We start from the raw sequence: 72,089 nt of genomic DNA, 5'->3' as shown, positions 1-72,089 counted from the left end.
GTTGTTCCAAACTCTACATGCCCCGTCTTAATAACTAGTTCTTCTCTCAGCTTGTAGGTTCCCATAATCATGTGGCTGCTCAAATGAGAACAGCAAAAACCACTGACAATTTGGAGGCGAGACAGAGTCCAGAAAAGGAAGAAAAGTCATGAAAATATAAATTTAGCTTGAGATATTCCATGAACACAAAGTAGACCCCTAGAATTAGGGCTTGCTCTATATTTCAAAATTGACAATATAGTGGTGTCTCTGAAATGGAGTCATTTGGTTAAGAAAAACTCTCGAGTAGGGGCCAGAATCCATCTGCATGAGGACAGGGAATTGATCAAATCATTCAAAACTTTCAGAATGTAAAAGAAAAAATTCTCTGGTCTATTTGATGATAAGTGGTCAGAACAGTTTTCCATAACTTAAAGCTGAGAAAACCCAACTGTGAGGAGTAAGGAGTAAAAACTACCTCTTCCTCTCCCCAAAAATAATGGTTAAAAGTACTAGCTTTTAAGTTAGAAGCACGCCAAAAGTCTAGAAGGAAAATGTTAAGTATTGAGACATGGGCAGGAGTCAGATAATGTAAAACCTTGAAGTCTTAATTTTCATCTAAACCAAATTCAAAAAGATTGCAGAGTTTTAAGCAGGAAATTTGACCTCAAGTGATTTATGTCAATAAAAGATCATTCTTTCTAATTGCAGTCTGACATGATGGACGATTGTAGCCATCTGAAAGTAGAAGCAATAGCTGCCAGGATAAAAGCTAGATAATGGTGGCCTGGGCTGGAGATCTACAGAAGTGGATGGATTCAAAAATGTCCTTAGGATCAGAGTCCACAGAGCATGCTGATGGAATAGAATGTGCGGAGGGGAGCTAAAAGGGTCAAGAATGACTTCGGGGTCAAGAATGACTTCGAGGTCAAGGGGAAGGCCTTAGCATCTGACTTTGCATTGCAAAGAAGAAAATCTAGTGTGCATTTGCTATTTCATCCTGACAAGGTGGTGCTATTCAACCTGCTGAATCAATGCTATGCCTATCTTTCTAAACTGTTGCTTATATGAAAAAATGAAAATGATACATCACGTTGGATTTCTCTAATTGATAATGAGGTAAAATACTTGTTCGTGTATCTCTTGGCCATTTGTGTTTCTAATATTTATTGTCTGTTTTCTCTAACCTTTCCTTACTGCTTTGTGAGACCTGACCTCATCCCTCCTCCCCCTCCCCACTTGAATTTAATTGTTTTTCTCTCATTGTGGGGGTGTGGCTGTGTCTCTATTGGTTTCATACTAGTATTGCATACATTGTTACTTGCTTTTCTATTCTTTTGATACTTTACTAAGAAGAATGTTCTTCAATTCCATCCAGGTAAATACAAAAGCAATGAAAAGTCTCCATCATTTTTGTGGCTGAATGGTATTCCCTGGTATACAGATACCAGGTTTATTAATCTATTCATGTGTTGATGGGCACTTGGGTTGATTCCACATCTTGGTGGTTGTGAATTGAACTTTGATAAACATTCTAGTGCAAGTATCTTTATGGTAAAATGACTTTTTTCTTCTGGATAGATACCTTGTAATGAGGTTGTGGGATCAAATGCAAGGTTTACTTTTCCACAGAGGCTGTATTAATTCACAATCCGACCAGTAGTATAAAAGTATTCCCTTCTCTACATATCCACACCAGCATCTGCAGCTTTGAGACTTAGTGATGTGTGCTATTCTCACTAGGGTTAGGTGATATCTCAGGGTACTTTTGATTTACATTTCTCTAATGATTAGGCATGATGAGCATTTTTTCATGTATTTGTTACCATTCATCTGTCTTCAGAGAAGGTTCTATTCATGTTTCCCACTCACTTATAAATGGGATTGTTTGTTCTTTTCTTATTGATTAGTTTGATTTCTCTATAGATTCTAGTTATTAGCCCTTGGTAGCATCCAAACATCTTCTTCCATTCTGAAGGTTGTCTAGATGCTTTAGTTGTTGCACCCTTAGCTGTGCAAAAACTTTTTAGTTTAGAATGGGATATAATCAAAATTTTAGGCATTCTAATCAGTATGAAGTAGTAACTCACTGTGTTTTAATGTGCATAACTGATGACTACTGATGTCAACCACATTTCCTATGCTTATTGTCCACTTACATATCTTATTTTGTGAAATAACTCAAGTCTTTTTCCTTCTTTTATTGGGTTTTATCTTTTTATTATTAATTTGCAGTGTCTCTTCATGTACTCTAGATATAACTCCTTTACAGCAGTCTCCAACCTTCTTGGCACCAGGGACCAATTTCTTGGAAGATAATTTTTGCACAGACTAGGGGTTGGGGATGGTTTTGGAATGATTCAGGCGCATTACGTCTCCACCTCAGATCATCAGGCCTTACATTCTCATAAGGAGCACACAGCCTAGATTTTTCAACTGTGCAATTTATAGGAGGGTTCACACTCCTATGAAAACCTAATGATGTGGCCACTTACCTGACAGCAGGCAGAGCTCAAGTGGTGATGCAAGTGATGAGGGGTGGCTATAAATAAAGATGGAGTTTTAATAGCTCTTTGCTTCCTCACCCACCCACCACACACCTCCTGCTATGCAACCCAGTTCCTAAAAGGCTGTGGACTGGTACCACCCAGTCCATAGCCTGGGGGGTGGCAGCTGCAGTTCTGTGATATATATACATGATATATATATGTAGTGTGATATATATATACACACATATAGTGCATATATATACATGATCTCTATATATATATCACACTACATATATATCATGCATATATATGCACTATATGTGAGTTATATATATAGATCACAGTATATATATAGATCATATATATATGCACTATATGTGTGTATATATAGCACACTACACATATGTATATATATACATGATACGCACTATATGTGTGTTATATATATAGATCATGTATATATATGCACTATATGTGTATATATATCACACTACACATATATTATGTATATATATACATGATATGCACTATATGTGTATATAGATCACACTACATATATGTGTATATATATATACACTATATAGATCACAGAACATATATGTATGTACGTATACATATATACACACTATATATACACATTTTCTCTCAGTCTGCAGTTTACCTTTTCATTTTTTAATATGAATTTTTAAGTTATTCAAAATTGCAAAAGATTTAGAATACAAAAAAATGAGCTTAAAATTGTAAAGCAAATTTGGAGACAAAGTTACCTAATTTTAAGACTTACTACCAAACAACAGTAATCAAGAGAGAATGTGTGTAAGAATAGAACAGTAAATCAGTGGTACAGAAGAGAGTGTAGAAAGAGACCCCCATCTATAACACCAACTGATTTTTGACAAGTGTTCCAAGATAATTCTACAGATAAAGGAAAGAATATTTAACAAATTTTTTTGAATGAGTGGATAATTACATGGAAAAGAATGAATATTAACCTTACCTTGTGCCACGCATAAACTTTATCTGTGGTGAATCATAAAGCTAAAGATAAAAACTAAAACTATGTAGCCTTTTTATAATATCCAATCATTTTTTTTTTTTTTTTTTTTTTTTGTAGAGACAGAGTCTCACTGTACCGCCCTCAGGTAGAGTGCCGTGGCGTCACACGGCTCACAGCAACTCTTGGGCTTACGTCTCTTGCCTCAGCCTCCCAAGCAGCTGGGACTACAGGCGCCCGCCACAACGCCCGGCTATTTTTTGGTTGCAGTTTGGCCGGGGCTGGGTTTGAACCCGCCACCCTCGGCATATGGGGCTGGCGCCCTACTCACTGAGCCACAGGCGCCGCCCAATATCCAATCATTTTTACCTAAATTTTTCTCCTCCCTATCATTTTCTTTGACAAGTTACCTATAATTCAAAGGCGAGTTCAATTTTAGCCTTCTTTGTGAAGCTTTTTATTCTCGCCCCTATCAGAAATAAATGTTACCTAATTCTTACAAGATTTTCCTTATGCCATTGTATTCAGGGTGTACATGGCTGTACGTGTGTACACCTGATAACCATAACCTTCTAACTGTTATGTTCCTTGGCCAGGTGCTGCTCTGCACTGAATTCCCTGAACCATGCAACAGGGTATATATCCCACATACTCTGCAACAGAGTATGAAAAGTCACCAAGTCAGAGTACAGAAAAACACCCAATAAATAGTTTTTTCAAAAATGTAATTCCATACAGAAATATTGAGGGGAAAAAAGAAAAAGGAAAGAAAGGAAGAAAAGGGAAGATCTGTGGCTTGCTTGTAGGACAGAGGGGAATGGGAAAACAGAGATAGAGAAAGCTCACATGCAAATAAACTTTGTAACTACGGCTAGCAAGTGTACATGTACAAGAATATACTGGACAGGACTTTTCTGTGAGCAACTATAAATAAAGCCTTTATCAAAAAGTAGCACAAGATTTACAAATTTCTCTTTTGATATAAACTAAGAGCATGTATAAGTAACACTCTCTGAAGAAATCAATTGGCATTCCCCTAATGTGAGAGTCCCCTACATGATTTCCTAAATACTTCTATTTACAGAAAACATCTCTGAGTCCAGTATGGTTAATCATTTTATTACCATTGTCACTGTTGAATATTTTGCTCTGAAAGATGATGTGGGTATATTCATTTCTAAGTGTGTGTATTGCTTGGCTATTTGGACTTGCTTTATCCCAAGCACGGTACAGTTAAGATCACATTCAGCGTCATGCCTCACCCTGACTCAGAAAAGAAGAAGGCATGACAAAGAAACAGCAAGATGAAGTGGGAAAACAAGTAATAGAAGATTTTAAGAACCACTCAATTTTAAATCTTAGTTGAACAATATAATGAAACCCATGACAATCTCAGCTTATTAGTTAGGCTCCGTCTGTGTCTGTCTCGATAGAGCACTCTTTATTCTCTGAAATTATCCTTTGTTTCAAAGACTGAATCACCCTAGTTATTTCTGTATCTTGAGATTGTCCATTTTTCATATGAAAATACATATATGTTTGTAGGTAAGATATTTTTAAATGGACAAAAAAAAATCTAAGATCAGTTGATGCTTCTTTTTTAAGGTACATTTATTTCACATGCAATGTCTACAGTACTTAAGAGCATAAAGCTATTACTATCTTGTTATTGTTATCAATTATTGCTATTAATATGATTCTGTAGAAATGCTAGAATAAAGGGCAAAGGATTTCACACACTCAGTCATCTTCTGGTAACTCCCTCTTCCTCCTCCGGAGTTGGCATCTCCCTAACTTGCAGCACACCCCGATGTTAACAGGAAGAGTAGGCTGAGAATTAGGGCATTCAGAAGCCAATCTAGGTAATCCACAACAGGACTATTTCTCTTTCTCCAAGGAAGATTTTAAATATTAGAAACCTGACTGTGCTTTTCTTCAGCTCTTTCTTCCTTGGGACAAAATCCCAGTTCCTTTCACTAGCTCTTATCTGACATGATTTCAAAAAATGAAAGCTTTGGCCTTACTTCTGCATGTAATGTGATCAACCTTCAAGCAAAATTCATTTTGCCTTTTATTTACTTTATACTTCATCAAGAACTATGTGCTCTTTTTTATAAAAGTAGTTTAATTACAGTTATTATTTCAGAAGCAAAATAAATTAAAGAAACATTTTATTTATTCTTAATACATTTGATACAAGATTTTATCTATACTCTGCTCTATTCTGAGTAAATGACAAAGAAAAAATTTATTGATTCACGTACACAAGGAACAATTTAGAAAACTAGGATAGAAAAATCTCCAAGAGCGGGCGGCGCCTGTGGCTCAGTGAGCAGGGTGCCGGCTCCATATACTGAGGGTGGCGGGTTCAAACCCAGCCCCGGCCAAATTGCAACAAAAAAATAGCCAGGCATTGTGGCGGGCGCCTGTAGTCCCAGCTACTCGGGAGGCTGAAGCAGGAGAATCACCTAAGCCCAGGAGTTGGAGGTTGCTGTGAGCTGTGTGACGCCACGGCACTCTACCCAGGGCAATAAAGTGAAACTCTGTCTCTACAAACAAAAAAAAAAGAAAAATGTCCAAGAGCATCACATTATAAATAACCCTGTTCTGGACCACAGTGTAATTCTTTTTTATATATACACATAGCCTGGTTTTGTAATCTGAAACATTTCCACAAATTGTACTTACATTATAAAAAGCAAGCCCAGATCTATAATACTGTTAATGAAAAAATTAAGATTTTTTTCTGAAACCAAAGTAACTCTGACTTTTGAGTAAAATGTCTTTTTTTTTTTAGAGACAGAGTTTCACTCTGTTGGACCACCTAGAGTACCATTGCATCAGCCCAACTCACAGCAACCTCAAACTCCTGGATTCAGGCGATCCTCCTGCCTTAGCCTCCGAAGTAGCTGGGACTACAGGTGCCCACTACAAGGCCAGGCTAATTTTTCTATTTTTAGTACAGATAAAGTCTCATTATTGCTCAGGCTGGTCTCAAACTCCTGAGCTCAAGAGATCATCCCACCTTGGCCTCCCAGAGTGCTAGGATTACAGGCGTGAGCTGCCAGAGTAGACTATCTTTACAGACATCCTTCTGTGCCTTTCAAGGTAACTTTAAATGATTGAAGATAATGTATTCAGAATGTCTATACATATTCCTTCAATGGAAACAAATATCTCCTACATTGTTTAACGTCTGCTGTGGTAATTGAGTGATACAGTTAGAGGGCTAGGTGGGGGATGAGGATGGAAGTGTGCATGAAAATTGTATAAGTATTTCTTAACAACATGAATATGGGAAAAAATTAGAATTTTCATCTGCTAAAATTCATTACAATTGTAAAGAACAAACCTAAATCTTATGCCCACTTCAATGCTTATTTAAATACAGGATGTCCATAAAGCTCATGTGCAATTTAAAATAGTTGTCTTTTTTAAATAGTTGTCTATTTTAAATTGCACATGAGCCCTGTATTTTATATGTTTCCTATCATGAGTTATTTTTAACAGAGTATATTTTTAAAAAGGCATTCGGCAAGAAGGACTTTACCTAACAAATGCAATCAGTGTAACCTGGCTTACTGTACCCTCAATGAATCCCCAACAATAAAAAAATAATAATAATAATTAATTAATTAATTTTTTGGCTGCAGTTTTGGCCAGAGTTGGGTTCAAACCTGCCACCCTTGGTATATGGGACTGATGCCCTATTCCCTGAGCCACAGGCACCACCCAATTCAAAAAAAAGGCATTCAGATCAAGAAGTCACACAACTGATAGCTAATGATTGTTAATCTCACTGTTCATATATATATGTGTGTGTGTATGTATTATATATATTACATATGTGTATATATATATATATATAAAAAACAGTCAATTATTATTTTCTCTTAATGACAAAGGAGAAATCTAGAAACTGAATCAGGCCAGGACTTGGGATGTGATAATCTTTGCTTTCTTATTCATAATCCAACAGTCAGTTCATTATTTTAGTTAAGTTGCAATAAGAACCTTAGTCCAGGACAAACGCTGTATAGGACTGGATACTAGAAATGCACTCAATCATAAAATGTTATGTTACAGTTTATTTAATGTATTTCCTCCCCAATTTAATGTTACAGTTCCCAAGACCTCAACATGTCCTATTTCTGAATACTGAAAGTATTTTTAACCTATTCTTGTATTTTTGCCTGAGTCAGATAATTTAAACATGACATGTTTCCCTCAAGTTATGAAGAAAACATTTCAAAAATGGGTGCAGCAAAAAAAAAAATCCCTCTCATATGTCTTTAAGTAAGTCAAGACTATGACTCCTCCTGGATGATAAGCCACCTACCTGCTGGGGCATGTTTTGATCTAATTTTTAAAACTCATCATATAATTAGCCACATTCAGGGACTTTCGCACTATGTCAGACTATATATCACAGTAAGAATGGCTTAAATTCATTATTTTACTTTTCAAAGATAATGTATCTTACAAGTAGAAGAAAATGATTTTATACAATCATAATATGAAGAGAGCCAGTGAGGGAAATGGCACTTTGCTAGGCCCTGGGGGGGAAATTTGCTAGGCCCTGAGTAACCAAAATATGGCCTTTTCTTCTTACAAGGTCAGTGGAGGAATGGGAACAAATATAAATCATCATGATACAAAGCACAGTGTACATGGCAAAAGCAATGTCTAAAGAGTGATTCATTTTGACAGAAGGAGGAGTTGAGAAAAGTTTCTCAGAAGGAAGTAACATTGAGTTTGACCTCAGAGGGTCAATTAAGTAGAGAGAAGGGAAAGACCCTGAAGCCTAGGATTGGTAATTTCATGAAGATGCAGACTCGGGAAAAAAGCAAGGCATTATTTAAGGAGCAAAATTATTTATTATGGGTAAAATACATGGTGACTCAGATAACATAAGACCAGAAATAGGAGTAGAAAAGGGGGTTACGATGAGATGTACATGAGCCTTGAGTGACAGAAAAATGTGACCCCGTCTATCACTAGCGCCCTGTGCAGGAATAGTGCACAGCATGGTCACTTTCATGTCTAGCAAAGACAGTTCTAAGAGCAATGAGACTAAAGATAGAGCAGAAGCAGGTAGACCAGTGACAAGTCAGTTCCAAGTATCTAGGAAAGAAGAAGCAGAGCAAAAAAAAAAAAAAAATACATGGTTTTTCTATAATGGACTATTTTTCCTTGGAGTAATGAAAACTAGGACTTGAAGTGAGGATGTGACAGTAGAATAGAAGAAAGTAGGCAGCTCAAGAGACTTTGCAAAAGTGTTACCAAGTGGATTTAGTGACATATGTCACAGCAGTGAGGGAGAGGAGAAGCCAAAGGCAGTCCCCAAAACTTCTTGCCCCATTGACAAGATAGACAAAAGTCAGATACATTTACACTCTCATGACTTTGTAAAGCCCTTCCTCCTGCCTAAACCATCCATTCCCCATTCATTTTCTATACGTATTCCAGCTCTCCTTCAAAGGTTGGCTCACGTTTCACCTGACAGCAGCTGCAGGAGGACTTCTACCTTCCTCTCACCCTGAACTAGTGCACACAGGGGCAGGATGAAGAAGCCATAACTAATTAGTTCACCTGCTACTTAGCAACAAGATTGTGATACGGGATAGATAAGATTTCACATTAGAGAAAGGCAAGTCCCTGGGGCCCTCCAATGATGTTACAGTTCCCATCCTACAGGTATATGAGTCACTATTTCCTTGGCAAAGAGGAGTGAAGCTGAGAGTGCGCAGTGCTGAAGGGGAAAACCCATGTTATTTTCCTAATACATTCAGGAAAGCCAAGTTCCTATTTATGAGCTAAGAGAGATAGACTAGGAAAGGGATTGAACATATCCTACCACCATGAAGATACTGATGATGACTATAATAAGATGGTGATGAGCCTTTTTGTTTTTAGTCCTTAATCCCCTTCTAAGCCCATCAGAAACAGACTAGATCACAAGAAGATGAGCAGAATGGGAAATGAGAACTTCCTCTCCTCCTCCACCTTCTTCTTCTTGCTTCTGCACCCACCAAGGTTTCCATTATTTATACTCTATGCCCAGGATTTCTGCCCACCCACCCACAGAAATGTACATGAAGAGAACTGGGTATATTGTATTGAAGGAGATGACATACCTTCTAAGAAGGGCATAGGTATGTTAGTCAGGATAGTGATGGTTAGACTTTGTGGCAACATGAATATATATTTAAGAATTTTCTAGAACTAAGACTAGTAGACCTTACAGTTTCTAACTGTATAACCTTGGACAAGTTTCTTAATTCTCTGTGTTTCAATGTCTCACCTGGAAAACAGATAAATAATACTTCCCTGATAGAGTTATTCTGAGTAATAAATAATAAAAGATACCTGGAAAAAGTTTCTGGCACATATAAGAATGCAATTAATTATCAATATTTAGGTTTTTTGTAATCGATATTAAAATCACATTTTATGCAATTCTAGAAAACACAATTATATGGGTCTTCTATGCATAGAATAGGCTATTTTTCCCTGGAGTAATGAAAACTAAGAAGTATTTTTGGTTGTCGTTAATACAGGGACCCTGATATATCGAAAGTGGCCATGTTCTTATAATTGTCACTAACAAATAAAATTGATTTACCTCATATAATTCCTTTCCTGATAATTCTTTGCTAGACATCCTACAATGAAAGGTTGAGACTGTTGCTAACACAAGTTTTTTAAAAAATATGTATGCTATATTGTCTTTTAATGGAAACAATTAAACAATAAAACATTTTTGAGGGAGGAGATAGAAGATGGCAGCTGGAATTGATGCATGTGCCCAATCTGCAATTGAGACATTTAGCAAAGGTGACTATTTTGGTAATTTTTGGGGAAAAGAATAATGACAAAACATTAGGTTCTAGGATACCATTCACCATCTCTAGGATTCTACCATAAGATCTTTCCTAGTGAACATTTTCTGTTAATGATTTGAATAGAGATGAAAAATGGCTCACATAGCCAACCTAGCAGTACTGCAAAAAATGGCAAAATAACGAATAATGCCATTGATCAACTGGAGAATTAAAAAGAGCAGGACAGCCTGGAATGTTGGACCAAAATCAACTAGCTATAATAGAAGGTAAATGTAGAATGTTATTTATAAAAATAATTATATAAATAGCAAAAGTCCCACAGAGTGGTGAATCATTCACTCAGGTCCTTTTCTAGGAGATGCAGACATTAAAAAAAAATAAAACACACTTTATCCCAGTTCCTCATAATACTCAGTCTACTTGAGGAGAGAGCTCTATAAAAAGAAGAGTGCAGGTAGTCATATTCATACAAACACAGAGAAGTGCCATCGAACTCCTCCAATGGAGAGTGAAGGGCGAAAGGACGGTATCCTGGTAAATAGGCCCTTGAGCAGAGAAGAGTTTGATTCCAGCCAGAGGATATGACATGAGAAAGACACACAGGTGAAAACTAGTTTGGTGTGTGCAGAAAATGTTGGACACTAGAAACCAGACCAGGAAATGATGAGAGATGATACTGAAGAAGCAGAAAAAGTGAGCCATGAAGATGCCATGCCGGGACTTCAGTATGAAGGCACGAGGAGCTAGACCTACCCAGGAAGCAGCACGCTCACACTTGCATTTCACGTGGCTCACATGGGCAGTAATACGTCGGGAGGATGACTGTGATTTGGAGAAAGGGAAGAAGAATGAGAGAGTGACTGAAGAAAGAAGCAAATCAGTCCAGTTTCACTGTGGTTAGTGAGTGTTCCAGGGTTTAAGGGCAAAAACAAAACAAAACAAACAAACAAAACCCCTTAGAGAAACAGAAAAGCATGGTCACAGAGATACAGAAAAACTACAGGAGTTCCGGGTTGTGGAAATAGAGATTGCAAGAAAGAAATGATTCACAGTATTCAATGCAAAACCCAAAGTCCATTAAAATGAGGGCTTTAAAATAACCTTCAAATTTCACAGTGAGACCAATTGTTAGACTTAATAGGAACAATTTCAGTGGAGTGGTTCAGATGGAAGACAAATTAAAGTGTATTTTAAAAAATAAATGAGAGGTGAGTAAGTATGGCATAGACTTTCTTTGGAAGCTTGGTAATGAAACTAAGGAAAAAGATAAGATAGTTGCTGCCAGAGAGCAACTACCTTTTATTCTATTTTATTTGTAATGGAAGGGATTTGAGACAGTTTAGAGGCAAAGAGGGAAGAACTAGCAAAAGAAAAGAAAATTTAAAAAGGATAAGACGAGGTCTTGGGAAGAAAGAAATGAAAGTATTCTAGGAGTGGAGAGATTAGCTTTGATGAAAAGAGGATTATCTCATAAAAAAAAAAAAAGGAGAAAAAAAGAGGGTAAGTATGACCACATCATTGGGTAAGGGTGTATATAAAGCTAACAGTGGCCAATTCTCTCAATGATGCCTTATTGCTGTTGTGGTGGTCATAGTAAGTCTTGAATTTCTTTTCTTGTTGAAAACCATATTAACACAAGATTTAGAAGTTTTGGCTGGACAATATAATACGTTAAAAAGATTCTAGGACCCAATAAGATATAGAAGTATAAGAAAAATAAATGCAGCCCTGGTCTGCTTCCCTAGAGACAGACATGTGTAGGTCACATTCCAATTTGGTATTCCATTTTGAAGGGCCACATTAAAGAGTGACATTGTGAAATAAGATAATGTTCAGAAGAAGGATATAGAATCACTATAACCCCATAAAGCCACTTAATGACAACTAACTGAAGGAGTTTGGTATTGTTTGCCCTAAGCAATAATGTAAAGATGAAGCTATCACAGAGCACGGGGAGTATGTATATTTTCTTTAAAGTACTCCATGGTGCAGCCTTTGGATATGATAAAGAAGTAGACTGTATGAGAAGGAAATACTCATTTTTATAAATTCGTGTGATTCTCCAACATTGAAAGTGTTTAAGAGGTTTGATGATCAAAAAGCAGGAAAGGTATAGAAAGAATTTCTGCGTTTGGAAAAAGTTGGCTATCTTCCAGCTCTAAGTTTCCATAATTCTGTTTTTAAAGATTGTTTACCCATCTTTGAGAGGTTGGGGGATGAGATATGGAACACATCAGACTTTGTATCTAATGGGATAGTGAATGCATTGAAGCAGGTGAGCAGATAAGCTATGTGTAATATTTTCACTATCAGAGTTTGTCACTCAGTTTTGCAATTTGGTTCAACTGCATAAACCACTAATAAGGTAATGTGCTGTTTCAAAACAATAAATTCCAATCTGTAGTATTCATGCTAGAGGAAGATGTTTGGAATTTTGTCAGAACCTGGAAATTGAAAATATATTAAAAATAGCCATTGACAAGACCACAGTGTGTGTAGAGTGGGGAAGGGTAGAAGTGTGGGCACGTACATAGAGAGGGAGAAAGAAGGGTGGAGAAACACCAAAATATATAGTCAAGCACACAAGCATCCAAGTTCAGCAGTGAGGAAATGATAAGAAAACATATTTACCAAAGGGAGTAAAATTTTTTCTGATATACTTATATAAATGCCATGAATCCTGAGATTTGTCCAAACCACAAAAGTCTACAAGCACCATGGGAATTGCCAACAATAAGATTTTTTTCTGCAATTTGGACAAATGACATCCGTGAATGCTAAAGTCAATAAAGCAGAACAGTAACACGTGTGAACTTTGCAGTTAGAACCTGTCTTCAGGGCTTGGCACAGTGGCTCCTGCCTATAATTCTAGCACTTCAAGCTGAGGCAGGAAGATCACTTGAGGCCAGGAATTTGAGACCAACCTGAGCAAAAGCAAGACCCCCATTTCTACAAAAAAAGAAAAAAATAGAAAAAATAGTGGTCATTGTGGCAAGAGCCTATAGTCCAGCTACTCAGGAGGCTGAGGCAGGAGGATCTCTTGAGTCCAGGAGTTTGAGCAATGTGCAGCGAGCTATGATGATATCATTGCACTTGGCCTGGATAACAGAGCAGGATCCTCTCAAAAAAAAGAAAAAGATAGACAGAAGGAAGAAGGGAAAGAAGGAAGGAGGACGAGAGGTAGGAGGCAGAGGAGGAATAAGAAATTGTCTTCTGAGGAGGGAGCAAGATGCTGGCCAAGTAACAGCCTCTTTGCAACTGGGAGTGGTGAGATTTGGGAGATAAGGCTCCAGCATCTCTGGCTTGTGGGCTCTGCTCAAAAACATCCCTTTTGGGATGCATGGAGACAGTGAGAAACTTCTGAACCTCAGGAGGAGGACAAAAGCAGTGGAGAAGTGTCAAGTGGTTGCATTTGGTCTGAGGCTGCCACAGCTATAACTACAATAGCAGAGAGATTGCAGACAGGGAAGGCCTTTCCTGTGGGTTGTTTTGTTTTCTTGGACTTGGGCACTCAGTTGAATTACCTTGGGAGAACTAGGGTGAGAGTGCAGATGACTTTAAACATTGTCCAGGGTCCAGGACTGAGCCACTGGGCTCAGTTAGAATGTTAGAATGGAGCTAACATTATTTGGCTGTGGGTCACGGGTGCAGCCACTGTGGAAGAACTGCCCCTGCAGGCTCTGCCCTCAGGGTCACAGAGTGAGGCTCTGGCTGTGAGACTTTAGGCGAGAGATCTAGTGACTGTGAGCAGCGCCAAAGGCTGGGACTGAGATGGGGAAGAGCAGGGCTTTCAGTGTTTGGCAGTAAGAGGGCTGCCTTGCAGCCTCGGCCCTCAGGGGCATAGAGAGAGGCTGGTTTTGGCATGCTGAATAAGCAGACAGCCACTTCAGGAGCGATCCCAGCAACAAGTGCTTTCCTAGGAAAGCTTCTTCGTTAGCCAAGGTTAACGGTTTAAAGTGTGTTTTAAGCAGGCTGATGAGAAATTTAGGCTTTCAACCCTGCAGGGTTTAATGGCAAAGAAGTCAGCACAGGCCTCCAGTCTCCATCTCATACAGCTGTATCAGCATTATGATTAGCATCTCATAACACAGAAGATCACCGATGCCCAGACAATATTCAGCAATATTCATCATCTGTATTTTAAATTCCCCTTCTGTCATTTCTAACATTTCTTTAGGTGGAATCCACTGCAGTGGCTACCTCATGGTTCCTTTGTGGGGGGGGGGGGGTTGTTTTTTGTTTTTTATAATTTCAACATTTCTCCCCTAGATTTTTCTTTTCTTTTTTTTCTTTCTTCATTTTTCTAGTTTAAATATAATTTTCCTTTGTTGCCTTCTTTAATAAGAACTTCATTTTTGCTAGTGTTTCTGCCCCTGTTATTTGGTATTTCCCCCAATTTTATCCTATAAGATTTTCTGTTTGTTTGTTTGGTTTGGTTTGAATTATAGTATTTTTATCTTTTCTCTCTATTTGGTGGAGGTGGGGTACTATGTCTACTCTGGCTGGCGAAGAGCTGCTGACCTCAAGGGAACTACCCAACCCAGAACCCCTAGAGGTTGGGAGGTTTTAAGGTGTGGGTCAAAGTACCCTATTGTACACCTTTATTACTCCTATCTTCCTCTTTCCATGTCTCTCTTCTTTTTGTCAATATTCTCTTTTACTCATACACTCTCCTTTCTTTTTTTCTTTTTTTAAAATCATTTTTCCCTTCTTGCTTTTCAGTATTCTCACCCTTTTAGTCCTATAGCAAAAGGACTCATCAAAACCTTAGGCCAGAGGCAAGGTAACTTAAAGAGCAAGAGGAAGTGGAAGGAAAATTAGGGCAAGGAAAACAGATAAAATAAAACACTTATGGGGAAGAATTAGCAGAAAAATCCTGGCAACATGAAAAACTAGTCCAGAGCAAACCTCCCAAGGGACCATGGGGTAGCTACTGTAGAGGATTCCACCTATAAAGAGATATTAGAAATGACAGAAGGGGAATTTAAAATACATATAATAAAAACAATGAAGGAAATTGCTGAGAAAGTGGAAAATAACCAAAAGGAAATCCAAAAACAGAATCAAATAAGAGATGAATGATACAAAGAATATAGAAAAGATATAGCAGAGCTGAAGGAACTGAAGCAATCAATTAGAGAACTTAAGGATGCATTAGAAAGTATCAACAACAGATTAGATCATGCAGAAGAAAGAATCTCAGAGATCAAGGATAAAACTCTTGAAATAACTCAGGTAGTTTAAGAGGCAGAAAAGAAGAGAGAAAGTAGAATGTTCACTGACAGAATTAGGGGACTCTATGAAGCGTTCAAACATACGAGTTATAGGTATCCCAGAAGGGGAAGAAGAATGCCCCAGAGGAATGGAAGCCATTCTAGAGAATATTATAAATGAAAATTTCCCAAATATCACCAAAGATTCTGAACACTCCTTTCAGAGGGATATCAGACTCCAGGTCACATCAACACTAACAGAGCTTCTCCAAGACACGTTGTGATGAACCTTTCCCAAGTCAAGACAAATGAAAATATTCTACAAGCTTCCAGGAGTAAGCACCAATTGACCTACAGGAGCAAATCCATAAGGGTGACTGCAGACTTCTCTAATGAAACTTTTCAAGCCTGAAGACAATGGTCATCTACCTTTAATCTACTTAAACAGAACAATTTCCAGCCCAGAATTCAATATCCTGCTAAGCTAAGCTTTAAATTTGACAGAAAATTAAAACTTTTACTGATATGCAAACATTGAGGAAATTTGCCACAAAACCAGCTCTGCAGGAAATACTTCAACCTGTTCTACACACTGACCATCACAATGGACCATCATTCAAGTAAGCACCTAGAAATTAAAGGACATAACCTAGCTTCCACAATGATACAAAAGACATTGTATCATTTGGACTTTCACAAAATAATATGAATAGAACACTACCACATGTATCAATTATCTCAATAAATGCTAATGGCTTGAATTGCCCACTGAAGAGGCATAGACTAGCTATTTGGTTAAAAAATAAGCCATCCATTTGCTATCTGCAGGAAACACACCTAGCTTCAAAAGACAAATTAAAACTCAGAGTTAAGGGTTGGAAGACAAATGGAATTCAGAAGAAAAAGGGGGCTGCAATCTTATTTTCAGACACATGTGAATTTAAAGCAACTAAAGCCAAAAAAGACAAAGATGGTCCCTTCATATTGGTCAAAAGAAAAATACAACAAGAAGACATTTTAATTCTAAATATTTACACACCCAACTTGAATTCTCCCAGATTCTTGAAACAGGCCTTAATTAGTGTGAGCAATATGATACCCTGTAATTCCATAATAATAGGGGACTTTAACATTCCTCTTACAGAGCTGGACAGATCTTCTAAACAGAAATTAAATGAAGATATAAGGATAAGAGTGGTCACTCAAAACTTTTTTTGCTGATTTATTTAATGTACTTCGATATCACAATGCAAATGCTGTGAACTTGAAAAAAAGCCTTGGGACAATTACATTAATAGATTAATAAAATTTCCTGTAGTTATGCTGGCTCTTTAAAAAACTACTTTTTACTTATACCCCATGCTAAGAGCCATAATTCAAAGGAAACATTATGAAGGCTGACCTGAATGAAAATAAGTTTCTGCGTGCACTTCCCTTTTGCAAAACCAAATTCCTTATTCCTTATCATTAGGTTTCAGCAAACCATTATTAAATAATGGTCAAAGTATTTAGGCTATTTTCCAGACTATTTACTTTACTTTTTAATTTAATATTGGGCCTAATTTTTAGCAATTCCATAAAAAAAAATCTATGCTCCATATTTGAATTGTATAACTGCATAGTTAAAAAATGACAAAACATTATAATTATGAAAACTTATAAATTGTTTCGAAATGGGTAGGGACAATAATGTCCCCAAGGGGGTCTCTGGACTTAAATTTTTTTCAGATTTCGGTTTCAATTTGTTTTAATTTAAAATAATTTGACAAAAGATACAACTATATTATCAAGAACTCTTCATATAAACAAATACAACTTTTAAGGCCATATGGTATGTAAATTATCATAAGAAACAACTAAAGACAACAAGTTTTGAAGAGTTTCTGATCCATAAAATTTCCTGTGCCTTAAGGAAGCCTGATTATAAAAACTCCTGTTCAACAAAAACATTTATTTGGTACCTTTGATGTGCTAGGCACTATACCAGAGAGGCTGACTGTATCTAAGCCACCCTACTGCAACTTGACATGAATTAGCATAGTTTAGTATAACTTACTTCTAACTCTTTTTTTTCAAAATAGCATCCCAAATTACTGGCCCTGCTGTGCTCATGTGTGGGTGTATGACATGCCCCCTGAGCTGGGGGCTCTTTTACAACAGGAACTTTTCTCTGGACGAGAGAGCAATGTAACCTAAAAATGTGTACCCTCATATTAATTTGAAATTTTAAAAAAGAAAAAAAATAAAGCAAATTGGAAAATTTTTAAAAACCACATTTTTCTGGGCGGCACCTATGGCTCAAGGAGTAGGGCGCTGGTCCCATATGCCGGAGGTGGCAGGTTCAAACCTAGCCCCGGCCAAAAATCAAAAAAAAAAAAAAACAAAAAACCCACATTTTTCTAAGTGCTTATGTAATAAAATAGAGGGGTGAGTGGGAGAGCGGAGGTAGAAAGGAAACATCTAGTGAGCAATTACTACACACCAAACACTCATGTTTCCTTATGTAATCCTCACAGTGCTCTGTAAAGCAGGCATCAGTAACTCCACACTACACATGAAAACACTGATAATTGAAGACTTCCAGCAGTGCATTCCAGGTATCACCGCTGGTGAGTGGAAGAGTCAGTGTTTAAATACTCTCAAATCATGAGATGGGCCTTTGGACTACTACTCAGAGCATGTGGTTATGCAGATTTGTTTCATTATTCTCCTTGAGACCATCATCTGCACCCAACAAACCCACCTGCCTTTTCTGGACACGCATCCACAACAGTCACCTTATCCTCTCCTGAGCTGGTCTATCCCACTGCTAATATTTAGCCAAGGAAACCTGGAACGCAGCCTATAAAACGTCAGAAGCCAAGTCATCAAAGACTGATGCAGCAATGACTGATAATTCATCAGTTTGCCTCACCAGAAGTCCCTATGTTAGCAACTGACAGCTGTGCGTCAGATCTAAAGAGCTAAACATCCCAAACCAGATGTTACAAATCTGTAGCAAGCCCCTGACAGTTAAGAGTTTTAGTGATGGAGGGCTTTGAAGAGCCCTTAACATCACACACACATAAATGCTTGCACTATAATTTTAAGCAACAAAAGTGTATTTTTTAAACGGTATCTCTAGTATGATCCCAATTATGTAAAAACACCAAACAGCCAGTAGGAAATATATCAGAATATGGCTAAAATAAAAGTATGTTATTTTCCCCTACTACTTTGCATTTTTATGTACTTTTTTTTTATTTTACCAGAATTATGTATTACTTTGGTCATCAGGGACAGAAAATTAGAAATAAGGAAGAAATATTCCATGAGACAACTGTCTGCTACAATACCATGAAAGACAGCCTGGAGGTAAATGCCATGGCAGTGCCATTCCCGTGAGGATAAAGCCTTGCACACCCGGTATATTCCTGAAGCAAGCATTACTAGCAGACCACAGGCACTTTCAACTGGGTGCTGTCTCCTTGAGGACGGGTAATAGCATCCTATTATGCATTATGGGTGCACCTTGCTGAATACAAGTTCACAGTATTCTAAAACGCTTTTTTACTTTTCCTATATCTTCTTTTTTTCCCATAGCAAGCAAGACCAAGGCCCATTTAAGAATATGGATTAAAAACATAGTGAACCACCAATCCCTGCAGCCCAGCCTTGAGCTTATACACCCTCCATGGGACTTGAATTCCTACAAGATTCAGAGTAGGAAAATTCCAATCTCTGAACTTGAAAGAACACTGGTCTGAAACTCTTACTTTCCCCAGGACTCCATACATGACATTGCTCCTATAGAAGTCTACACACCACTTAAAACAAATGTAATAACATTATTTATTTCAAAATATTCTCATGGAAAAAACATAATATGAAAAGGAAACAAAATGGAGAGAATTAGAAAAAGAAACAAAGAGGAAAATTATACCCAAGGAAGTTCAAAAGAAAATGCATTTTTTTCCTTTTTTTTTTTTTTTTTTAGACAGAGTCTGTCTGTCACCCAGGGCTAGAAGGTAGTGTGTCATCATAGCTCACTGCAACATCAAACTCTTGGGCAAAAGTGATCCTCCTGCTCAAAAGTGACCCTCCTGAATAGCTGGGACTACAGGTATATACCACCACTCCAGGCTAATTTTTTAATTTTTTTGCAGAGACAGGGTCTTGCTAAGGCTAGTCTTGAACTCCTGGCCTTAAGTTATCTTCCCACCTCAGCCTTGAGAGAATCACCCAAAATGAAGGTGAAATATTTTACTAAAACATTAAGTGATAGAAAAATGTGATTGAGAAATTAAGAGACATGAAGTATAGAATATGTCCCAATATATATTTAATTGGCAGAAAATAATAAAGGAAATGGTGAAAAGAGGATATTTTAAGTGATTTTTAATATTAATAAATACATGAGTCTCCAATTCAAAGTGACTGTGCCTAATATCATATCAAATAAATAAACTTAAGTCTCTATTACTGGTGCATAATAGTGAAAGTACAGAGCAGTAAAGATACAGAAAGGATTCCTCAAAGCTTCCAGAGAGAAAAGACAGATGGCCAATGAAGGAATGACAGATGGGCATCAGCTTCTTCACTGGCAACAACCACAGAGCCTCCTCCCAGCTAAACCATGATTTAGGAATGAAGGCAAAAATAGGGACTATCTCAGACACACAAAGGATAAGGAACTTCACTACTCACAGGCCCTCAGGAAAGAACTATTAAAAGGACACACATTGACAAGAAAGGAAATGAATGAGTAAGGGGAATAAGAAACAAGTAAAAGCAAATAAATCAATCTAGAAACCATATCTTACATTTAACATTGATCAGGCATTAGCCAGCTATTCATGATGCATGGTATTAAAGAAGTCTCATCCTTTTCTATAACCTAATTATCATCACCTTTTTTTTTCAAAAAGCAGTAACAACAATAGTTGACACTTAACCATCCTTGCTCTGTTCCCAGCCTTGTACTAAGATATTTTACAGATTATCTCATTTACCCCTCACAAAAATCTTAGCAAGACAGATCTGATTGCTAGTCCCAGTTTATAGATGTCACAGAACTGAGCAATAGAGCAGTACTTTTTTCAAGGTCACATAGATAGCATTAATAGACATGAATTTGTGCAACCTAGGAAAAGTCAAAACCCAATTTTCATGTCCATGAAATGAAGATGTGGATAACTTCTTTAATACTAATACATGATAAAGTGCCTCAGAAATTGTAAAATGTTGTAAAACTTGAAAATATAATAAATATAGAATGTGAGTCAAATTTTAAAAAGGGGATTTTTTTCACATAATTAATAAAGGATAATATTTTTATTCGTCCATTCAAAATGTTATTTTTAATATGGCCTCTAAGTAAATATAATTTTAAAATTATAAAGTAGAGGTGTTTCATTTATTTATTTATTTACATCTTTGCTTACTTCTGACCTGCCTTATTTCAGAAAAGATTTTTAGACAGCTAACAAGGGTATACACACACACACACACACACACACAATGTATATAGGTGTATATATATATAATATTTTAGATGAACCTACATATATATGTATATACACACACTATATAGGGACTATATAATTTTAATTTTTTTAATTTTAAGAATATACTTTAGATTTAATTTCTAAATATATATATATATACACTTTACAAAAGCAACTTGTTATTAATCTAAAATAGAACTTCACTTTGCTTACCTTCTATCACCCCCACCCCCACCCCAACGCAAACCCGTAAAATAAATGTAAGCACCAGGAAAAGTTCATATTGTCTCTTTTAAAACATGAAAATCGCGAATTTCCATACTGCTGTGGCATGGTTCAAGCTAATGATGTGTTAATGTGATATTAAAGTAGTAATTCCTACAGTTTTAACAGCCTAATCGGGCAACTGACATCACAATAGTATTGCTAAAGTAAGTAAATGGAATCTGACACTCTTTGCATGCTAATCATTGCAGTGTAGTGGGTCCCATATTTACTTTCGATAAGCATTTCATTCTCAAATCAAGAATTAAGTGAGGAAATGGGCCAGAATTCGACAGAGACATTCATTGGCGGCCATTTCTTTTGGCTCCCATAAAAATAGAGAATGTTCAAGCCTATAGAAAATGAGAACAGATGTAGATAATGACACGATTTGTTATTTATGAATGCAGGTTTTCTCTGGAGATTCAGGAATTATCATAAGGACTATTCATTGAGCCTCTGAAAAATCAATAAATATTAATATCAGAATGCAAATGTTTTCACTATAATTTAAAACATGGAAAGTATTTACCCGTTATATCTTTGGGAAATGCAGGCTGCCCTGAATATGTATTAACGGTGCATCATCAGATGATTCAGAGAGCCTCTCTGAACTACTTAGAATTTCCAAGCAAAACAGTAAGAACACATTCTCAATTAGAAAACAGCAACAACAGAAAAGCTGGTGCATTGTCCTTTCTGAATTTCCACTGGCTCTCTGAGCTTAGCAAAAAGAGGACTGAATATGTCATCCAGAGATCTGGGCTGAAGACATTGATCTTGCCATTTAATAGCTAGCCAATGTGATTTCAGATAAATTCCTTAAATGCAAGTTACGTTTTCTACGTCTATAAAATAACAATAATAATGCAACCTGCTAAGGGTTATTTGAAGATAAAATGACAACACAGCCTAAGACATAGTTAAATAAACTTGACTTAGAAGTGAGTATATTCCACAAAAATATTAATTAAACTTATTCACTCTGGGAATTCTATTCTGACCAATATGAAGCTGGTGACACCTTTCTGATAGAAATGAAATGACAGGCAAAAGAAGTTGTTTACTGTCCCCACACTACCAGTTATGATAGTCAGGGCTGTATAGGACCTGACTAGAAGCTTATATATATATATATATATATAAACATACACCAGCTGTTATGACGTAGTGACTCAGTCTTTAATATAAGGAGTTCTGAACAATGGCTTGGGCCACTAACTTTATTTAATCTTTAAAATGGGTTGCATGAGTCTATTGCTTTTGTTACAAAGACTACTGTGTGGGCCCATGCTGAGAGAACTGTGAGAAACAATTGGTTTAATAAAAAATCATCCAGTTAATATACTGTGAAAATATCAATAGGGCAGAAAGCCCTGTTCCAAAGCATCTTGGCAATCATTTATTCCTATGCTCTGCTGAGTCTAAGACATCCTCTGTGGGCCTCAGGCTGCCCCGGAGGTGGGGAGCGCAGAGGTTACCTCCTGCTCCACTTCCTTAGTTCAATTGTACCAGCACTGCCTTTATCACTTTCAAATACTGACCTTTTATCTAAGATTACATTTGCACAAAAGGTTTGGTTGCTGTAAAAATATTTAAAGAGCTGATCTATTTCAACTTCCTCATTTTAGGAATGAGGAAATCGAAGCCCTGAGAGGTAGCAGGAGTCGCCTAAGACTCCTCCAGAACTCAGTCTGCAAATCAGGAGCAGAAAAAAAGTCTTGCTGACTCTCAATCCAGACTATTTCCAATCTATTGCTCTTTTGTTAAGCTTAATCTATATTATGAATTTAATGTGAGCACCATAGTTGTATTCTATCATCATTTCCATCATTGGCATTTACCAATGAATACAGCAAAATCTCTAAATATTTTCCTCATTTGAAGATAAAGTTCAAGAATAGTAAGCAAGGTGCACTGAGCCCAATCCAAATTCCGTTTAACTACAGATCCTGTGTGTGTATTTGCCAAGTTTAGTTAAATTTAAATGTTTCCTGTTGATAACCAAAACAACAGATCAGTTGTAAGGTGACCCAGAAAGATAAATAGTGAACACTGCCAAATTTTGGCTCTACTTTTTATGTGCACTTTATTGAAATCAAGGCACAATGAATATATACATGGAAAGGCCAAATAAAAGCCTTATTTGAGAATTGCTTTCTTTCTTTTTTTTTTGAGACAGAGCCTCAAGCTGTCACCCTTGGTAGAGTGCTATGGCATCACAACTCACAGCAACCTCCAACTTCCAGGCTCAAGCGTTTCTCCTGCCTCCACCTACCAAATAGCTGGGACTACAGGTGCCTGCCACAACGCCCAGCTATTTTTGGTTGCAGCCATCATTGTTGTTTGGTGGGCCTGGGCTGGATTCGAACCCTCCAGCTCAGGTGTATGTGTCTGGTGCCTTAGCTGCTTGAGCCACAGGCACCGAGCCTTAAGAATTGCTTTCATCATTTTCTGGTCTGGGGATTGTCCATAACCATCTCTTATTTTATGTTGATATTATATTTTATTAGAATAATCACATGACTTTTCCAGTCTTTGACGTATCAGCCATTGTGTGTGTGTGTGTGCCTATTTTTTTTTCCCTTGTTCCAAAGTTCTGCTGCTTACTTTCCAAATCAAATTTGTACATGTACCCATAGAAGGGGAATATTGCAAAGATATTTTCCACTAGCATTTTCAGTTTTCATGTTTAATCCCAGCTTCTTTGCTTCATATGTCCTTTAAGACAGAGAAGTAATGTAGTTTTCAATATAATTATGACATAACTCTGTTTTTGTTCTGTTTTAGCTTTCTTTGGATGTAAATCTGCATTTCATTTATACAGGTAAAAATATATACATAAGTCCTTAAAAATCTCTATAATATGAAATTATTTCAGACAGATCTAAAAAGAGACTGTTAAAGGGAAAATGATCTAAATGCAATCAGTGTAACCTGGTTTCTTGTACCCTCAAGGAATCCCCAAAAGTAAATAAATAAATAAATAAAATTTAAAAAGGGAAATGATCTGTGAATGAAAATCAAATTTAAAAACAGAATGGCAATAATTTTATAATGGTAAAGGACATTTCTGGTACGATAACCAGAAAGAAGATACCTTTATACTTTATTTTATTATGTTTCACTTCATTGTGTTTTGTAAATATTGCACTTTTTTACAAATTGAAGGTTTGTGGTAACTCTGCAAGTCTATTGGTTCTATTTTTTCCAACAGCATATGCTGAGTTCATATCTCGGTTCCATGTGGAGGCAATTCTCAAAATCTTTCAACCTTTTTCATTATTATCCTACCTGTTGATCTGTGATCTGTGATCTTTGATGTTACTATTATAATTGTTTTGAGGAGCCACATACCACACCCAAAGAGAACAAACTTGATCCATAAATGTATGTGATCTGACTGCTCCACTGACTGGCTTTTTGCCATTTCTCTCCCTCTCCCAAGGCTTCCCTATTCTCTGAGACACAACAGTATTAAAATTACACCCATTATAACACTACGATGGCCTCCAAGTGTTTAAGTGAAAGGGAGCGTCACACATCGCTCGTATTAAATCAAAAGCTAGAAATGACTAAGCTTGAAGAGGAAGGCATGTGGAAAGCCAAGATAGGCCAAAAGCTAAGTCTCTTGTGCCAAATAGCCAAGTTGTAAATGCAAAGGAAAAGTTCTTGAAGGAAATTCAAAGGGCTACTCCATTGAACAGAGGAATGATAAAAAATCAAAACAGCCTATGCTGACATGGAGAAAGTTTTAGTGTTCTGGATAACTGATTAAACTAGGAACAACATTTCTTTAAGCCAAAGCCTAATCCAGAGCAAGGTTGTAATTGGCTTCAATTCCATGAAGGCTGAGAGAAATGAGGAAGCTGCAGAAGATATCTGGAAGCCAGGAGAGCTGGTTGATGAGGTTTAAGGAAAGAAGTCGTCTTTAGAACATGAAACTACAAGGTGAAGCAGCAAATGCTGGTGGAAAAACGGGAGCAAGTTATAGAAAAGATCTTGCAAAAATCATCAATGAAGGTGGCTACACTAGACAACAGATTTCAATGTAGATGTAAAAGTCTCACATTGAAAGAGATGCCATTTGGGACTTTTTTATAGCTAGAGGAAAGAAGTCAATGACTGGCTTCAAAGCTTTCTTGTTAGAGGCCAGTGCCGCTGGTGATCTTAAGTTGAAGCCAATAATTATTTATCATCCACCAAATTCTAGAATCCTTAAAAATTATGCTAAATCTTCTCTATCTGTGCTCTATAGACAGAACCACAAAGCTTGTATGATGCACATCCGTGTGTCACTTGCTTTCCTGTTGAGACTCATTGTTCAGAAAAAAAGATTCCTTTCAAAATATCACTTCCCACTAGTGATGCACTAGGTCCCCCAAGAGCTCTGACGGAGACGTTCAAGGAGATTAATGCTGTTTTCATGTCTAACAATCAACATTTATTCCGCAGCTCATGAGTCAAGGAGTAATTAATTTTGACTTTCAAGTCTTTTTTTTTTTTTTTTTTGAGACAGGGTCTCACTATGTCACCCTTGGTCACAGCTCACAGCAACCTCAAACTTTTGGAATTAAGCTATTCTCTTGCCTCAGCCTCCTAAGTAGCTGGGACCACAGGAGCCCACCACAATGCCCAGCTATTTTTTTGTTGTTGTTGCTATTGCAGTTGTCACTGTTATTTAGCAGACCCAGGCCGGCTCTAACCCACAAGTCTCAGTGTATGTGGCCGGCACCCTACCCACTGAGCTACAGGTGCCACCTCAAGTCTTATTATTTAAAAAATACATTTTTCATAAGTCTTAAACTCCCATAGAGGCAGTGCCTATAGCTCAGTGGGTAGGACGCAGGCCACATACACCAAGGCAGGTGGGATAGAACCCAGCCCGGGCCTGCTAAACAACAATGACAACTGCAACAGCAGCAACAACAACAACAACAACAACAACAAAAAATAGCCAGGTGTTGTGGTGGGTGCCTGTAGTCCCAGCTACTTGGGAGGCTGAGGCAAGAGAATCACTTAAGCCCAAGAGTCAGAGGTTGCTGTGAATTGTTACACCACAGCACTCTACGGAGGGCTACATAGACTCTATCTCAAAAAATAAGTAAATAAATGAATAAAATGAAAAATAAAGCTGCTATAGGTAGTGATTCCTCTGATGGATCTGAGCAAAATAAATTGAAAACCTTCTGGAAAGGACTGGCTGTTCTAGATGCCATTTGGGGGCTATTTTGAATAAAGCTTCTATGAATATTTGGATTAAAAAAAAGAACATTTATGATTCATGGTACAAAGTCAAAATGTCAATATAAACAGGATGTTGAAGAAGTTGATTTCAGCCTTCATAGATGACTTTGAGAGATTCATGACTTCATGGAAGAAATAACTACACAAGTAATGGAAATATCCAAAGAACTAGAATTAGAAGTGGAGCCTAAAGATATGACTGAACTGCTGCCTCATAAAACTTGAACCGATGAAGAGATTCATCTTATGCAAGAACCCAGAAAGTTACTTCTTTCTTTTCTAGCATCTTTATTTTTTAATTTAGTTGAATTTGCATATATCCAGGTATTACAAGGGCAATTGGCTACATTTATAGATTACACTGTGGTGAAATCAGAGCCTTCATGACATCTATCACTAGAACAGCACACATTATACCCATCCACTAACTTCCTATTCTCCACCCTCCTCCACACTTTCCTGAGTCTCCATCATCCATTAGTCCACACTCCGCTTCCATGTGTAAACAGTTTTTACTTCCCACATATAAGTAAGAGCATGTAATATTTGTCTTTCTGTGTCTGAGTTGTTTCACTTAATAGTCTCCAATTCCATCCATGTTCCTGAAAATGACATGATTTCATTCTTTTTCAAGGCTGAAGAGTACTCAATTGTGTATATATACCACATTTTCATTATTCGGTCTTTCACTGATGGTAACTTAGGTTGATTCCAGATCTTTTGCTGTTATCACCTGGTCACCCAAGAGCTCTGATGGAGATGTTCAAGGAGATTATAATAATATTGTAGATAATGCTACAATAAGCACGCATGTGCAGGTATCTCTTTTACATTTTGATTTCTTTTTTAGAGGAGTAGGTAACAGTAGTGGGATCATTGGGCTGTATATAGTTCCATTTTTAGTTATTTTCCATAAAGGTTGCACCGATTTACATTCCCGCCAACAGCGTATTGGAGTTCCCGTTCCTCTGCATCCTTGCCAACTTCTGTTATTGTCATTTTAAGGTTAGTCATTTTGATTGATGTAAGATAACATCGTATTGTGGTTTTCATTTGCATTTCTATGGTAATTAGTAACATTGAACACTTTTTCATATGTTATGTATTTGTTGGCCACTTGTTTGTCTTCTTTTGAAAAATGTCTATTCGTGTCCTGAACCCTCTTTTAATGGGTTTATTTAGTTGTTGTTTGAGCTCCTTATAAATTCTGGATATTAGCCCATTGTCACATGTATAATTTGCAAATAATTTCTCCCATTCTTCAGTTTATCTGTTCACTATGTTGATTATTTCTTTCACTTTACAGAATCTTTGTAGTTTATTTAAGTCCTATTTGTTTGTTTTTATTTTTGTTGCCTGAATTTTTGAGACCTTATTCATGAATTCTTTGCCTAGACCAATGTCCAGAAGAGTTTTCCCTAGGATTTCTTCTAGAAGTTTTATAGTCTTACATTTAAATCTTTAATCCATCTTGAATGAATTTTTGTGTATGATGAGAGATAGGGGTCCAGTTTCATTGTTCTGCAAAGGACAATCCTAGATTCTCAACCCTTTTTATTGAAAAGGGTGGCTGTTCTTTACCCAGTGTGTATTCTTGTCAACTTTGTCAAAGATCACTTGGCTGTGACTATGTGGCTTTACTTCTGGATTCTCTATCCTGTTCCATCGATCTGTGTGTCTATTTTAATACAAGTACCATGCCATTTTGGTAACAAAAGCCTTGTTGTATAATTTGAAGTCAGGACATGTGATACCTCCAGCTTTGTTATTTTGGTTCAAGATTGATTTGGCTATTCTAGCTCTTTTATGATTCCATATGAAAAAAAATTTTTTTTTTCTTTGAGATGTCGCCCTGGGTGGAATACCTGGGTGTCATAGCTCACAGCAACCTCCAACTCTTGAGCTCAAGTGATCCCCTTCCCTCAGTTTTTCTATTTTATTTTTAGTAGAAACAGGGGTCTTGCTTTTTGCTCAGGCTGGTCTCGAACTCATGAGCTCAAGCAATCTACCTGCCTCGACCTCCCAGAGTGCTAGGATTACAGGTGTGAGCCATCACACCCGGCCTCCATATAAGATTTAGAATTAATTTTCTAATTCAGCAGAAAAAAATAATTATGGTATTTTGATAGGAATAGTATCAAACCTATGATTGCTTTAGGCAGCATGGTCACTTTAATAACGTAAATTGTTCCTATCCTGAGTAGAGGATTTTTTTTCTTCATTTATTTGTGTCATCTACAATTCCTTTCACCAGTGTTTTGAAGTTTTCCTTGTAGAGGTCTTTCACCTCTTTTGCTAAAAATATTCTTAGGTATTTTATGTTTTTATAGCTATTGTAAATTGGACTACATTCCGGATTTGGTTCTCAACTAGATTATAATTGCTATATAGGAATGCTACTTATTTCTATATGTTTATTGTGTTTCCTGAAACTTTACTGAATTCATTTATTAAATATAAGAATTTGGGGGGAGAGTTGAAGAGGAAAAATAAAAAAATAAAATAAATAAATACATACATACAAGAATTTTTTTAGTGAAATCTTTAGGGTTTTCTATTTATAAGTTCCTGTCATCAGTGAACAGAGATAATTTGAGTTTCCTTTTGTATTTATTTCCTCTTGCCTGATTACTATGACAAAGGCTTCCAATAATGTGTTGAGTAAGAGTGTTGAAAGTGAATATCCTTGTATTGTTTCAGTTCTGAGGGAATGCTTTCAACTTGTCCTCACTAAGTATGATATTGGCTATGGGTTTGGCATATATGACCTTTGTTATTTTGAGGCAAGTTCCTTCTATGCTCCTTACTTTGTTGAGGATTTTTATTATAAAGAGATGCTGAATTTTATTGAATTCTTTTTCTATGTCTATTGAGATAGTCGTATGGTTTCGTCCATAATTCTATTTATGTGATGCGTCACATTTATTGATTTGCATGTATTGAGCCATCTTGCATCCCTGGTTTAAAACCCAGTCAATCATAGTATGCTGTTGTATTTAATTTGCTAGTGTTTTGTTGAGGAATTTTGTGTCTAGGCTCATAAGCATATTGGTCTATAGTTTTCCCTTTTTCTTGTGTCCTTGTCTAGTTTTGCTGTAAGTGTGATGAGTTAGGCAGAAATCTCAACTCCTTGATTTTTTTTGAACCAGTTTCAGGAGGATTTTGATTCTTCTTTTTTGTGTGTTTGGTAAAATTCAGCTGTGAATCAATCTAGTCCTGAGCTTTTTGAGATTTTTTTCTTACTGATTCATTCTCACTACTCATTATTAGTCTATTCAGGAGGTCAATTTGTCCCTGATTCAATCTTGAGAGGTTGCATATTTCTAGGAATTTATCCATTTCCTGTAGGTTTTCTAGTTTGTAACATAGAGTTGTTCATAAATAAGCCTGTGGTGATCTTTTGTATTTCTAGGTCATCAGTTATCTCCTTTTTCATTTCTGGTCAGGTTGACTTGGATCTTATCTCTTCTTCTCTTGGTTATTCTAGCTAGTGGTTTATCTATTTTGTTTATCTTTTCAAAGTACCAACTTCAATTTTGCCTATCCTCTGTACTATTTTTTTTTTTTTTTACTTTCTATTTCATTTAGTTTTGCTCTGGTTGGTATTATTTATTGTTTTTCTACTAATGTTGGGTTTCATTGGTTCTTCATTCTTCTGGTTTGTTGAGGTGTGATGCTAAGCTATAAATTTGTGATCTTTCCACATTTTTGTGTAGGTATTTAAAGCTATAAACTTTCCCCTTTGCACTGCTTTTGCTCCATCCCACAAGTTTTGGTATCTTGTGTTTTTATTTTTATTCATTTCAAAAAAGTTTTTAATTTCCCGCTTCAATTTCTTCATTGACTCAGTGACCATTCATGAGTATATTATTTAATTTCCTTGTTTGTGAAGTTACTCTTCAGATTGACTTTAGCATTATCCCACTGTGGCCTGAGATGATACTTGACATGATACTCTTCTTGTAAAATGTGTTACAACTTGTTTTGCAGCCTAACATGTGAACTGATGTTGTGAGTGGGGTGGGGTTTTTTTTTGTTTTTTTTGTTTGTTTGTTTGTTTTTAATTAAATCATAGCTGTGTACATTAGTATGATCATGGGGCACCATACACTTGGTTCATAGACTGTTTGACACATTTTCATCACACTAGTTAACATAGCTTTCGTGGCATTTTCTTAGTTATTTTGCTAAGACATTTACATTCCACAATTACTAGGATTCACATATACCCTTGTAAAATGCACCGCAGGTGTAATCCCATTAATCCCCCTCCCTCCACCTACCTCCCCCCTCCCTCCCCTCCCTTTCCCCCTTCTCCCAATTCTTAGGTTGTAACTGGGTTATAGCTTTCATGTGAAGGTCCTACATTAGTTTCATAATAAGGGCGAGTACATTGGGTACTTTTTCTTCCATTCTTGAGACACTTTACTAAGAAGAATATGTGTGAGTGGGGTGTTGAAAGCATCTACTATTGTGTTTCCGCATCTCTGTCTTTAGGTCTAATAATATTTGTTTTGTGAATGTGGGTGCTCTGATGTTGACTGCATATTTATTTAGGATCATTATAGCCTCCTGCCAAATTAATACTTTTATCATTATGACCTTCTTTGTCTTGTTTTGCTGATTTTGATTTAAAGTCTATTTTACCAGATGTAAGTATAGCTTTTCCTGCTCACTTTTGGTTTTCTTTTGCATGAAATATATTTTTCTAGCCCTTTACTTTCAGTCTATACATGTCTTTATGGATAAGACTAGTATCTTATAAACAGCATACATTTGGATGCTGCTTTTTTATTCATTCTGACAATCTATATCTTTTAAGTGGATTATTTAATCCATTTACATTAAAGATAAATATTGAAATGTGAGGCTTTGTTGCTGTCGTATTGTTAATTTTTTCTAGTTGTTTTATATATTTTTTCTTTTTGTCTGTCTTTATGTCTTTGGGGTTTGATGAAATTCTTTCATGTTTCCACTTGATCCATTCTTTTCCTCTGTTGTGTGAATTTTTTATAATAACCTGAGAGTTTTACATTTTTACCATTCGTGTTGGGGAACATCAACCTTTCATTTCCACATTTAAGACTCCTTTGAGCATTTCTTTTAGGGCTAGTCTAATGGTGACAAATTCCTACAATGTTTGCTTATCTGGGAAAAGCTTTATTTCTTCTTTGCTTATGAAGCTTATTTTGGTAGATTGTAAGATCTTTGACTGAAGGTTTTTTTCTTTCAGCACTTTTAAAACGCCAACTCATGCTCTTATGGACTGTAAGGTTTTTTTGCTGAGAAGGTTTTTGCTGTAAGGTTTTTCTAGAGAAGTCTGCTATTAGTCTGACAGTACTTTATAGGTGACTAGATGCTTTTGTCTTGCTAATTTTAAAATTCCTTCCTTCATTTTGACTTCAGTCATTCTGATAATATGCCATGATAAAGTCATTTTTGCCATATGTTTGCCTGAGTATCTCTGGGCATCATATATCAGGATGTATAACTCTCTTCCAAAACTGGGGAAGTTTTCTTCAATTAGTTACGTAAGTGAATTTTCTAAACTTTTTGATTTCTCTTCCTCCTCAGGAAAACTTTCTAAGTTCGCTTGCTTTATGTAGCCCCAGATGTCACAAAGGCTTTGTTCATTCTTTTTTATTCTTTTCTTTTTCTAGATTATTTCAAAATATCTGTCTTCAAGTTCTGAGCTTCTTTTTTTATTTTTAAGTTCTAAGATTCTTTCTTCTGCTTGGTCTACCTTTTTGTTGGAGCTTTCCAATGTGTTTGTATTTCCTTCAATGAATTTTTCAGTTCTGGAAATTTTTCTGTTTGATTTTTTTTTTTTAAGATATTTGTCTCCTTGGTAAATTTGTCATTCATATACTCGATTGAGTTTATGATTTCTTTGTATCCGTTTCTAGATTTCTCTTGCATTTCATTGATATTCTTTAAAATCAATATTTTGGATTCTTTATCTGGCATTTTCGGGGAATAGTTTCTGATTGGGATCTATTGCTGGACAATTGTTGTGGTCTTTGGTGGTGTAATATTTTCTTGTTTTTTCATATTTTCTGTGTTCTTCCATTGATATCTGCTCATCTGTTGTAACAGTTGTTTCTTCCAATTTTTTGAAATTGCTTTCACAGCAGAGAAATTTTTCCAAAGATGTACATACGTTGTTTGCACATTTTGGCTTTGATTTGGAACACCTGCAGTAGTAAGATCTTTGTGTGATTTCTTTGGCAGTACATAGGGTCAGTGTTATCTGTGATTACTTAGTGGCTTCAGCTATTATTATCAGTTCAGGCTATGGTGAAGTTTTTCTAGGGACTTGTACATCAGCTGAGCCAGTCTTCAAAATCTGATGGTTGTAGCAGTGGGCTATCGTGCCTGGTTTTAGGCCCAGAGCAGCTTACGCTGGCACTAGTGTTATTGGGTCTTCACATCTGATTCTTGGACCTCCGGGTGTGTTGGTCAGAAGCTAGCAGTTGGTGAAATGTGTGGACAGGTTCTCAGTCTCTGGGTAGCTGCTGTGATGTGAGCAGTTGCGGCCACTCAATGGGACATAATCAGTCTGTGTTTCTGTTGCTAGTAACTGCAATGGGTTGGGTGGGCAAGTTTTCAGTCCCACAGCTGCCTATAACAAGGTGGTAGGTGTTGTCCTGCATGTGCATACAAGATCCTGGGCTCCCTTATCCTTCCTCATCTGTGTGGCAGCTGCAACCATGTCGACTTGAACTTGGCTCGAGGGAGGGGTGCTGCCCTGCTTTGAACTCTCAAAATTGTGCCTTGAGCTTATTACTACATATCAGGGCCCCTCTCAGGCAAATGACATGAGCAGAAAGCTGTGGGAAATGTGGTCCACTCATGTTTCGGTCTCAACAGCAGCCCAGCAGTAGAAACCTTCCCAGGGCTGTGTGAAAGCCCTGTTCTCTCTCCTCCCTTCTTATAGAATTGCAGTGGCAGCAGCCTTGTTCATAGATCCCCAATATGTCGAGTCTCAGAATGGTGCTCAGCTAAAAGTTCTCAAGGCTCAGATGCCTGTGGGATTCTGTTTCCTCTTGTCTAGGAGCTTCTCCCATTTCTCAGCTCATCACTGGCCAGACAAGCGCCCTTAAACTCTCTCCTCACTTGTTTTGGTATTTCCAATCACTTCTCTGGTGAATCCTAGAATTCTCTCCTGGACTATTTGTTCAAAATGTATCTGCTTACTACTCTCCAAAGTGATTTTTTGAGATGGAATCTATTTCTGGGAACGATACTGTGAACTTCCTTGAAATGACAACAAAAGATTTAGAATATCAGCAGCAAGGTTTGAAAGGATTGGTTATAATCTTCTACTGTGGGTAAAATGCTATCAAATAGAATCACATGCTACAGATAAATCTTTCATGAAAGGAAGATTCAATCAATGCAGCAAATTCTTTGTTGCTTGTTTTAAGAAATTGTCACCCCAATCTGCAGTGACCACAATACTGACCATTCTGCAGCCATCAGCATCAGGGCAAGACCCTCCATTGGTTGTAATAGTATATTATTTGAAACAATAATTTTTAATTCAACTTGTTAATAGGTTGTTTAGGATATTGCATCCTCATTTACAAGTGAAATATGTTTGTAATTTCCCTTTATAATAATGTATTTTTTCCAATTTTAATATCAGGTATATCCAAATGAAGTAGAATGATTTTGAAGTATTTCTTCTTTTCCTATTGTCTATAAGATTTGGCATGATCTGTTTTTTGAAATTATCTTCTATTTTTATTTATAAATATTAGTTGTCTATTTTTTGAGACTTTGGGGAAAAAAAAAAAGAAGTTAACTGATGACTCCATACTGAACCTCAAAGTCAAAGCATTCTATGATAGACATACTTTTATCTGACAATGTAATTGTTACTTTTTTTGCATTATTATTATTGCTCAATATTTCATTGTAGCAATCGTCTGATTTCTTTTCCAAATGTATTTATCTTCATTGGTTCTTGACAAGGTTTTTGTTTCTAGTCCTTATCTTAAACATTGTTACTGTTATTAAATTTTAAGCCTTTTTAATTTTGTGAAGGCGAAAAGTGGAAACCAAATAAACACATGTATATGTATAGAGATAATAAAAAAATAAAAAAGACCCTCCATTGAAATTACAATTTGTAAAAGGTTCAGATAATCATTAGAATTGTTTTTTAGCAATAAAGTATTTTTTACTTAAGCTATGCTCTTTTTTTAGATATAGTGCTGTTGCACAATTAATAGACTTTAGTAAAGTATAAAACATAACTTGAATATTCCCTGAAAAACTAAAAACATTGTGTGACTTGCTTTATTTATTCATGTTAAAACTTGGTCTGCCCTCAATAGCTCTGGAGTATGCCTGTATTTATCATATTATTATTTGAAAACCTTCTTTAAAACTGTCTAGTAGTTGTCCTAAAGTTTAAAATATAACTGTTTAGTCAGAGACCAGCTTCAAACAATATTATAACACCTTGGCTATAGTGTAATAACCTGACAACAGTATACAGCAGTACCCTTCGTTCTTTCCATTATGTTTTTTTTTTTTTTTTTTTTGAGACAGAGTCTCACTATGTCACTCTTCCTAGAGTACTGTATTGTCACAGCTCACAGCAACCTCAAACTCTTGGGCCTAAGCGATTCTCTTGCCTTGGCCTCCCAAGTAGCTGGGACTCCAGGCACCCACAACGATGGGTTACTTTTGGTTGTAGTTGTCATTGTTGTATAGCAGGCCCAGGCCGGGCTCGAACCTGCCAGCTTCGGTGTATGTGGTGGGCAGCCTACTCACTGAGCTACGGGTGCTAAGCCTTTTTTCCATTATTTAAGGTAATTGTCAGATATCTCATTTTTACATGTACTGTATTAACTCAGAATAGATTTCCACTTTTTTTTTTTTTTTTGCCTTGTTCTTTCACTCAGGCTGAATGCAGTGGGACACTCATAGCTCACTCAAGGTTTGAATTTCTGGGCTCAAATATCCTCCTGCCTCAGCTTCCTTAGTAGCTAGGACTAAAGATATATACCACCAGGCCAAGCTGATTTTTTTTTTTTTTTTTTGGTAGAGACAGGGTCTCACTATCTTGCTCAGGCTGGTCTCAACTCCTGGCCTCAAGTGATCCTCTTACCTTGGCCTTCCAAAATGTTGGGATTGTAGATGTGAGCCACTCTGTACAGCCTGAACATCATGACTTTTGCTTTAGACAAATAATTTCTTAGAGTGAATAAAATAAGGAAAATAATTTTGACATTTAACTTTATTTTTACTATTTTGAACACTCTTCACTTCTCTGTAGATCCAAGTTTCTATGTAGTATTGTAGCCCTGCATGTCTGAAGGACTTCTTTTAACTTATTTTTTTTAATGCAGTTATCCTGGGAATAAATTCAGTTTTCATTTGTATGAAAAAATTCTTATTTCTTGTTTGTTTTTAAAAGATATTTTTCTGGGTAAAAACATCTGGATTGATTTTTTCTTCAGCATTTCAAAGATGCCAATCTAGTCTGCTGGCTTCAGATGAGAAGTCTGTGTACTCAGAAAGCTATCCTTGGCTTCTAATAATTTAATTAATATTTTATTTGTGACAACTTTTTTTTCCTCCCATGCTCTGCCCCAGGTAATCCAGTGTCCAGGTTATCTAGTATTTACATTTACATTTCTTCTTGGAGGTGCCTGTTTTTCTTTAGCTTTTTGACTAATTCATTGTCCTGTATCATCAGTTCTCTGATGAATGGAAGAAAAACTATGATTTTAAGATTATCTGGCTTATTTCTGTTAGGGTAGAGCCAGTATTCTGGCTTTCTACACACTGACAAGGCACAGAAAATATTTCTGATTTAACCACACACATAGTATTACTATTTATTGCCGTATTGATGACTACTTATTATTTAAAAAGGTATGAAAGAGTCTGTAGTAGGCCCATGTGATAGCTAATTTAGTTGTCAACTTGACTGAGTTAAGTAATACCCAGATAGCTGACAGAGCATTATCTGGGGGAGGGTCCATAAGAGTGTTTCTGAAAGAATTGGCATTTGAATCAGTGGACTGAGCAGAGAAGATCCACCCTAACCCAGTATGGGTGGGCTTCAGCCAAATTGGCTGGGGGTCTGAACAAAAAGGCACAGGAATGACAAATTTTCTTTCTCCCCTGGAACTGTGACAATCCTTCTCTTGCTCTTGGATATCAGAATTCTAGGTTCTCTGGCCTTTGGTCGGTAGGACTTGCACCAGCAAACTTCCCAGGTGGGTTCTCAGGCCTTCGGCCTGGCATATAGAGTTACCTCATTGTCTTTCTCAGTTCTGAGCCTCCTGTACTTGTACTGTGCCATGTTACCTGCTTCTCTGGCTCTGTAGTTTGCAAAAAGCCCATCATGGGAGTTCTTAACCTCCTCCTTGGTGGGAGACGTGGCCAATGGAAGGTCTGTGGGTGTTTGAAGATACGGAGCATATGGAACTTCGTACATTCTGCTTAGTTATTCTGTGAATCTAAAAATGTTCTGAGAAATAAATTCTGTTTAAAGAGGGTAGGAGCAGCTTGGCACCCATAGCACAGTGGTTATTGCGCCAGCCACATACACTGAGGGTGGCAGGTTTGAACCCAGCCTGGGCCAACTAAATAAACAATGACAACTGCAACAAAAATTAGCCGGGCATTGTAGCAGGCACCTGTAGTCCCAGCTACCTGGGAGGCTGAGGCAAGAGAATCACTTAAGCCCAAGAGTTGGAGGTTGCTGTAAGCTATGATGCAACAGCATTCTACTGAGGGCAACATAATGAGACTCTGTCTCAAATAAATAAATAAATAAATAAATAAATAAATAAATAAATAAAGAGGTGGGAGGGGAAAATGCAGCACATAGACCTGAGAGTAGATACACTTTCTCACAGTCCCTTCCCCTTCACACTGTATGTTATAAACATGGAAAACCAAATTTGAAAGAACTCATGATTACCTAAAAAAAAAAACATGCAATCAGAAAAATGTAAAATGTACTTGGAGAGTAGAAAAGAGGCAGTAAATGATTATGTCTAAGCATCCAGGGATATTGAAAACAAGACCAGAAAAGCAGACAAATTAGAGAACGTGAGGGGGGTTGTCAATCAGACATGGAAGTCTCCAACATCAGCTAAAGAGCTCAAAGTTAGAGGCGATGAGAAGGCAATGATAATTCTGTGTAGGAGAGTGATAATAGAGAAAGTGATTCTTTAAGAAAATGTGTCTGGTAGCCTATTACAGACAGATGGAAGGTAAGGCAAACCAGAAACAAGGAAATAAAATATTAAAGTAGTATTATAGCCTAAGAGTAAGGAGTCAAAGCCTGCATTTGGATGCTAACAGTACAAATAGGAGGAAACAGAGATAATGTGGGAGCCCTTGTAGACAAAGAACTTGTAAGACTGGTTAACTGACTTTTTTAAGAGTGATGAAGGGAAAGGAGAAATCAAAGGCTCCCGGCTTCATGCTGGGATAATAGGGCCCAATTTTCTCACTTGCAGCTTCAATCCTTCCTTTTCCCAGAGCCTTCTTTCTGCTTTTAAACTTGCCCATGCTTGAATTAGCATAAATGTTTGGAAAAGGTAAAAAAAAAAAAAAACATTTATCCTCCAAATGTTTTTGAGGTAAACCATTTCTGAAATAAGAACTTGTTCACCAGCCAAAACTCAATTGGTATTCAAACTGTGGTTTACACACTCTGTCCAAACATGACAGATGTTGGAATCAATTGGTTTGCAAGTCTTATTTTTTTTTTCTCAGCTTCAATAAACAAAATCTTCTTAATTTATCTTCCATCAAATACATTTACTAAATCTTCCAAATGCATATAGACCTCTATAAAGTTAATTGAAAATCAAACTCTTGGCCTTAAAGAAATAAAAAGAAAACATAAACACAAAATGTTTTAAATGCTTTATAAAACATACAAGAGTTTACCCACATACACATATATACACACACAACCCACACACACTATAGACGTTTTCTTGTAGTTAACCACTCTACATTTTTTACTAACATGTTTCCCTAAAGTTCCATATAAATTTTAGAGTGATCTTTATCAGACTTTATCCATTACATAAGACAGCTATACATTCTTATATAGTAATAATGTATTCTAATTCAATAATGTGAGATGTTTATTTGTTCATATCATTTCTAATATGCTGGACGCTGCTAAAGGTAATGCAATGTAAGTGAAGTGAGTTTGAGGCTGTTTCTATATAGTATCATGAACAATAAATATTTATTGATATTCTCTTTGATAAAGATAGTGAGAATAACAACAGGCTAGGTTCAATAAATACAAAAGGAGTTGGAATCAAAAGCTTATCCCTAATGCCTCTTGGCCTATCTCTGCCTATTTATTCATCTATAAACTAGGGCCCATAATAGACCTTAGCTATTAGGACTGTGGATATTAAATGAAACTAAATGAGGTGAAGGCTATGTTAACTAGTTTGATGCAAGCATTCCAAATTATATTTAAAATCAGCACATTGTCCCCCATAAATGCATTAATGTATACATGATCTATGTGTTTACAACTCAATAAAAAAAAATAATATGTATAAAGTACATAGCATAGTGCTTAGCACTTAGTGAATATTCAATAATTATTGTGTAAATGATTTTATTGTTACATCCCTCTCCTGTACTATCTAGTTAAATTCCCTTTCTATTAATTACCTCTCCATGTTCAATACTTATTAGGATTTTTATATTTTAATTCAAATTTAATATGTTATTTGTGTATTCAAATACTAACTTTCACTTGTGTTTACTGCAAGTTCATTCCCACTTCTTTTGCCTTTCAAAATAATTAACATTAAATAATGTTTTTGATTTTGCTAGTATTATTTCTTTTGAGCAGTTCATCTTGATATTTGCCATTGCTTTTTTTAAATGTAGAAAATCTTCCCTGTTACAGAAATACATAACTTATTTATGGGAGATTTTTTTTTTTTTTTGGTCTTTATTTTTAAATATTTTTTTCTGGTAATTGCTAGACATTTTGCAATTAACCCTTTAGTACAGCTGGAATAATAGGGTAAGGAAGTAAGGCCCAAATTAATTTTTTAACAAACATGGCTTATAAGTCCCACACATTGAATAACCCCTTCCTTTACTGTTTATTTATATTATGTGTTCACTTTGGCTCATCAACCTTATATAAAATCCATCTGCTCAAACCCCAGCTACAGCAACGGTGGTTCTACCTGCCAGCCTCCATCTCACACCCCTCCTCTGGGTGGAGCACCTCGTAGCCTCCACTGCTTCACACTGAAATTACCCTCCCTTCCAACAACTGCTTTGGTTGACCTTTGCTTGCATCCATTCTGGCTCCACTTGGCTTCTACTAACCAATCTACCCCACAGCACATGTGGTGGTGCCTAAATCTGGTCCTCTAGGAGAGGGATCAGACATTAAGTATTTATTACAGATTTGGCAACCTTTGGTGGGCTCTGGACTTTTATTTCCTTTCCTTTCTGTGCTGTGAATCCTTTAAACCCACAGCTGTATCTGACAGCTTAATTTAATCTAGATTGGCAAAGATCTTCAAGGTCAAAGCAATCATATGCTCACTTCTCTAAATCCTGTCTCTTAAATAAGGTCTTACTATTCCTTGTTAGATCTTCACTGCTTTTATGAAAAAAAGAATTTTATATTTTATCTCATGATTTTAGTTCTTTTCAGCCTTCCTTTAACAGATACAGACTCACTCTACTTTACAATTAACCTTAATAAATGCACATGTATTGATTTCCTACCTAAATTATGATTATTGTTTTTTTCTCACAAGATTTTATTTGTTTGTTTTTTTGTTTATTTTTATTGTTTGGGATTCATGAAGGGTACCAAGAATTAGTTTACATTGATTGTGGTTGTTAGGAAAATCCCTCCTGTAATTGGTCCCACCCCCTTGAGGTATGCCATTCACCATGACCCCCCATCACCCACCCTCCTTCCCTTTCCCTAGACCCTCATTCCCCTATCCCATCCCTTGTATTAGATTATCTACTGCCTTCATAGTAGAATTGAATATATTGGATTATTGCTTCTCCATTCTTCTGATGCTTTACTAAGAAGAATGCGTTCCATCTCCATCCAGGTTAATACAAAAGAAGTAACGTTTCCACCTTTTTAATGGCTGAATAGTATTCCATGGTATACATAAACCATGGCTTATTAATCCATTCCTGGGTTGGTGGGCACTTAAGTTGTTTCCACATTTTGGTGATGGTAAATTGAGTTGTGACAGTCTTTAAGACAGAATCATCCTAGGTACCTAGTGAAGCTTTTGAGCGACAGTAGATATTCAAATAATATTTGTAGTCATGTTCCACATAATGATGTTTTGGTCAATTATGCACCAAATATATGGCAGAGGTCCCATGAGACTATAACTTTTCTGTGTTTAGATATGTTTAGATCCATAAACACCATTGCTATTGAATTGTTATAATTCCCTTCAAGTATTCAGTTCAGTAACATGCTGTACAGGTTTGTAGTGTAAGATTAATAAGTTATACGGCAGAGCCTATATGTGCAACAGGCTATACTATTTAGGTTTGTGTAAGTACACTTTAGATGAAATCACTTTCTTGGAATGCATCCCTGTCATTAAGTGATGTGTGACTAAATATAGAGATAGCAACAACAATGTCAGTAAATTAGAGAGCTTCAGATTACAAAAAGGGCCAAACAACTCTAAAAACTCTTCTAAAACATTAACTCTTAAATATGAGATTTCTTACCATGAAATATGTTGAAACATCTACGGGCTGGGCACAGTGGCTCACACCTATAATCCCAACACGCTAGGAGGCTGAGGCCAGCAGATCACCTGAGCTCACAAGTTCGAGACCAGCCTGAGCTACACAAGACCCATCTCTAAAAACACCCGGGCATTGTGGTGGGTGCCTATAGTCCCAGCCACTCAGGAGGCTGAGGCAAGAGAATTGAGCCCAAGAGTCTGAGGTTGCTGTGAGCTATGACACCATGGTACTCTATGGAGGATGAAAGCGAGACTCTGTCTCAAAAAAAAAAAGAAAAGAAATACTTCGAAACATCTATGATTGGAACAAAATTGAGAATCTAGATTCTATCTATCTATAATATGTCTCTATTAATTCAATTCCAAAACATTTATATAGAATTCCAAAATATTCACATTATTAACAGATGAGAAGGAAATAAGTACAAATACAAAGATCACAGAGGAAGAGGAGGCACTCTCCTAAACGAGGATTTCTCTATTCTCCGGCAAAAGTTTAGGAACAAATTACTTTACATCCTATACTTTAGTATTAATAGCACAGAGAACTCCCTGATGTTCTAAATGTTTGCAATGCCATGTGATCATTTTTATTACCCTACATTTCTGTATCTTCTGCTAAGTCTTTTTTTTTTTTTTGTGGTTTTTGGCCGAGGCTGGGTTTGAACCCACCACCTCCAGCATATGGGACTGGCGCCCTATCCCTTTGAGCCACAGGTGCCGCCCTTGTTCTGCTAAGTCTTAAGTCCGCAAGGGAAGTTGATTTGCTCATGATTCCGTTCGCACTGCCCAATGCATTGCTTAGTCCAGAGTTGGCCCAAACATATTTTTATTAATTGAATAAGGAGATGTGATATGTTTAGAGGCATTAGACACAGCCCTGCCATAGGGAATTTATGATCTACATAGGAGGAAGAAGAATCGAGGACTACCATTTTGCTAGCATTTATTGTACGCTGATATGGATACCTTGTATCATTGATTGCTTGCAATGACTCATGGGACAGCTGCTGTCGCAATGATTTGTGAGCACTGCTTTCCAAGATGAGAGAATTGAGAACTTGTCCAGAGTCACATCATGTTTGAAGTAAAGCCAACATTTGTGAATGTGTTCATATTTTTCCTTGTATGCCTTTATGCTTCTCTACCACAGAAATACAAGTGATAAAATACATCATATAATTAAATTTAAGGAAAAATGATATATGATCCAGAAATTCAAAGAATGAAAACTCTGAAAATAGAATAGAATAGACTCATGAAGGAGTTTGGGATTTGTTCACTCCTCAAGTCTAGAAGTAAACGGTGGAACAGAGGTCATTTCAGGAAAAGCAATTTCAGAACTCTCATCAGGACTTTTTAAAAGTTAATAATCATTTTTTTAAGTAGTTTTGGTTGATTAGCACTATACATCATGTAGAGGAGAGAACGGGTTCACTCGCGAGCCACCCAGCACAGCACGGGCTTTACAGTGAGGAATGAGATTGACACAGTCTTGACTCATGGGATGATACCAAATAATAATTAAATGGGAAATGTTCAGAATATTCACACACCACTTTACTAATCTAAATGATAATACTCAATGTCTGAGTCCGTGTTCTGCCTGGTGATGACTGCACAGGAAAGCGTAAAGAGCCAGCAACATGTTCTGATCCCTGCAAAGAGTTAACATGGCAATTTCACCACTTGATGAGAAAAGAGATGCTGATTGTTCAGTGCAAAATTGGCAATGACCTCAATGATGCTTTGAAATGACTGGGCTCTCTCGATGCAGACAAAACGTAGACAAGATATCGTATTAGTTAAGGATTTCTTTTTTCAAAGCAATGCTTATTGGCATTATGCTGATTTGAGAAACCTCATTCTGAGTGTTAATGAAAACTTAATCGAGCTGACATAAGTAAGATGATCTTAGCCTGCCTCGCTCTCTAAATAGCCTTTTTGTTGCCTTCTGGAAAGTTGCTGGGTCATTGAACACTGTTGTCATGCTAAGGTATGGAAGAAAACCTGATGAACAACATTGAGAATGTGAAATAGGTCCAGAATACATCCAGGCAGGTCTTAGAGTCATAGAAAAGATGAAGAGGTAAGAACCAGGGCATTGGTGCTAGGGCCAGGAAATCAGTAATTTAGAAGGATCCAGGTAGATCGATCTTGCTTCCCACCTCTACCATGGAATAGCTAACTTGGGGAAGTTATGTGACTTTTCCGAGCTTCAGTTTATTCATCACAGAGACAAATTATAAAAAACAGTATCCAACATGATTGCAAGAGGGACTTTGCCTAACAATTGCAATCAGTGTAACTGGCTTATTGTACCCTCAATGAATCCCCAACAATAAAAAAAAAAAAAGAAAAAAAAAAAAACAGTATCCACTACAAATACTTATTATGAAGATTAAAAGAGAAACTTCAAATAAAACGCGTAGCATTGCACCTGACGTAGGGAGCGTTCTATCCCCACCACCATCATCAGCATCAACAGGAATGAGATAAAGGGACAGCAACTACAATATGTGAGAAAAGGTCTAGCAGAATTCTAACATAATAGATCCAAGGGCCACGAGACACTGGAAAGGAATTTAGAGATCATCTTCCCAAACCCTTTTGCTTTACAGATGAGCAACGCAACAGTAAAGAGATGTCTCAATGTGTAACCACTTTGGAAAACATTCTGGCAGTTTTTACAGAGTTAAACCTGGACTTCCCAGGCTTACACGGGCAATGTAATAATTTGATTCTTAAGTCTTCATCCAAGAGAAATAAAAACCTACATCTGCACAAAGACTTGCACATGGATGTTGACAAAAAAGCAGCCTTTTGGAGCCTTTTAGGGATGGGGGGTCTTGCTGTGTTGCCCAGGTTGGTCTTGAACTCCTGGCCTCAAACAATTTTCCTTCCTCAGCCTCCCAAAGCACTGAGATTACAAGTGTGAGACTGCAGAGGAGACTGCAAATCAATAAACCAATGTGTGCACAATCTGTCAGGAGACAATCCACACCAAGAGAAAACATTAACAGAGTAAGAGAATAATTAGGAAGTTGCTATTTTCACAGACTTCTTAGTAGCCGCCATTCTCCTAACAGGACATTTGAACAGAATCCTGAAAAGGGACAGAAAAGGAGTGACACAGAGAAATATTTAGATGGAAAGGATTCCAGGTGGGGGAAGGTCCGGGAAAAGGCTGTGACGCTGAAGGCTGTTATGGCTCCATGTGCACTTGGTAAATACTAAACATTTATTATATAAAAAAAAATTAAGTAGATACTAGTCCAAATCTGTTGCCTCTTTGCCTGAGAGAGACGCAAATCACTCAGTGTGATAAGGCGCAACTGAACTCTAAATTGACGTTTGACGTCAACATGGGAAATAATTCATTTGGGGACAGGGAAGGAGCTGACCCTGGGGATGGAAGTGTCCAGACCCACCACCTCTCCTCATTCTAATTTTCTCTTGTGTCTTGCAGATAAGAAGAACAAAATCCAAAAGCACTCAGTACAGTAGTCCTCACTTTATCTTACACCTTAGAACAAAATTCAAAAGCACTCAGTTCAGTAGTCCCGCCAGTGTGGGCCCACACAGTGGAGCCCAGGGAAACCAGGCCTGGCCCTGGGACAAGAGGAGACTAATGCTGAGCAGAGGTCAGCAAGAACACTTACTGCTTTACCAAGTGACACGATGCTGTGAGCACAGTCTAGATGGCAGCCAGGGACTTCTGTCACTTTGGCTAATCCTAGATGCACAAGGTTTATGTTCAGCAGACATCTATAAAGGAAGACAAAGACAGGAAATGCTTCCTTCCCTTCTGAGCCTGCACCATCCACTTGAACACTAATCCTGGGGCCACACACAGGGCCATAGTAGAATGCAAACACAGGATGCCTCGGGGATCTTTCCTGGGGACCAGAGACCAAAGCCAGTCACAGAATGGCCTGGTGGTGTGGTCAAGAAGTACAGGTCCGGGCGGTGCCTGTGGCTCAACAGAGTAAGGCACCAGTCCCATATGCCCGAGGTGGCGGGTTCAAACCCAGCCCCAGCCAAACACTGCAAAAAAAAAAAAGAAGTACAGGCCAGGAACCGGCAGACCACAAAATTCATGGTGATAAATATGAGTCGAGTTAGGGTCCACAAACAAAACGATGATGCTTAGTTCTCAAGGGAAGAATATGTTGGCGAGGATCCTTTTAAAAGGCTGAGAAAGCTCTTTCCCAATTCTATGACTATAGAGGAGTGCTTTCACCTTGAATAATCTGCACCTGAGCTCTGCCTCCATCAGTACAAGCAGTGAATGTCAGCTATGTTAAAAAATAAGTAAGTGAGAGTGACACCTGTGGCTCAAAGGGGTAGGGTGCTGGCCCCATATGCCAGAGGTGGTGGGTTCAAACCTAGCCCTGGCCAAAACTGCAAAAAAAAAGTAAGTGAGGTGATGGTTATGTTTAGTTTAATGACGGTTATGTTATGTTTAATCAGGTTGATTTAAGCATTCCACATTGTATTTCAGATCATCACATTGTACCCCATAAATGTATACAATTATAATTTAATAAAAATTAAGTTAAAAAATTAAAAAAAAACAACAGGAAGTCAATTCTGTTGACTACGCTAAAGGAAAAAGAACTGAGGATGAATTGAGCCAGGGACCCAGTTTTTCTATGGGAAGATCTTGAGTATTTAGTCAGTTCAGCTCACTAGCCTAAACTAAATATTAAATAAACAAACTGTAGTTCATCTAGATCTTACTAAGCCACAAAAACACTGAGTTGAAATCCAAATTTAATTGTAGATAAACAAGGAGATCAGGTACTGCTTGCCTTCCAGAAACTCACAGAATGTCACCTATAACTGTCCCATGCATGGGCCAACCAATAGTGACCACCATTCTTCTCATATTTGCAAATTAAAACCTAGTAGAAGTTGCGGCTGAATCTATATTGATTGGCACATAAGATTTTCATTACCCCTCCAAAATTAGAAGAAATAGAAATATTGTAAAGCATCACCTAAGTTCAATGACATTGCCCCCGTAAAAACCAGAAAATACGTAAATAGAATGTTCCATATTTAAAAACTGTAATTCACAATTAAAGGTGGATATTGATAACCGTATTGATGTATGCACTCAATACTAACTGTTTAATATTTTTAGAAGTATTCCACAAACCATTTATCAAAAATAGCCCATATTTGTCAGTAGTGTTTGTATTTAAATTGTTGTCATAGAAGTTCACTTATCTGATCTTCACAAATAACTGTGAGAGGTAAGTATTATTACCATGTCAGCCATTTTCCTGAGGAAAGAGAGACTCTGCGATGGTCAAATGTTTTCCCAAATGTCTGCAAGCAAGTATCATTGGCAGAACCAAGAGTCACACGAAAGATATGGGATCCAAAATTCATTTCAATTTGCCCACTTGGCCTGTGTGGTAAAACCTCAAAACATAATTTCACACAAATAAAATTGTTGAAAGAGGAGTGTCCCCATACATAAGGCATATGTCACGATCATAAATACTAACTACAATTATTTTATTTATGTGTTTAAGAGGGGAGTCTCCCAGAGGAGGAGGAAATGACCTTATTTTATCCCCCACAGCTTTCTTTGAACATTCTCCCATTTTTTTGCTTGACTATTTTTGTATTTGAGAGCTACCCATGTCCTTGCCAAACGCCAAAGCTGAATAGTTAGCATTTCTGAAATCTATAAAATGGTAGCCCTTGACATTAAAGAGTTTTGGTTGATATCATCCAAATACATAAGTTTCTGGTGACGAAATTGTGCATTCAGCTGGGTGTAGTGGCGCACACCTGTAATTCTAGCATTTTGGGAGGCCGAGGTATGTGGATTGCCTGAGCTTAGGAGTTCAAGACCAGCCTGAGCTGATCTCAATTTAGAGAGAGATCCTGTCTCTAAAAAAAGTGTGCAAGCATTGTAGCAGGTACCTGTATTCTCGCTACCGTGGAGGCTGAGGCAAGAGGATCATTTGAGCCCAGGAGTTTGAGATTGCTGTGAGCTATGATGATGCTACAGCACTCTATGGAGGGCAACAAAGTGAGACTCTGCCTCAAAAAAAAAAAAAATTGTACATTTTTAAGACTGGTTTACCTAAGCAAAGATAGCTGTGTAGGTGTAATATTTTTGATAATAATTTAAAATATATTATTTCTAAGGTATATCACACATCCAAAACAAGATGTCAAAGTATTTTTTTTATTTATATGTAGTAAGTTAAAACAGAGTGTGAGTGCCATGTAGTACAAAGATGGTAAGGAGGAGCCTGAGCAAGAGCAAGATCTCAATTCTACAAAAAAATAGAAAAAGTGGCCAGTCATGGTTGCATGTACTTGTAGTCCCAGCTTCTTGGGAGGTTGAACCAGGAGGATTGCTTGAGCCTAGGAATTTCAGGCTGCAGTGAGCTATGTTAATGCTACTGCACTCTAGCCTGGGCAACAGATCAAGACTCTGTGTATCAAAAAAAAAAAAGATGGCAGGAAGGTTTCAATTCCAAAGCTTCCCTAACCAACTGGTGGTTGCCTGGAGCTCCCTGTTGTAAAGTATTCTGAGGCCAAGACCAGGACGAATGGAAGGGAAAGCAGAGACTGTTAACCATGTCTGCCAAGGCTTCCCGAGTGAGAGTGGTACTTCCTTGCCATCCTAAAGTTATTATATCTTCCCAGACTATGAAATAAAATATTAATATGTCTTTCATTAACAGGCAAATACATAATTTACATGTCAGTCTATAAAGAGAATCGTGTACTTATTTCTAACTCCCGGAGTTGGACTTCTGGAAGGGTTCCGAATGATAGGTTTAATCAATTAGCATGTTGGGCAATTTTACAGCCTGAGACAGCCCAGTCTGTTTCAGTACCTGGATAGTAAAGCAGAGGTATCAGGAAAGAGAAATTGAAAGGAGAAGATTATACTTCGAGACTGGCCAGGATGCTTAGAAGGGCACTGAACATTGACAGCAGTTGAATGCATCTGGCCAGACCAAGTTTCCGGGTTCACTCCTTACTCCAACCTTCATCCTTTCCATCTGTCCCTGGGATGTCTCTCCAATTCACTCCTAGCCCTGTTTGGTCACCAAGGCTCAGTGTGAAGTTCATCCATTAACATTTAAATGCAAAACAGCTTAATGAAATAAAAATTGCAAGTAGCATTCTTTTCTTTTGTTCCTACTTGTCGTTTCATGAGATCCATTCAATTTTAGTCTATTTTTTTGAAACTACCTATATTTGCAGAGTTAGCCTTTGCAACTAGTTAGCTAGTTCTTATTGGTTTGGGCAGAGAGTTGGTTATTTATTTGTGGTATCCTAATGCCTAGAAGATAAACAATATAAATGAAAAGCTGAATGAGTATTCAAGCCCCAACTCCCCTTCAATTGCAAAGAAACTGCAACATCCTCTGTTTCCCCCTTTCGTAGCATTTATGAACAAATGTGAATTCTTTTTCAGGAGTTGGTATGAGGTAGTGAAATCATTGAGCTGTATCCGGTTTAAATACAGTTTCAGAATTCAGTCCTCTTTGGATCATTTTGGCTTTTGAGATCGTTGGTATTGCAAGTAATTAGTTATAGGAATATTCAGTAGACAGATGCGACCATTCCTATTATATTTGTAAAGTTCCTTGAGGACAAGAAAGCAGACTAAGGGTCCCTGCTGTGGATTATGCATTGAAATATATTTAGCAACCTCGAATAGCCAAGACATTACTCAAAAATAAAAACAAAGCAGGAGGAATCACGCTACCAGACCTCAGACTATACTACAAATCGATAGTGATCAAAACAGCATGGTACTGGCACAAAAACAGAGAAGTAGATGTCTGGAACAGAATAGAGAACCAAGAGATGAATCCAGCTACTTACCATTATTTAATCTTTGACAAGCCAATTGAAAACATTCAGTGGGGAAAACATTCACTATTTAACAAATGGTGCTGGGTGAACTGGCTGGCAACCTGTAGAAGACTGAAACTGGACCCACACCTCTCACCATTAACCAAGATAGACTCTCACTGGATTAAAGATTTAAACCTAAGACACGAAACTATAAAAATACTAGAAGAGAGTGTAGGGAAAACCCTTGAAGAAATTGGGTTGGGCGAGTTTTTTATGAGAAGGACCCCCTGGGCAATTGAAGCTGCTTCAAAAATACACTATTGGGACTTGATCAAACTAAAAAGCTTCTGCACAGCCAAGAACACAGTTAAGTAAAGCAAGCAAACAGCCCTCAGAATGGGAGAAGATATTTGCAGGTTATGTCTCCTTCAAAGGTTTAATAACCAGAATCCACAGAGAACTCAAACGCATTAGCAAGAAAAGAACAAGGGATCCCATTGCAGGCTGGGCAAGGGACTTGAAGAGAAACTTCTCTGAAGAAGACAGGCGCATGGCCTTCAGATATATGAAAAAATGCTCATCATCTTTAATCATCAGAGAAATGCAAATCAAAACTACTTTGAGATATCATCTAACTCCAGTGAGACTAGCCTATATCACAAAATCCCAAGACCAGAGATGTTGGCGTGGATGTGGAGAAAAGGGAACACGTTTGCACTGCTGGTGGGAATGCAAATTAATACATTCCTTTTGGAAAGAGATATGGAGAACACTTAGAGATCTAAAAATAGATCTGCCATTCAATCCTGTAATCCCCCTACTGGGCATATACCCAGAAGACCAAAAATCACACCATAACAAAGATATTTGTATCAGAATATTTATTGCAGCCCTATTCATAATTGCTAAGTCATGGAAAAAGCCAATTGCCCATCGATACACGAATGGATCAATAAATTGTGGTATATGTACACCATGGAATATTATGCAGCCTTAAAGAAAGATGGAGACTTTACCTCTTTCATGTTTACATGGATGGAGCTGGAACATATTCTTCTTAGTAAAGTGTCTCAAGAATGGAAGAAAAAGTACCCAATGTACTCACCCTTATTATGAAACTAATGTAGGACCTTCACATGAAAGCTATAACCCAGTTATAACCTAAGAATAGAGAGAAAGGGGAAAGGGAGGGGAGGGAGGGGGGAGGGAGGGGAAAGGAGGGGGATTAATGGGATTACACCTGCGGTGCATCTTACAAGGGTATATGTGAATCCTAGTAAATGTGGAATGTAAAGGTCTTAGCAAAATAACTAAGAAAATGCTACAAAAGCTATGTTAACTAATGTGATGAAAATGTGTCAAACGATCTATGAACCAAGTGTATGGTGCCCCACGATCATACTAATGTACACAGCTATGGTTTAATAAAAAGAAAAAAAGAAAAAAAAAAGAAATATATTTAGCCAATGAAAATGCAGGCCATGGAAAACACTGTGGACAAAACAGTGTGTATTTCTTGGCCAGGAAGTCTTTAGGCCTTGAAATGCAAAGAGACAAGAGGAAATCTCTTCACTGAAGTCTCTTCTAATTAAACCCTTCTGCAAATGCATTTAATTATCACTTGCTCATGGTTTGATGATCACATCCCTCCTTTTATCATCTTTTGGGCACTGCATATCCAGAAGTATGCTGGTGAGTCACAAATAAAACTGAGCCCTGCCTTCAAAAAGAGATCACATTTGTGTGTGTGTGTGTGTGTTACAAAAAAAAAGTGTCATTCAGTTGATCTCTGCACACACTTCCCCTCCAAGTAGCATCTTTCTATCATTCTCCCATTGAAAATGGCAACTCCTTGACTTCTCAATCCTCTTCTTCTAATTTATTTTTCTTCACTGCACTTATAACTTCCTGGAAGTATGATACATATTTATACTCGTGTTTATTGTCAGCTTCCCCTGAAAGAATGTAAAATCCATGAAGGCAGAGGTTGTATGTTTTGTCGACTGCTGTATCCCTAAGGCTGAGAGTAGTTCCTTACGCACAGATGCTCTCAATAAATTTTCTTCTGCAGGATAGAAGAATGGATGCCTGAGCTACAGGCAGCTACATAGTGCTTAAAACTTCAAAACCTGCAGATCTGAAGTCAGACATCTGGGTCCGAATTTTGTCCACATAGATTACTTTGGAAGAGTTATTAATTCGCCTAAAGACTCAGTTTCCTCATCTGTTATATGGAGTTACTAATAGCATTGCAAACATCATTCTTACAAACTAAGAATACTTAGTTCATGAATTGATTGTGCCAGATGCATAATTAGTGTTCAGTAAATATCAAGTATTATCATTGCAACGGAAGCATAGCGTGACGCAAGGGAGTACAAAGACAGAGGGTACTTTGTGTCTTAAAGAAAGAGAAGAGTACGACCCATAGAGGGCACAGTATAGACAAAGTACACAGCCATGAGACAATTCCATCGTTCAAGTACAGAACCCAGGGCAGCAATACAGAAAGCAACACAGAACAGTGAGTCCTCCAAAGCTGTCCTAGAGCCACCTAGACTTTGTGACAGCATGTGTTCCTCTATCCCACAAAGAAAATTCTATCCTCTATCTTCAACAGGACCCAGCAATTTCAAACTATTAGGAAGGTCTGGTAGGCTATTTTCTATAGTGAAGCACCAGACTTTTCTGCTTTTAAGACTTAAAGTGATGAGCTGACAGAAGGGTGGTAAAAGGGAAAAGCACCCGAGTGTGCTCGAGGCCTCAGGCCCATGAAGCTTAACCCCTGCACCACACATCTGGGAGATATGCATAAAAAAGAGCCAGATACCTCAGAGTTGTCTGGGCTCCTTGCCATTCATACTCTTTTTTCTCTTCTATCTTTTCTTTTTATTTATTTTTTATTTATTTTAATGGAGACAGGGGTCTTGCTCTTACTCAGGCTAGTCTCGAACACCTGAGCTCAAGGGATCCTCCTGCCTCAGCCGCCTGGAGTGCTAGGATTACAGGCATGGCCACTGGGCCCAGCCATTCTTGATCTGCTTGCCCTCTGAATTGTTTCAGCTAACTCTGAATTCTCCCCAGGCAATTTAATCTTAACCCTTACTTCTTCCTTCTCTGACCTTATAGTCTCATAAACTACTCCAGGGATTCAGGCCTTCCCTGTTTTAAGGAAACTTATGCTTAGTTCTTTGGCCTTTGGCTCCCAGCATCATTTCCTATGCTGGGCAGCTGCACTGTGCTGAAGCCTCAGGCCTCTGACCCAGGCCCTACCTTCCTCTGTCTGGGCAGTCTGCAGCTAAACAGTTAGCTCCAGTCATCGCCCTTCGACTTCACCTGCAATGAAGATGGCAGTCAGGCTCTATTTCATAAGATTTTCATAATTATAGTCCATGGCTCGTAGGAGCTTTCCCTGGTTAGAACCTACCCAACAGGTAACCTAAAAGACACCGGGAAGCGTCCCCCGTCCCACAGCCTTGGAGCGTGGTAGGCACTGCAACCCAAGAGAGGCCACCCTAATGGCCTGTGTTTGAAGACAGTCCAGTTGGGAGGGCAGAATATGATAGCCTAAGGATGAGTAGCAAGGAGCAGATGAAGGCTTAGGCAGCAGCTGCCACCGGGGGACTGTAATGTAGTCTGAACGACCCCACAGCTTGATGAAGCCTCCATCAGTAGGACTCCAGGACACAGAGTAAGGCAGGCTACCTGCAGAACAGAAGAGCAGGTCTTCAGGTAGCAGAGCTCCAGCTTCCTGGTGACATGCAAAGTTCTAGTTTCTTCTTTGCAGATTTGGACAACACATGGTAGGTCACCAGCTGGATGAACCATGTCATCAAAGAAAGGATTCCCAGTGAGGGAGCAGCACCGAAGCTTCCTCGCAGGACTGGATTGTGCAGCTGACCCGAGGAGGCAGCAGGCCACACTCTCCCAGGTCACCTGCTCCACCTCTCCGCTGTGATTCCAACCTCCCTGTCTCTGTTTCCTTATCTGTAAAGCAGATTCAAAGTAGCTTTCATCCTACTGAGTTTTGGAAGGTTTACATGATATTCAGGTGAAAGGTGTATAATAATGCCTAAAATGTATAAGCCCTCAATAAATGTTCACTCTGATTTTTCTCTTGTAAGGGATAATAATCAGAACTTATTATTTTTCCCAGCCACTTTCCCAAGCATCTTTTATGAATTATTTCATTAAATCCTTAAATAATTCTATCAAGTCTGTACTGTCACCACTTCCATGTGCTGAGGCACACAGAATTAAATACAGCACGTTGTCCTAGGCCACACTGTTAGCAAAAGGCAAACTGAGATGTAAGATGCCCAGGCAAGCTGACATCAGAGCAGGGGCTCGACACACTCTGCTTCCTCAGCCGCCTTTCTATATAGGGGGCATAGCATTGCCCTTGGAGAGTTAAGCTATGAAATCGCACAGAGCTATGCAAAATCTCTCCAAGGAGGCAGAATGGCCATCTGGCCAGAAAGGGCCTTCTCCATAAACTCATTAGAGTTATTAATGTGATGATCTTAAAAGGGTAGTTCGTCAACCATGGTCAACACAGAAAAATGAGAGTTCCAGAGACAAGGACTCTCAGTGCAACTCTAACCAGGAAAGGGAAGACCAGTCACCAGACAAAACATTAGGGCAGGCTTGCTTGGCTGGTACTTCTATAAAAGAGAAAGAAGCCCCCAGTTATCTTAGTTGAGTTGTATTTCTTTTTTTAAATTAAGCTTAATTATAAAGGTTTTTTTAATTTCAGATTAATAACAAATGATTAGGTTACATGGTTTACATTTCTAAGGTAAAGTTCAAGTTGTAGTTGAGCCCTTCACGCAGGGGGTGTGCTGTATACCCCACACCATGCCCATTAGATGAGAGCTAACCAATCGAACTCCCTCCTCCTCTTTCCTCTTTCCCTCCTCCTTCCTCTCCCTCCACTAGAATGTACTTGTGTTTTTCTCTCATGTAGGTGTGTAGTTGTTTTTCTATTGATTTCGTATTAGTATTGAGTACACTGGGTACCTGCTTTTCCATTAAGCACGTTCTTCTTAGTAGAGTTATATTCCTCAAGATCAACAAATTCCCTTTGCTCCAATTTATGGTCACCAAATAGATGTCTGATTAGTTTGCCTATAGGGAGGCTCTAGGGGCTTCCTGTATTTTGGTAATTTAATAAAGTATGATTCTAGGAATAAAGTATGGACTTTAATTAATGATAATGTATCAATATTACTAATAATGCTAATGTATCAATATTATTTCATTGTAAAAAAAAATGCACCATACTAAAGTAAGATGCTACTATTAAGGGAAGCTGGGTGTGGAACACGTGGGAACTATCTGTGCTTTGATTTCTTGGAAATCAAAGACTGTTCTAAAAAGTAAGGGCCATTGAAAAATAATAACAATAAAAGTACTGCGCTGGAGGCAAATGCAGAGGGACCTTGGAAATAAGGGAAGAATTAGTCCCTACTACTTGGTGATGTTGGACAGGTCATTTAACTTCTATGAGCCAACATTTCCTCATTTAAGCATTGTAGATCAACTATCTACCTCACTCACCCACCAGGCCTTTATAAAGATCAAAATCCATGTGATCTTTTACAAACTGTGTGCAATAACACACACATAATTATAGCTAGCGGGGACCTTGGGTACGGTGACAGCTGTCATTTACACAGCACTTACCACACTCCAGGTACCACGCCAAGCATCTCTTGTACATGAACCCATTTGGTGCTCATAGTAATCCTGTAGCACAATACATTCTATGATGTATCACCTGAAAACTGACTATAGGTTTAAGACTGTATTTTCCCAGCTACTCAGGACAGTGTTGGCAACCAACCATTCCAAGCTAAGTTGCTCTCCAGAAATTGCGTTCAGCCAATGGAAACTGCCTTATCCAAAGAAAGATGCCTCACTGGGGGTAGCCCACTTCCAGTAACTGGGCACTGAGGAGGGACAAAGGCTCAGTCCCCTTTGCCTTAAGGGGAACTGCTTTCTGAAGGACCATTCGGCTCCTCAGCATCTTACAGGTGCGCGGAGGCCGCTGTGGACCTGCATCACAGCCCACCTTCTCCTTGGCCCCAACCTGTTCCTCTCACCCCCTTTCCATGCTGTACCCAAGAGCCCTCCCTGGTAAACCATCTGTACACAAATGCCTGTCTCAGAATCTGTTTAGGGAGGACTGCATTTAACACAGACACAACAGAGTATTAGTATTCGTATCCCCATTTTCAAGAAATGAAGTAACTTACTAGAGTTTATTTCCTTCCTAGGAAATAGCAGAGATGAGATTTGAAGACAAGACACCTTAAAAATGTTTCTACCATAACATTTGCCACTAAGGGAACAGACTGTTGATGTCAGATGTGTTTGATTAACAGCTGGACGAGGAGGAGCTGAGCTCAAGTACCTGGGCGTTGATTGCTGCTACAACTTCAAAGGAGGAGGAAAGCTACTCTGAGAAATAATAATAATAATAATAATTTAAAAAACAGTGAGATATATATGAGTCTGGGCATTTGGAGATTAATTCAGGGTGGAGAAGATGAGGAGAGCGTGAAGGAAGAGGGGAGATGTAGGGCAGTTTTATCAGGGGATACTGTGGGACATGTGATATGATTCCTTTCATGACATGCCTCTCCCCAAATATCTTCAGTAAAATCTACTGAAGTCAGGAAACGTTTGGCATTGTATTCACTTGTTAGGGCTGCCCTAACAAAGTGCCACAGACAAAGTGACTTGAACAACAGAAAGGTATTGCCACAGTTCTGAAGGCTAGACTTTCGAAATCAAGATGTTGGCAAGATTGGTTCCTTCGGAAGGTGGTGAGGAAAGAATTGGTTTCAAGCCTCTCTTCTAGCATCTGGTGGCTTCCTGGCAATCTCTAGTATGCCTTGGTGTGTGGAAGCCTCACTCTGGTCTCTGCATCTGCACATAGCATTCTTTCTGAGTCTATGTCTCTGTCCAAATGTTCACTTTTTATAAAAAGATCATAGTCATACTGGATTAGAAGCCTATGCTACTCCCGTGTGATCTCATCTTAACTATTTATATCTGAAACAATTTTATTTCCAAATAAGGTTGTATTCATAGGTTCTGGAAGTTAGGACCTCACCCTATAAATTTTTGTGGCACACAACTCAATCCATAACCAATGTGGACTGGATTTCTTGAGGAAACGTGTAAAGGGATTGGGTTCTACACCTGAGTTGGTATGGAAACACACAGAGACCATTTATCTACCATGAGATGTGGACAATAGGATTGTCCTGTGACATAAGTGAAGATAAGTCCCATCTCATAGGACAATCCTATGAGGCCTGTGAGATAAGTGAAGTGGCCTAAAGCTTTCTTAAGTTTAGGAATTGTGTGATTAAAGACAAGGGTACCCATGTCTCGAGTGGGGGGAGGGCAAACTGCTATGGTTTGAATTCTTGTCTGCTCTAAAACCCACCTGTTGGAAAGTTAATCCCCAATGCAACAGTGTTAGGAGCTAGAGCCTTATGAAAAGAGTTTAGGTCATACCACAATAAAAATGGCTTTGAATAGAGAGTGTCCCCCTTCTGCTCTTCTGCCACATGAGGAATAGCATTCCTCTCCCAACACACATGCACACACACACAATGGATGAAACATTCAGGCGCCATCTTGAAAGTGAAGACAGGGCCTTCACCTGACATCAAACCTTCCGGTGCCTTGGACTTGGGCTTCCCAGCCTCCATAACTATGAGAAATAAATGTTTCAGGTATTACAGCAGCACAAAATGGAATGAGATATAGACACAGCTAAAACCTGTTGGACAATGTCCCGGAATAAAGTAAACAAGGTGTTACTATCAATTGCTTCTCCACTATCACCTTGAGACTGTACAGAACCAACTCCATCCTCTCAACATCCCCAAAAGATCATCTACTCTTATAAATCTCCAGGTCTGCTAAAAGGGAGTATTTTTCTCCTTCTTTTACCTCCTTCAAAGGTAAAATCTAGTGCACAGGGAAATAGCTTCCTGAAGGTGGATTACTAAATTTCTTCAGGGGCGTTCACAGTACCTAGACTGCTTGTAAAAACATGATTTTTGATATGTAGCACCACTGTGGCTGATTGATCCATAGAATTTCCTTAATATCTGACTTAAAGAAAAGTCTGTAGAATAACTAATATAGTGTTGTCTACAGATTTTCTACTCCAATGGTCTGAGCTAAAAATCTAGCACTCTGGCCCCTACTAGCTGTATGTCTTTGGGACATTCATTTGATCTTTTTGTGTCTAAGTTCCCTTGTCTATTAAATGATGACAATAATAGATCCTTGGCTGGGCACAGTGGCTCATACCTGTAATCCCAGCACTCTGAGAGGCCAAGGTGGGTGGATTGCCCTGAGCTCACAAGTTCAAGATCAGCCTGAGCAAGAGCAAGCAAGACCTCATCTCTAAAAATAGCCAGGCATTATGGCAGGTGCCTGTAGTCCCAGCTACTCAGGAGGCTGAGGCAAGAGACTCACTTGAGCCCACGAGTTAGTGGTTATTGTGAGCTGATGCTACCGCACTCTACCAAGGGTGAAACGGTGAGATTCTATGTCAAAATAATAATAATAATATTTCCTATCTCAATAGGCTCATTTGAAAATTAAAAGAGTTAATTTTCACTTAGAATGCTAGCACTTGTGTAGTAGCTGCTCAATAAACAGAAGCTATTATAATATTGTCATAACAGCAATGTCTTTCACACTATCAAAATGTGATGCAACTGTGATAGTTATAAGTTACACTCAAAACAAGTACAACATTTAAAATTAAGTAGAACAAAGGAAATGCTTTACTTGCATGACTCATTTTAACCATTGGGTGAAACTAAATCATTGGTCAGGGGCCAGGCAATATTCACCAGATATTTAGGCCCTTGTACATATTTCAAATAAAAACTTCCTAAGCCCAGTCTCTACATCATCAGGAAGGCAACTGCACAGTCATAAATAAAATTTCCTGGCTCAAGCCTCTGATGACAATAATGTAATTATGTGTTTAGTCCATTAACATCATCAAATAGACAATCTGATTGCTTAAGAATATGAATAGCAGACCAAGATGCAATTTCAGAGTAACCCTTATCTTTTTCTTGTTTTAAAAATGTCTTGGGGAGAAAAGGAATACACCTCATAGATAATAGCTGCTATGAAAAGAATTGGAATAAATGAAAAAAATGGTAATATTAGCTTGGTCTTATACTAGATAGTAAAAGAGCTATGATTTATTCACAAAGTTTGACTCTTAAAAAAAAAAAAGAACTCCAACATGATAGGGTTCCTATCTTTGCAAAACCTGCCCGTGATCTCAACTTTATAAATTCTACCATGTAAAAGACAGCAGATTCTGTGACTGTGAAATGAGAAAAATAAACCTACATTTTGCAAGGCATCATTAAAGAATAAAGACGAGATAATTTATACAAAAGCAATTTGAAAAATGTAAAATGTATATAGTAGCTATTATGATACTTACAAAGGGAGTTATGAATCCTCAACAAATACTAGATGCCATTATATAAAAATATAATATAGCTCAATGTTCAAAAGAAGTAATATTTGTATACTGCTTAAGATTTTACAGAACATTTTTATATTTACTATTCCTGTTTATCCTTATATCATCTTTGAAGGAAGGCAGGCAGCCAGAGTTATATCTTTCTACCAAGAATAAGACTGAAGCTCAAGAGAACACGCACACGACAAAGCCAGGGCTGGAACATTCATTTTCTTTTGTAATCTCAGATCTCGGCTCTGGATTTTATGCTCCTTTAGAAAAGGAATATGCACATGTGTTACCTTGAGCTTTACTCTCCAAACTTGGCATTCCCTCCCTTTACTGTGCACATCTCTTTCATTACCAAAATAAAAACAATATAAGTTAATCCTCCTCTTTTGTAAATGAGCAATAGCTCAAAAACATGGAAGAGCTAGCAAAGCCTGTGCCCCTCCATAATATGTCATCTGCTGTCTAACCAGGAGAACCTAAACTATAATCATTTATTTAAGTGAAAGCTCTGTGTCCAGAAGGCCATAGTACCAACTAGCTGCGTTGCATAGTAACATGGCACCCCCACACTAAGTGGCTTTAGTCAGCATTTGGTGTTGCTCACAAGTTCAGGGGCAGCTGGGCAGTTCTGGTCTCAGTTCAGCACATCTGCATCAGCTGCGGATTGAGGAAGCCATTCTGTGGCTTCGGGTTGGACATTCATGCATACTTGGGGATGGCAAGCTGCAGGCGGGTCTAGGGTGTCCTCAGCTGGGACAATTGGTCACTTCTTGTGATCCCTCACTCTGTAGGAGATCATCTCAGGTTTGCTCTTATGGCAGTGGAAGGAGTCTGACAGAGGAAACCAACGTGGGCCGGGCCTCTTGAGACCTGGCCTCAATGTTGGCGTGTTGTCCCTCCCACTGCCTTCTATTGGCTGAAGCAAGTCATGAGACCAGCCCAGAGTAGAGGGCTGAGGAAAGAAATTCCAATTCTCAATAGAATAAGTGAATATATGGAAAAGGGGTAGAGATGGGGAATTGTGATCATCTTTGCAAGAGGGGAGTGAAGCCTAGCGTATCTACCCACATTGTACATCTGCATGGTTTAGCTGGTTGTCATCTTATAGCATGTTAAGCAAGGGATTTAGTAACAACTTGTAATAATTTACTCATCTTTGTATTCCCAGCACTTAGCCACATCAGTCAAATTGTAGGTTTTCCAAAAAGATAGTAGTGATGACTAAATAAATGATAGTGGAAAAAATTACTATACTAGAAATCAGAGAATCACTGGAGACATAAGTCACTTATGCCAAATTTCCTGTGCAACTAGAAGGGAGTGATTTTAACTCCCTGGGATTTCAAGAAATAGGGATAAACAGGGCATTCCCTAGATTTTTTCTTTTCTTCTTTAACTTTAAATATTTCTTTTCTTCTTTAATTTTAAATATTAAGACTGTAAATATTAATATTAACACTTCCTTGCCCATACTACCCCCTCCTTCTCTGTCTGATCTCCCCAGAAATATTAATATAAATATTTTATAAATGAGATAAATTTTAATATAAATAAATATAAATGATATAATATAATATAATTATAAGGTAATATTATAAGATATATTATAATAATATAATATGATATATAATATAAATATTAAATAAATATAAATACAATATTATAAATAAATATAATATAAATATTAAATAAATATAAATACAATAATAAAAATAAATATTAATATAAATATTTTATAAATGAGATAAATTTTAATATAAATAGAAATATGATGTAATATAATATAATTATAAGGTAATGTTATAAGATATATTATAATAATATAATATGATATATAATATAAATATTAAATAAATATAAATACAATAATATAAATAAATATTAATATTTCTGGGGAGACCAGACAGACAAGGAGGTAGGGGTGTGGGCAAGGAAAAGAAAAATAAAAAAGAAAATAGTGACTAATTCTCACATAAATTGGATTTAATTCTGACTAAAGTACATTCCTTAAACATTAACTTTTAATTAAACTTGTTAATATTTTGTTTAGGATATTGCATCCTCATTTATAAGTGAAATATGTTTGTAATTTCCCCTTTATAATAATATATTTTCTCCAATTTTAATATCAGGTGTATCCAGATTCAGTAGAATGATTTTGAAGTATTTCTTCTTTTTCTATTGTCTACAAGATTTGGCAAATCTGTTTTTTTGAAATTATCTTTTACTTTTATTTATAAATATTAGTTGTCTATTTTTTGAGACTTTGGAAAAAAAAAAAGAAGAAGTTAACTGATGACTCCATACTGAACCTCAGAGTCAAAGCATTCTGTAATAGACATACTCTTATCTGACAATGTGAATGTTACTTTCTCTGCATTATTATTATCGGTTAATATTTTGATGCAACAATTATCTGATTTCTTTTCTGAATGTATTTATTGTCATTTGTTCTTTAGGAGGTTTTTGTTTCTAGTCCTTATCTTAAACATTGTTATTGTTATTAAATTTTAAGCCTTTTTAATTCTGTAAAGGCAAAAGTGGAAACCTAATAAACACATGTATATGTAAAAAAAAAAAAATTAAGACTGTAAAAACTTGAGAACACACGTAGATGCAACCCACCCATCAGATATATGGGGAGACTGAGGCTAGGAAAGCACATCAGCTGGCTTAGAAGCATGCGTGGCGAATGTCAGAGACTGGAACTCAGAACTCATGGCTCCTAGCCCAGCCCCCATGGGTTTCTCCCATTGCTTTTTGGAGAATTTTCCATGAACCAGTAATATCAGTACCATATCCCCTGGGAGCCTAATAGAAATGCAGGCTGTCAGACCCTATCCCAGACTTACAGAATCAGAATCTGAACTTTTAACGAGACCCCCAGATAATTCAGATGTGTATTAAAGTTGGAGAATTTTCAGACTTCCTAATAAATGCTTAAGGGCTGAAAAAGTAAAATAATCTGTTTAGTTATGGAAATGTTCCTTTGGCTATCTTAACACTGAAGTCATTTCTTCTGCACACTTCTCACTAATTCATTTAACATGCACCTCCTAGGTGCTTGCCCCATGTGCGGTGCTGCAGAAACCCAGAGAGCAGGTCCTCACCTTCCTGGGGCTCCCAAAGCCCCCCTCTCTTTTCCCATATCCCTTTCTCCTTCTGTGCCCTCTCTTTGCTCTTTACCTTCCCAACCTCCTCCCACTCCCCATCTTCATAATTCCACGACTAGGATATCATTTCTGAAGTCACTGGTTTAAGAGCAAAGTATTTGATTCATTTGAAATTTCAATTTCGGAATAGTGATTTAAAACGTTGGGAAAATTTGCTTTGGCTCACTGCCAAGCAGCTTACATTATAATATCAGCACGACCCTAAAACTGTATAGAAAGGCAACGAAAGCACTCAGAACACTTTGGGGGGGAGGTGTCTCTGTGAATATTGTTCAGGTTAGTCATACACTTCAGTTCTTATTTTTTTCCTAATGCAGTCTTTCTTTTCTCTAAGAAGGTAAAAGGTTGGTAGAATAAAAATACAAAGAGATTGTATTTTTTTGTGGGTTTTTTTTTTTTAATACATAGAGCCGGTACATCTATCTCCATAATAAGATGTTTATATTTTCCATTGAGGAGGAAAGGAAAAATGTTCAATATCAACAGATGATTTTCATTCACAGACTAAGCATGAAACAAACAGAAATCCAGTAAATTAACTATTTTCAGATGATTAATGTGGGACGGAGTCCTTTCATGAGCGAATGGGATCCTGAGTCAGAGATGTGGTGATGCTCAATTCCTCCAAGGCTTCCATGTCTGGCATTTTAAGTTGCAGCTTTGGAAAGTCCCACATCTCTTTTTTGTCACACTCCCTTATACTTCTGAAAAGCTCTGAACTCATTTCACTCTTCTTTTCTTTCCGTGTCTTCAAAGATATTCCATGATGATGGTGCTTTTCAAAATCAAGACTGCTTGAACTTTAACAGAGAGTAATGCAATTTCAATCTTGCACACAATGGCGACTGCTTCCTTCCTCGGCTGTCTTGGTGTAGTGAGAATCGCAGCTGCCCAGTGTGAACAATAGGGCCACTTCTCTGTTCTGAGGGATCAGTTGCTGCTGCACAGCAGTGCATAGAAATAATCCTTGGCAATCCCATGGGTGACATTTCTCATTCCTTATCACCCATGCTGCACACAGCCGGAACTTGATAAGTCACCCAGAAAGAAGATAATGGCTGCTATCAAGCTGTCTAGGTAGAAATAATAATAATCATCTGTTTATGGAAGAGCAGCTGCCCTATTGTTCTGGATTTCATGAAATCTCAGCATCAGATCCTTTCTCCCCAGCCGGCCCCATCCCTGTTCCTTATGCCAACTCAATGACTTTGGGTATTTTTCACCCTGATCTTTGGATGCAACAGACAAGGATGCAGATAAATATCCCATAACCACATTCAGTCACAGCATGTACTTAAAAGGACCAGAGAAGAGGCATTTCCTAGGAAGATTTGAAGCCCGGGAGGACTTTGTAATAAATATAGGAAAGCCCAGTGTTCCTTTTTAATATATGTGCAAACCCCAGAATTTCTGTAAATGAATATTTCAGTAATCATTCTAGTCTGAAATCCTAACCTCTAAAATTGGAAAAGCAGGTTTCCATTTTTCCAAGTGAAACTCCAGAGAACTATGATTTTGTGGTTGCTGACAATGGGGGTCTCATTCATGCTCCGGGCTCTTTTCATTTGTCCTGCACAGAACAGCCAAAGGCTTAGAAGTAGCCTGGCCATAATATCATTCTTCTCCTTTCCTTTGCACTGGAGCTCCCAGTGGGGAAAGACCTCCCTTAATGAAAGACGTGGTCACTTTACTTACTAGTATTCAGATTGAGCGCTCTCTTCCGCACCGTCATCCTCATGTAAGGGTCTCTGTGGATGCTACTTTGCTTGATCTACCCACCTGCCTTGGGGGAAAGAACTAGACAGCCATGCCCTTCAGGGTGAAACAAACAATTGGAGAGAAACTTCAATTCCATTTTCCCTCTGTGCGCTGTAAAACCACAGCCAAAATTTGTTCATTTCCAGAGTGAATAGACACCTTCAACCCTGAAACAATTCCATCATGAGGGTCCTACCATTGTAGTGAGGAGACGGTCAGGGCTGCCTTTGCCTCTGGTTCCTGGGGCTCCTGAGACATCATCACCTCCAATTTACTCAGCCTGAGCTCACTTTCTCCCTGTGTCCCCTTTTACTAAGGTTTGGCAATGGCCAAAGGAGAACGCAGAAGGAAAAGATGTGGACATGGTAAATGGAGAAAGACCTTCAGTAATTTCCCACTGACTAGTTCCTCCACTTTGTATGATAAAATTACTCCCTAAGCCAGATGTCTCTCTCTCTTTTTTTTTTTGCGGTTTTTGGCCAAGGCTGGGTTTGAACCTGCCACCTCCAGCATATGGGGCCAGCGCCCTACGCCTTTGAGCCACAGGCACCACCCTAAGCCATGTCTCTTTAGGCCTGAGCAAGTCCAGATCTCTAAAGACACACCCAGCTAAAAGATCTCTCCCTTCCTCCTCCTCTTTTTCTCTCTCTCGTTCTCTCTCTCTCTCTCTGTGAGTACGCATCTCACTCCCCAGGGCCATAGCTCAGGTACTACTTTCTAGATGGGGCCTTCCTCTATCCTCTCTCACCCCCCACAGAATGAGTTAATTATGGTATTTTGTACATAGTGAGTGTGGTGTTTTGTACATAGCTTTATTATAGCATTTTTTATTCTGCATCATACGCCTTTCTAGCCAACCAGAATGTGAATTCCAGGAAAGTAGGTAAATGCCTTTTTATCCATTAATTCATCTTTGGGAAGACAATTGAGCCAAATGAATAAGGCAATAGGTTTTGCACCAGTGAGAACCAGACACTAATCCTAGCTCTGACATTACCAAGTTTCATTACCCTTGAGTTTTCTGGGACTCAGTTTATGAGCATGTAAAATGGGGCTATTTTCATAAAGATTTCTTAAAGGATTAAATGAATGAAAGTACACCTATGTAAAACGTTTATCACATTGCTGACATGCAATAAGCTCTCAGTAAATGGCAGCAATTATTATAGTTAATTATAATGAACTTGGTATCCTCAGTCCTCTCCCCCCACTGTAGACTCTCAATAAATGTATACTGAAGAGTACAGTGAAAGAACCAATGAAACCACACACACACATACAGCCATACACACATACTGTATATACTTAAGACAGCACATACCTACGTAGACTCTCATCCTCCCACTATAAATTTCATTGCTCTCTTCTCAAAATGCAGTATAATTTGTCGACCTACAGAGGGTATATGATCACAAAAGAATTTGCAGAGATTCTTCTTTCTAGCAGCTTCACTGTAATTGGGGTCTCAGGAAACCCAAAGGTTTTCCTCTGTGAGTGCCAAATTTGCCATTCTCTTTCTGCTATCAAGGCAGAACATAGGTGGGGAAAGATGGCAAGGGCGGTGTGCTTTTCACTGATGACCAAGGTCCTCAGAGGGAAAAGCAGAGATAATGGGGTCTGTGTTCACATGCCGGGATGAGTCATGCAGAATTCAGGAAGGGAGGAGAAGGGCCCTTTATCTGGCACTTCCTTCTCCCAATAGTCCTTTTCTGCACAAGCCGTTGCCTGGTCACTTTGAGTGACTGTGAAATCCCGGAAATGTCTGGATTCAGACTTGGCATTTCCCCCATGAGACACCAAAGGGGTTAATGTCTGGCCAGTAATCATGGTCTGGCAGCTTCTACCCCACACATAATGGGCATTGTTGTTCCTGAGAGTTTTTCCTGGCAGGCTTGAGTGTTTGGAGCTGATTCTAAAACAGAAAAGGAAAAAGTCAATCTGCATTTTTTTTTTTTTTTTTACGCACACATGCAACAAAACATAAGGCTGGTCATAGAACGGTTGTTTTGCTAGATTTCCAGGAAAGTTATTGGCTTACTATTCAGAGAAGATGACTTATCAACTTAAAAATACATTTACCTCAAAAGGGAATTCATTTATGTGTGTATGTGACACCCACTTAATACCCTAAGGAGATTGCCTTCCCTAGGATGTGAACCAACACATTACAACTGTATTAGCTGATAAGTGAACTGTGGCTGGTCCATCCATCTGCATATAAAATCCATTTGCATGACATTATTAATGCGCCTCCTCATCAACCTTCCCAGGTCACTTGCAAGCTTGGGACATGCTTGTCACTCCCACCTGATGGGCCCCCAGATGTCTCCATCTGAAACCACATGAATACAAGTACCAAATCCCATTAGAGAACACCAGATTCTATTCCAGTAGGAAAGGCCAGGTTATATTTTTATTTCCAATCTGGCATGAAACAACATTTTTGTATAAGCCCCAAATCATGCATGTATATGTTAATAGCTCATCAAGTTGTTATAGAAGTGTCTAAATACTTACTCGTAGGTGTGTGCTGGTCATGAATAAGTTATAAGCAATTTATGAATCAAACTGCTCCATGGACTATACTTTGCTAGACCTTGGGATTAGTTATAATGCTGGTAGAATACATTCTAGAGGAGGGCTCACAAACTTTCTCTGTGAAAAACCAAAGGGTAAATATTTTAGGCTTTGTAAGCCACATAGTCTCTTGTCACTACTTAGTTCCATTATTGTGGGGTGAAAGCAGCTATAGACAACTCAAAAAATGAATTCACTGTGTTCAACAAAACTTACTTGTAGAAACAGACCACAGGTCAGATTTGGCCCACAAGCTGTGGTTTGCCAACACTTGGATGACAATGTTGATGGTAACAGTAGCTAACATTTACCGACCAGCTACAATGTGTCAATCCCTCCTTTTTTCTCCCACTATACCCAGGGGTTGGGTAACATTGTTTTAATTTTACAGATAATGAAAATGTAACAGAGAAATTAAGACATTAGTAGGTGATGTTCCAGGAGCCAAACTGCAGTCCATTCAAAAATGAATGGGGTATCTTTTTCACTATGAACAAAAAACTTAAAATATTTATGTCATCTTGGTCATCTTCTTTTCTCATTTCCTCACCCATCGTCAACCCCAGCAGTACCAAGGTCGTCATGAACAGTCCTATGAAGGCTTTATATAGAGTCGGGGCCGAGCACAAATAAATAGACTCCTTCAAACACTTCGCTTATTCAACAAATACACATCAGGTGCTAACTCAGCGTCAGAAACTAGTTTAAGCCATGGGCCTAAGGCAGGAAACAAAAGAAACAAGATCCTGTCCTGAAAAAGCTTATATTCTAGTAAAGAGAGCTAGACAATAATCAAAGAAATATACATTGTGTTGGCTGTATGGAAGTCAGGGTTTGAAGAAAAAGCAGAGGAAGAGAACAGAGGGTGACAAGGAGAGGCTTTATCCAAGTCTTTTATCTCTTCTTCACCAACTAAAATATGTAAACTTCAAATAGAGTCATACTTTTAAATATACCTACTAGGTATAAGCGTATGTCTAGAGGATGCTTTTATACTATATTTTAACCAGTTATTTCCTCCCCAACTGTATAGGGAAGGTCACTGAGGAAGAAACTAGTTAAGTTATTCATGCTGCAAAATGCATTTGTTACCGAGTGCTTACCTTGTGCTAGGCACTGTTTTCAGAGCAAGGAATCCAACAGTGAACAGAATGAACAAAGATGCTTGCTCTCATGGGCTTCTGTGAGGGCCAGGAAAGTCAGAGAATGAGGCAAATACAGAATAAATATGTGTTATTAGGTGATGAACAAAGGCTCAGAGGCAGGATGAGGTGATCTGGAAGGTCCGGGACAAAGAGGACAGGTTGTAATTTTAAATAGTTGGGCAACTTTCCCTCCATCAAGTAACATGCAACTAAAACAATGCCCATTTCAACATCAAGTCACTCATTCCAATAGTCCCTGTGTCGTCAATGAAAAGAAAACACAGGATGTTTTGTGTCGAGTGTTTTATGTAAGTCCATAGAAAGAAATGTTATTCTTTCAAAGTCATTTTTGCCCTTCCCTTACTTCAGAGAAAATACTAAGGGATTGGCAGTTGAAACAAGCTAGGGATGGGAGAGGTGAAAGGAAGGAAAAACGAAGGTCCAGCATTGACATTGGGTGACCGTTTTAACAAGGATGGAGCTGTGTCCCAGCCCTTTTGGGTGCCAAGACAACCTTGCTAATGAACCTGAAAAGTCAGAGCTGGCAGACACTGCTCATTTCCACTAAACATGGTGTTCATTTTTTTCAAAAAGTGATGAGATGTTAATATAGATTTGAATTTTAGATTTGATCCAACATAGGAACAGGGTGTTTTTCTGCAAATGTGAAATATTTCTAGGCTTTTAGGAAAATGCCATCCCTATAAAGGCTAACTACTGTTTAACATATAAAACTGCCGTTCCTCAGTGGTTTTTTCAGGAAAGAAAAAAATATGGTGATAAAACGAAGCATTATGGCAAGGATTCTTTTTTCTTTCTTGTGAACATCAATTGTTTTTGAGGGTATTCTTAAAAATGATTCTTTACAAACTAAGAAGAACGCTTGTAAGCTTAAGGCAAGGATTACAGGATTTCAGTGAATAAATCATGAAGACGGGCTCACTGAAACTTATTTTTTGATTTTAATTGCTTTAATTTAAGAGATCTCAACAAATTCCTAGACTATTATGTAGGCTTAGTGCTATAAATGCCAGTAACAATAATGCTGGCTAAAAGCAAAAGGGGTTCAAAGTCTGCTTGCCTGGAAGGAACGTACTTGGTAACTACCACCCTCAGCTATCAGAAATAACAATATTGTTATCCCAGATGTGTTGTGTTAATAGCTGCTCTATACCAGGCATTTTGCTAAGTACTTTTAAAGAACGTACTTTAAAAAACCCTTACCATCACAGTAGAAGAGAGATATTATTCTCATCTAACAGATCAGAAGACCAGCTGACCCAAGAGCATACAACACAGAAGGGTAGATTCTAACCTACATGCCCCTGAGTCTAACATCAGCACTCCTACTCATCCTTTCTGTCTTCTCCACCCCTCTATCACATTCCTCTTTCCCTGGTATTCTTGTCCAGGAGTATATTCTTCTTTCACAATTAAAAAAAATTCTTTGGGGGACTATAATTGTTATATATTCCCTATAGCTATTTGATTCGGCAATTTATTGAATAAAACTTAGAATGAAGTCCTCTTGGGTGTTGTGGGGGAGACTGAGTTCTGGGAGTGCATATTATCTCTCATGGATAAATCAGGTTGTTTTCTACAGGATTGGTCTATCCAACAATCCATTGGTCAAATAGCGGATAAAAATCAACCTTCGTCCTCGGCCTACTTCCCTCTTACCCCCCTGAGAATTCTCTGAAGGCCACTAAAAATCAAAAAGACAACGTCAGAGCTTGGATTTGGCGGGAGCTAGGCAGGTAGTGACGAGAATTCCTAAAAAACCTCCTTTGTTCAAGTCTGACTTTCAAATTCCTTAGAGAAAACAGAAGCGAAGCCCCTTGTGTGTCTGTGTTGAGGGGATGGACTTTTCTGGCAAGCTTGATGTACTCCAACTGGGCATATATTTGGATTTCTAACTATGTGTTTGTAACATACAATCGTATGATTAGATATCCAGAATAATAAAGACAAATCTATTGGAGAGAGGGGTCATGATTTACTCTCTTGAAGAATGTTTCACATTAAAATAGAAACCTCTATGCCTTCATTGGCAAAATAAATTGCCTGAAACTGCCAATTTTTCTTTTTAACCCTGACCAGACATGTGGACTAGAGAACGACAAAACTCACAGGAAAGGGGGAAGGAACGTGTGCCCTGAGGGGCAGGGAAGCCCAGCAGGTGTTCTGATAGGCCATTCTCAAAACCAGTGGCCCAAAATGCCTTGAATTAAATCACGCACCTCATCTGTGGAAAGATCTGTCTAGGTAGGAAATTTGAATATTTGTGCCAGAACATTGGTCCATGGTTGTCAAGTTTGGAATACACAGTGCATCAGAAGCACTTGGAGTGGTTTCAATTAACATAATTTGGGTACCTCATCTGGAAATTCTGACTTAGTGGTTCTGGGCGGGGGGGGATGCAAACATTGGCATTTTTAAAAGTCCATCCTCAATTCCCCCCAACCTCCTATCCCAAACACCACACACACACATACCCATAACATATATGTGACTCTAAAACACATAAGCCACTGGGCTAGTTAATAGAGAACGGTGGGCAGTTTCCCCCCAGCTGAGCAAGACAAGGCAGATACCGCATAGGACACGGTGGAGGCAAGGAACTATTCCTGACTTGTTCAAGATGCTAACCGGCAGGGCATATCCAACCTTCATGAGGAGAAAACAAAGGTCTCAGCTCTATAACATAATGCAGTTAGTTTATAAAATGTATTTGTTTTTAAAAAAGCTACTGGAATTTATCTTTGAAACCATCTCTCACTTGCATAACTTTGACCTATTCTTGCACCCCTCTGCCCATTCTCTATATTTCTATTCATTCTTCTGACCCAGAATTTCACATGAAGATCAATAGATGCCTCTCTGAGAAAAGAAAAAAGCAGAAATCAATAGCTATTCTCAAGAGTCCTAAACCAACGTGCTCACGTGCACCACCTCGGTCAGGTTTGACTGCCCAATGAAATTCCAGGAACTGGGTGGAGTAAGCAATAGACATTTATTAGTGTTCTCAAGACTGGTAAGTCTAAGATTAAGGTGCCAGTTGGTTTAGTCCCTTGGCGAAGCCTCTCTTCGTGGCTTGTAAACAACCACCTTCTCACTGTGTCCTCACAAGGCCATGGCAGGGTTGATGGTCAGTGTGGAGGATGGGAGAGGAGGAAGGAGGGAGCTCTACTCCCGTCTCTGCTCCTCTTCTTATAGGAGTGCTAATCCGTCATGGGATTAGCTTCACCTTCAAGAATTCATCTAAATTTAAATACCTTCCACATGTCCCAACTCCAAATCCCATCCTATTGGGAGTTAGGGCTTCAATATATAAATTTTGGGAGGACACAAATAGTCCATAACATGCACAAGAACCAAGATTGTACTCCTCGGAGCAGAGGCCACGTGCAGCAGCCTGCACACTGATGCCTCGGCCCTTGTTCTCAAATGAGTCATTCCAGATGAGAAGCTCAACTTACTTAAGACAACATGAATTAATCTTATTTTCAAAAGAAAGGTGCTGATGTCAACTTTCACTTTCAAGTATGTGTGGGATCTGAACAATAACAAAGAATGAAATTCAAGAAGTTAGCTGAAGTTATGAACTTGATGACAATGGCTTGTTTATAGTGACATCAACAATTCAAAGTGAAGCAGGAAAGATTTGCTGATCACCTCCCAGTGTGGCAACTCAATCTGTGAATTAGTCACTCTAACGCATACCTTTGGAAAGACATGTAATCTTTCCTATCTCATTTCTTTCTCTTAATTCAGATACTCGATACTGCATATTTTATAGGAGTGTTAAACAGGCCAGTAAATTGAAAGGTATTTCTATTCTGACACAGAAACGTTAGGACAGTTTTCTTCTCCTTCTACATTCCCATTAATAGTCTTAAAAAGGTGGAGAAATAGTGTACGTTCTGACACTGTATTATCGGCTCACCATCCTCCACCCATCACTGGAAAGATGTTAAGCACAGACAAGCTATCAGATCTGTACCCCTGGAAATAAGGACTTTGTGCAGTACATAGCAGTTACATTCTAATTATATTAATTCAGACTGCAATTTCTTTGAAATATAAAGGACCTGCTGTCGGGGGTGATATGGACAATGGAGGCTGAACATGTCAATGACATGACAAATTCCTCGAGCAGAGTGCCAGATGTATTGTTGCCCAGGAGTCTTTCCTGAGAGCAAATTCAGTAAGCGCTATCAGTGTCAACGCTGGACCAAGGAATTGGTTCATTTGCTATCTTTCCAAGTTGCAGGTACAGCTGCCAAAAGAGTCTGCCAACAGATGAATTGGTAATTAAAATCATTTCTGTGGTTGGAGAGAGTGATTTGGAAATTGTTCCTCTTTTCTTTCTTTCTTTCTTTTTCTATGCAGAGGAAAAAAATACTTCAGTAGTATTGATACGTATTTCCCATGGAAAGTACGATAATTGTGTGATTCACATGTGCCTTGCTATTTGCATTTACTGGGATATTTTTCCTTAAGCTCTACTTATAGATTCGTAAAGTTCCACTATTTGCCAGTCCTGTATCCTTCTTTGTCTTATAAAAGGTTTTTTACAGATACAGCAAAGCCTAATACAGGTTGAACACACCAATCATATCACTCAATTTACAAATCAAGAGAAAGTATATTGTAGCCCTTCCCTAGGCCAGCTACTATGCTAAAATAAATAATATATAAGGGTGATATATTTTTAAAATATTACATGTATAACAAATTATTTAATTGAAACAGATGCTAGTTCAGT

The sequence above is a fragment of the Nycticebus coucang genome, chromosome 3, assembly GCF_027406575.1.
Source record: "Nycticebus coucang isolate mNycCou1 chromosome 3, mNycCou1.pri, whole genome shotgun sequence".
Classification (NCBI taxonomy): Eukaryota; Metazoa; Chordata; class Mammalia; order Primates; family Lorisidae; genus Nycticebus; species Nycticebus coucang.
This window is presented reverse-complemented; position numbering follows the sequence as displayed.